Consider the following 72,089-nt stretch of genomic DNA (forward strand, 5'->3'; position numbering starts at 1 on the left):
AAAATGAAGCCTGTCATTTACTAGTAAAGTCTATTTAACCTGATGTTGTAGCAGGTGTGCTGGAGTAGGATCAGGGTTACTCGGATTTGAATCTGCACTCTTCTTTGGAAACTTACTGGGTAACCTTAGGCCAGTCATGCTCCCTCGCCCATCTCATTGGGTTGTTGTGAATATCAAATGGATGAGAGGGAAATGATGTAAGCGGCTTTTGGGGAAGGTGGTATATAAATGAAATAGAGATTTGCTTGCTGCAGAGAGCGTGGAACATGAAAGCAGGGCTAGACCATTCTATGATATCACAGCCATTCTCCCAGTGGTTGCCCCAAAGCATTATTCTAATTTGGGGGAAAGCAGCGAGAAACATTCTTGGATACCCAGATAAAATGACAAGAAATAAATATGCTTAAACATTTTAAAAAGACATTTAATAAGTTCTTTTAAAATCAGTACAAAAAATTAAATACAAAATTATTTGCTATTTTTCATTTCTCTCATATATATCCTAGCAACTGATCCAAGGAAGCCCTGGTTCATAAAAGGCCCATTGCTCCCAATGCTCTATAAAATATTTTATTTCTAGCACCATATCTCAGGCATTGCAGTCTTCTGCTGATGGTATACTGCATTAAACTCTGTATTTAAATAAAAGAAATGCAAGTTTCAGTCCGTATTGTGGCTGGCTTGAAGAGACTTTGTTTCAGTTAAATATGGGAGCCATACTTAAAATGTGTTGGAACTTGTGACAGTATTGAAACCTAACAACAAAAAAGTGTGATGTGCAGGTTGTTGTTTCAAAAATATTAGCAACTCTTTTCTTCCCTATAACATTAGCACCATTGTCAGAGATAGGCTACAATCCAGCAAACAGTGGGACATGCTTAGACCTCTTGTCTGAGCTCACTCCAGTCTAACTAGGAGGAAAACACACATAGAAGCAGGCTTTTGTGCAGGTATTACTACATGTAAAACTTTTGTGCAACCAGGTACTGTAAATGCAAGAATTGGCTCCAGTTTATTGCTGCCCTGAGCAACATTTAATCTTAATTTAATCTTAATTTATAGGGCAAAGCATTTGAGGGAGGTGTATTCCCATTGGCAGCCCTTCCTCCCGTTCCATAAGTAAGGAGGACTGCCTTTGAGGAAATCAAAAGAGTGGGCTATTGCTCCCCCAGACATTGTTTTTGCAAGGTTCTGAGTAATACATTCCCATTGAGGGTTTCCTGGGCATTCCAGGACTTCTTGAATGTTGATACCCTAAGCAGCTACCAGCATGACTCTATTATTTTGGGTCAGCTATGTGCATTTAGAAAGTTAATGATAGTGTCAATCAGTCATTTAGTTGGAGGGAACAGAAGTGAATCCCTCTATTAAATGGTGAATCTGCAGGGTTATCACTTGTTGGCCAGTTATGTTTTCATAGCCACAGCTGTGGTGTCTGTATCCATGTTGAATAAGAGTAATGGCTTTAAGCAGAGTTGACTGCTGGATTTTGGTTATGGTATTTTATAACTACCATATACAGAATAATTTGTAGTCTGTGCATATTCACAGGCAAATGTAATTATGAATAAAACTTAAATACTAACTTTTTGAAGGTGATTTCTACATTAACACTGCAATCCTAAACAGAGTTACTTTTCTAAATCTAATCAATTGGAAAGGCATAACTGTTTAGGGCTGACCTTTAAGGCTGAACTCCTATGCATGCTTGCCTGGGAATAAGTCTCACATAACTCAGTTTGGTTTTGGGTTATGGACAGTGTTGAATTTATGCAGCTAATTTGCAGGGCACTGCAGGCAAAAATTAAGCAAGGCACCAATATGCCTTATCACTCAGCCATCTTATCCATTTTATAAGTGGGCATACAAGATATTACATGAATAAGCAGCTTTGGTTTTTAGCATATCAGAACCACTGGCACTTTCTTCTAAATCCAACAAAAATGACTCAGGAGACTGGGGAGTGTTGTCCAAGCTACGTAGTAATGCGGCTCACAGAGAGGGCTTGTGATCTGGACAAAGTTAAGCACTTTGTATCTAATTGATTTCAATGGCAGTCAACCACACATGTATCACTCTCTAATTAAAATCAATGGCTTCTAAGAGTTAGAAGAACTTAACTGTGGCCAGAACACACCCATATGTTGACCCAAATACTATACCTTAGTTAAAGAAGCCTTACTGTTCCCAGCAATGATTTCCAGAAATATATTGACCAACTATGAGGCAACAGCAAGCATCTTGCAGCTTAGACTGTATTAAAATCAACTGCCTTCATATAACAGATTTAATTATGTATTCCTAAACCGCATTATACAAAGTCTGGTATAACAGTGTAACACGGTTTAGGATGGAATTGTTACATTACATTGGCATAAAGTTATTTGGGAATGCTGTTGATTTTCTGTGCTCCCATATATCTATTTGGCTTCCTAAAAATATTCCAGAAGCTAGGAAGATGAGCTAATGCTTGCTAGAAAAAGCTTTGGAACAGTTTTCCATTGACTGTAGTGCAGCTCTTCTTCATCAACATATTGCATGAAAAGAAAATGACTTTTTGACAAGGAGAAATTTGTTTTATCTTGCAAGATAGTTGACTGTACTTCTGTCTGCATTTTAAAATTATTTCTAGAAAAATTTCTAGAAAAATAATTTCTACTGTACCACCTCCTCTTGCTTCTTTTTTCAAACATTTTTAGAAAACAAAAAGTAGTTGAATACCTGTTGGGAACCTTAGCATGGTGTTACCTGGTGAAATGGAGCAGGTAAATATCAAAACGTTCTATGTACAGCAAACAGCTTCCCGGTGGGTTTATTGCCATAATTTCTTTCTTATCACAAGCTGTACATAATGTTTAAAGCTGTAATTTTATTGTACACGGTGATCCAAAACAGTCATTAAATGCATCTTTCAATGGTATAAATTTGAAGCATGAGAGGGAAAAGAAGAGGTTTCGTTTTGTCCGAAAGTTCGGTTTACATGGGATACAACAAATATCCTGAAAAAGATGAATGAACATATTGCCCGGCATAGAGTCCTGCTGCCTGTTCAGATGGCATCTGGATATACACTCTGTCTCCCTGCATCAGCTGAATGACAGCACTCCCTGAAGCTTGGTCCAGGAATCCTTTCTTGTATTCATCATAGGTGTACATCAATGGATCATTGTTTTTGAACAAAGCCACCCAGACATTCCCTCCTTTACAGTGAACATGGTAGGCAAAGTAGTAAATCCCAGGAATTTCACAGGTGAAGATGCCAGTCTGTGGATTATAATTCTGCCTGCCATTATAGAGGAGCTTGTCAAACATCACAGGCACTCCCACCCGTGGGAAAGGAGTGGTGAGCTCGGCTGTGAAAGCTGGCATCTCGTAGACCACACCACCATTTTTGCCTTTTTCCCCCTTGTACCCGTGTGGAGTCTTTACTCCATCAATGCCTGGGCCCATCTCAGGCAAATATTGCCCAATTGCTGGTGGTGTGGGTTGGATTATTACTGGGGGGCCAGGGGGACCAGGAGGCCCTGGAGGTCCCTGGGTACCTGGTTGGCCAGGTAAACCAATCACTCCAGGCTTTCCAGGCGGCCCTTGTGCCCCAGCAATACCAGGTTTCCCCATTCCTGGAAGACCTGGTGGACCTTGTACACCTCGTTCCCCTTTAGGCCCAGGAAGCCCAGGAGGTCCAATCGGGCCACTGGGTCCTGCTATGCCTGGAATTCCAGAAGGGCCTTGATGGCCTTGAGCTCCTGGGATTCCAGGCTCTCCTTTGGGCCCCATAGGTCCATGAGCACCAGGTAGACCAGGCAAGCCTTTGTGACCGGCTTCTCCTTTTGGTCCAATTGGACCTGGTAATCCTCGTAGACCTGGAGGTCCCACTTCCCCAGGAAAGCCAGGTTTTCCTGGAAAACCTTGTAAGCCAAGTTCACCTTTTGGACCAAGTGGCCCTTGAGGCCCAATAACTCCAACTTCTCCTTTAGGGCCTGGGAATCCCATACCACCGGGGGGACCCATAAGTCCTGGCAACCCTGGTGGACCTGGCTCTCCTGGTGGCCCACCCATTCCAGGTGGCCCCATATGCCCCTTTTCACCTTTAGGCCCAAGTGGTCCTGGAATACCACCCATGCCACGGTCACCTTTAGGACCAGGGAAACCTGGCTTTCCAATCCCAGGTACTCCAGGAGGCCCTGGTAAACCTGGCAAACCTTGCTCACCTTTCCCACCAGGAAACCCTGGCTGACCTGGGATTCCATCTTGACCTGGCTTTCCTATACCTGGAAGGCCAGGAGGACCTTGAATTCCAGGGGCTCCACCTAACCCTTGAGGTCCTGGCTTCCCTGGAAGCCCAGGTTTGCCTGTAGGTCCCTGTGGGCCTGGAAAACCAATCAGTCCTGGTTTGCCTATTCCAGGAAGTCCAACAGGACCTAGGGGGCCAGGCAAACCTGGTTGACCTTTTAATCCTGGCAGTCCTGGAATCCCAATGCCTTTATCTCCTTTTGGACCAGCAGGACCTTGTATTCCAGGCAGTCCTTTCATTCCTGGTTCACCCTTTGGTCCTGGTTGCCCTGGCAAACCTCGATCACCTGGTTTTCCTATTGCAGGTAGTCCATGTGGTCCTGGCGGACCTTGAGGTCCTGGAATACCCATAGGTCCAATCTCTCCTTTTGGCCCCATCTCGCCTCTTTGTCCTGGAGGCCCCATTGCTCCTAGTTTTCCTGGCATTCCAGGCATTCCTGGTTTTCCAATCCCTGGGTATCCTTGAGGACCTGGTTTTCCTTTGGCTCCTGGCACTCCATGTCCTGGTATCCCTGGAGGTCCAGTAGGCCCTCTTGGTCCAGGCTCCCCAGGAGGACCACGTTCACCTCTCAACCCAGCTATTGGGATTTCTGTTTCATAAAGCAAAAAGAGAAAGACAGAGATAAATATGTGATACATAATTGAAATCACTTGGGTGCTTGCAAGCAGAATGGGTTGATTAATATATTGAATGGGTTAGCTGGAAGTGCAGAAAAAGCCAACTAGAGTTTCTGCATCACAATGTATTCCAAAGCACTGCCACACTGCCATTGCTACACCTCCTGTTTCATATCCCAAATGGAAATTTTCTGCAGCTTCAATGACATATTTGCCCGACATATTCTTATTACAGAGGACACCTGTAATGCATGTATGTAACTATGCAACCCTAAGAACAGCTTCCTGGGGATGAGCACCACTGAGTTGACTTGAGTAGGCCGGCTTAGGACTGCACTATATGTTGTTTTGTATTTCAAAATGTGGGAAAGTCAACCAAAATCTAAAAAATTGTTGAATGGGTCATGAGAGTAGTTTGAATTTACTTTTCTGAACTGTATAGATGGCACAACTACTTGTGACATAGGAACATGGATAGCTATTATTGTGGATGTTTCCCACAAACAGATATGGAAACTGTTTGACCAGGAACATCAGATTCTACTTGAAAAGGCTTCCAGGACTTGCTCTCCTTTAGCTATGAGTATCACTTACATTGGTAATAAGGGGGCTCAATACCTGCACCAGATAACCGTGCCCAGTCTCCATAGAGCAGGGGTAGGGAACATGCGGCTCTCCAGATGTTCAAGAACTACAATTCCCATCAGCCCCTACCAGCATGGCCAATTGGCCATGCTGACAGAGGCTGATGGGAATTGTAGTTCCTGAACATCTGGAGAGCCGCAGGTTCCCTACCCCTGCCATAGAGCAATGATGTTGGCCTGTTGCAATGTCCTTCCATCAGCTGTATCAACAGGGAGATTCACTAAAACCCCTTACCACCAAAGCAGAGGCGTTCCCCCCATTGGGCAAAGTGGGCAGCTGCCCAGGGCGCCACCTTGTGGTGGGCGACAAAATTGCAGGTTCGTTTGTGTGGGATTTTGTATTTTTAGGGTTTTTTCCGTTTTTGGCCTGCAGGGGGCGCAGAATTTAGGCTAGCAGCACCAAAATTTCAGGGGTTTTTTGGGAGACTCTCCTGATGATATGACCCAGGTTTGGTGAGATTTGGTTTAGAGAGTCCAAAGTTATGGACTCCCAAAGGGAGTGCCCCATCCCCCATTGTTTCCAATGGGAGCTAATAGGAGATGGGGGATACACCTTTGAGGGTCCATAACTTTGGACCCCCTGAATCAAAGTTCACCAAACCTGGGTGGTATCATCAGTAGGGTCTCACGAAGGTACTCTGAAATTTTGGTGCTGCTATCTTAATAATTGCACCCCTGACAACAGGCACCTTCTACATTTCCCCAGATTCTCTTTTTAAATCCAGATTTGTGAGTTGGGGGATGTTCTATAATGTGATGGTGACTTTGAAACGACCTGGTGGAAAAAATCATTGTTTGATCACGGTGGGGGAGGGTGGCCGCCCATGGGGGGGGCATCAAACTCAGGTTTTGCCCAGGGCTCCAGTTTGCCTAGGCACGCCTCTGCACCAAAGGCTATGCATATGCAATGGGAACTGTGTAGACTCTATAGATTATATTTTGCTTTATTGTCCACTCTACGCTGTACCCAGAGTCAAATACTTGTCATCCCTGCTACTCAAAAAAGAGTAAGCATCTGACTTGCAAAAGATTACCTTTCTGTTGGACAGTAGTGACAGAAACGATGCAGTCGCCAAATTTTTGGATTTGTATATGAAACAGCACTCTAGGAGCAAATCCTGAACATAAGCCTTCTTTTTCTGTACATTTATTTTAGTTTCCCTCTATTTGGTCAAGTGGACTTGTGTATATAATATTGTTATGCCAAATAAGGTTCTTTGTTTGTTTGTTTGATATGGAAACAGGAATAGTAGACAGCCTTCCATAACAATTACCCAAAGGGAGTCTAGTTGTAGCCATTGTTCAGCTCCAAGAACAATGGTTCAAAATGCTGATAAATCAAACTGACCTATACATAGTTTTAAAGTCTTGGCTTTTGAAGAGCAAGGCTATGAATCAGTGTTAAGATTTTTCAGTACACTGTACAGTTGTTCTTAGTGAACTTAACTATGTAGTTCTCTAATAATTTTTTTGTTTATCCTGTATTGAATATCCTTCCTTTGTGAAATCTTCACATTAGGACCCATTTTAAATGACATCTTGACAATCTCTGATCTTGATTTTATAAAATCTAGGATTAAATAAGGATTAGTCTCCTGTTTTAATAGTCTGTGTTTCAGTGAACCTACCGGTATTTAAAGTAATTGATTAACCAGTCAATTGGTTGGCTAATTAAATTTAAATACGTTTATGGAGTGAAAAATTTCCTTTAAGGATCTAAAAAGAAAAAAGTGTCCTGAAGGGAAGAAAAAAGCAATAAAAGCAATTCCTTACAATAAGAAAAAATGTGATCTTTTATCAGATATATAAGAAAGAATCAAAGCCATTTTTTTTAAAAAAAATGAACAAATTCAAGGTTCATTTAGGTTTTAATAAAATATTTTGAGGTGGTACACATGTACTAAAGTAGGAGGGAATGGGAAGAAAATATTCACTTCTTGCCAATATTACCTTTCTGTTTCTTTGAAATCCTCTCCTTGCCAAGCATAGGGAGTGGTGGGATTTCTTTCAAAAACTGAGGCACGTATTCTTTCCCATAAGGCATGGGTGGAGGCCCCTCCTTGCCCATGCGTTGCAGTGGAATACCATCTTTGCCCAGTGGCATGTGAGGTATTTGTTGTTGTCCGAGGGCTTGGTACTGAGGCACTTGTGGAGGCATCTGCTTGATCCCATAATAAGCACCAGCTTGAGTTGATCTCAGTAGCTCAATGTAAATGGTTACAACCATCACCAACAGCCAGGTTGGTGCTAGCAGCACAGCCATATCCTGCAAAAAAGAAAAAGAAAAAAAAAAGAATCAATGCTGCCAAATCAACTATGGCATATGAGGTCATATATGGCACAAAGCTGTCAAAGCACACATCTGGTAGGCTGATGTTTCCTTCGAGCAAATAGGTGTTCTGCAAGAATGGGACATTCTGGAGTGTTGCTACAGTGGTACAGCAACAGATTTTCATTTGTACTCCCCAAACTCTGTCTCTAAACTGAACGTGAGAACGGGTCCTATTTTTAATTTTTAATCAGGGGTATAGAAATGCTTAAAGATGTATGGGTTGCACACCATCTAATTCTCCTGGCATGTATTTCAGGATAAGCCAGTACAAGCTGCACTACATCTTAAATGGAATTCTATTATGGATCAGTGTCAGGGGATGAGGATTCTCATTCAACTGACACTTGCTTTCCCATGAACAGACAGTACTAGGACCAGTGAACCTGCTTGTGACAATGACAGCTTGCAGTACAGTTTTAAGCAGAGTTAATCCCTTTTAAGCCTATTGATTTCAATCAACTCAGGAAATGTATCACTGCTTAGGATGGCACTATTGATGTGTTTCCTTGAGAGCAAAAAAGTTTCAGCCCAATGTTTGAAACCAGCCTTTCTCAGTCTGTAGATTCTAGACTTCCATCAGTAACCGGCTTGCCATCACAGAAGGAAACTGACGGCCTTGCTGCTTTCGTTACTAGTTAATCTTTATGGTTCCTGCTCTTTTTTTGAAGAAGCTCAATATATCAGATATGCAGTAATTTCTTTTTAATTTTTTTTCAATTGTGTCAATGTCATTTTGCTTGTGTGCATTTCCACACAGCTTTTTGGGAAGTGAAGTTCCTCCTTCAAATCATTTAATGACACAACCGGATCATCTTCACCCCCAGGTGGAATCAATCTCACATACTGCATAGATGCAAAAGCCCCCACAAGACAAAGAAATTAAACACCACCACTAAAAGAAAACAAATATCTTCTAAAATAACTACTGTGAAGGTGCAAAGCTGTTTGATAGCTATGGAGGTGGTCAATGGATAGGAGAACAGACTAAATGTTTAACCCACAACTAACTGCAGATGTCAAGCAAGCCATGTGAAACTGTTAAATGTGGTCACAGCAAAATTTTAGCCTACTTGAAATGACACATTCTTAAAAACCTACTACTAAACGTAGGGTCAAAGGCCTTCATGGCTGGATTCAACTGGTTGCTGTGGGTTTTCTGGGCTGTGTGACTGTGGTCTGGTACATCTTGTTCCTAACATTTTGCCTGCATCTGTGGCTGGCATCTTCAGAGGTGTATCACAGAGAGAAGTCTGTTACACACAGTTAGGAACAAGATCTACCAGACCACGGTTTGGACCTACACTGCCCTTTTGGTGGCATATGTCCATTGAGCCCAATGGAGGGCTTTTTAGTGGTAGGTAAGTTTTGTTTTTATTTTGCCTACCTATGCCACTGAGAAGTCTTCTGGGAGCAGCAAGGTGACACCACAGGGGGTATGGCTCCAGCCGCCAAAGGCTCTGGATTGGGCTGTTAATTTTTAAACCAGTTTTTATGGGTTTTTAAAAATTTATGTAGAGCATTAATGCTCTGCCTTTTTGCCACTGGCACCCAACATAGTTTACAACTTCATAACAACAGTTTAAAACAAAATTAGGACATTAAAGGGAACAGATTCCCTCACAAAAAAATGAAATGAGCCCAAGCTGTTCCTCTTTATCTTCCCAGCATTGTTGGAAGGCTGTAGGGACAAAGGTGATAAAACTCCTAGGCTGAGACCTTGAATGGGTCTGCTACACCTTTCCCAAGATGTAGATTCTGAGCAACCCCAGCCCATGGTGTCTGTCTGAAGTACTACTGGAGGACTAAGACCAAAGATTCCAACCATCCCTCAGATGGTCCTGCTACTGAAGCAATGGTTTCTCCCCCTTGCTCCCGGTAAGAGGCCAGATCACTCCCCTTCTAAAGGATGCCATAAATTGAATGGGAAACAAGAACTGGCATAAGAGCAAGGCACTGCTCCCCCGCAAATGGATGCCTCTCAGAGAATTTTGGGATCAATCTTGCGTGACACAGCTGGGGTAGAAAGATGGTTGGAAGCTGTACTTTTCCAATGGTCCAAAGGTGTGCCTGACTGAACAATGGGATAACTAATCTCCATTGCCTCACCCTAAGGTGATTTAATTAATGCTCTGAGCAGATCATTTTACATTCTAATTTGTATCCATCAAAGCTATTAATCAGTATTCACGAGAATAGCTCAAGAATCCTCTTGAATCCTGATGACCCATCAAGCATCTCCTCTCTGTTTGTTCTAACCCCAGAAAAGCAGTCAAGTAATTTTCTCTGGCTTTTCTTTCAGCTTACCTCAAGACCCATTTTAGAGCATAAATATTGACCCTTTGGCCATTAACAGTGTTTGTGTTCTGGGTTCGTGTTCGTGCACATCCCCACTTGTATGCAGGTTCCCTTTTGCTTCTGGTAATGCTGGCCATTTCCATCCTCAGCGCTGCTTACACTGGATGTCCCTCTCTGCAAGACTGGTAACTATCACCCATCTCTAAAACCCTATCCAACGTCCACCCTTCCTCTCTTAGCTAGCTCTTGTATGCTGTGTGTGTCTGTATGCTCAAAACCTGTTTGCTTCTTCATAATTTTGTTATTAATAAAATACATGAATTGTACAACTGCCTCCTTATTTAAGAGTTTCTGTCTGGACAATCCATGTATAAATAGATTATAGATTTCAGTTACCCCCTTTTGCTCTGTCTCCATAGCTAATTCCTTAAAAGTGGAGACTGCCTACTTAAGGTAAACCCCCTCCCCCATTCATAAACCCTTGTTCATCCCCTCATGTTTTCATTTCATTTCTGTCCAATTCCATTTATGCCATCAATAAGGTCCTAAAGAAAGTTAAAGGATTTAGATCTCCAGGCCAAGGATCCTCATTCTGTGTCTTTGTGGCGACTAAAGGTCAAGTCCCACATTTTGTATGCTATATTGATACTACTTAAGTGCTAGTGGAGGCTGAAAGATAAGTCCCACATTTTTGTATACTGTACTGATATTATTTAAGTGTCGTAGTGGAGACTGAAGAACAAGTCCCACACAATTGTACACTGTGTTGAAGCTTTGGAGAGGAGATTTGCCTCATACATAGTAATAAAGTTTATAGTAGTAATGTATTTCTAAGTTTTTATAAGATATCCAGTCTTGTGACTGCCAGCCTTTTTTGGTGCAAATTGCTGTAGTTTAGCCTCCAGGTGGAGCCTGGGGATTTCCTGGAATTACAGCTCAATTCCAGACCACAGAGATCAGTTCCCCTGGAAAAAATGGATGCTTTGGAGGGTGGACTCTGTGGTATTGTAGGTCTGAGGTCCCTGTCCTCCCAGGCCCCATCTCTAAGGCTGATTTCGCATGGGCCAAGTACAGCTGTGTGAAAACGGTGTGAAAACGGTGTAAAAGTGTTTATACTGTTTTCACACCGTTTTCACACCGCTGTTTTTGGCCCATGCGGAATCAGCCCAAATCTCAAGATCTTTCCCAACCTCGATCTGGCAACCCAGCTATGGTTTCAGCCACCACAGGACTGAGCACATCAGCACAATCCTACATGCTTTGTGGAGCACAACAATATGTCTCCCTACCTGCCAACATATAGAACTACTGTAGACACATCAGTGCCAATCATCATCTATGCCATCTGTAGCCATCGGAGAACACCCCCATCTAGGGTCGAATCCCCACTACCATCTTAGCCAGGTTTCAGAACACAAACGACCGTTAGTTTGTGTTCTGAAACCTGGCTAAGACGGTAGTGGGGATTCGACCGGGGAGGTCGTCCCTCAAACCTGGTTAGTTTGTGTTCTGAAACCTGGCTAAGACGGTAGTGGGGATTTGACCTAGAATTACTTTTCTCAGACTCCCCATTCAGATCCTACAACAGATTCTGTATTTGGGAACCAATTCCCAAAGACAAGAACAAAAGCTGGTATTGTTCATTGTTAGTTCCTCCTCAAAATACAGGACCTTTCACTTAGGAAAACATCACAACCCATATCTTAACCTTAGGACTCTATTCTTAAATCCAACATATATCAAGAAGTTCTAAAATGCTTAAGTATGGGGCTACATAAAAGTCATTTAATATTATTATTGTGCGTAATTGCCTGCTATGCTCCCATGGTTTTATGGGCTGATATCCTGCCATAAAATATTTCCTTACACATTTCTTTCTAAAACTAGCAAAACATGAAACTGGCATGTCTTCTGCTCCCTTTGATGCAACATCCACTGTGTTTTCTTAATCCTCACTTTCATGCTGCTTTATGGCTGATCTTCCTTCAGGAAAGCAAAGCAATCTTGACATTTGTATCTTGCGCCTAAATCTGTGCCATGTACAGTATTTCGATGCACTGTACTTTGATGATCCTGTCCAAGCGAGGGAAAGGCCAGTGGGCTCTCTTATTTTCTTTGCTTCGTATTAATTTTATTGCCCGTTAGAAAACCCACATCCCAATCCAAGGGGAAATATTCAAGCCATGAAACATGTCTTTGCAATATTTGTCTTGAAAGAGCCTCCTGCCATTTAAGGCCATTTTTATTGGAAAGTGGATTTTTTTTTCCATTGCAAAGAAGAAATCTGGTCTTGTGCATGCACTCCCTCCAACCCTGGAATTAGGGAAACAAAGGTCCTGGAGGCACCCAAGTTGAAAAAAATGGTCTCATATGTGTTGCTCTTTTGCTTTCCTGAGAGAAAAGCATGAGAGCAGGGAAGTTACAGTTACTTTCCTGTTCCTAGAAAAGAATGATGATGCCAGTGTGGTACAGCGGTTAGAGAGTCAGACCTTTGGCGAATGGTTGACCTTGGACCTATCACTCCCTCTCACCATCTAATATACCTTACAGGTTGTTGTTGTGAAGATAAAAATGAAAGAATTAAAACTGATGCTGTAAGCCACGTTGGGTCCTCCAGCAGGGAGAAAAACAGGACAATAAATAGTAGGCATTTCTATGATGCTGTAAGCTATATCAATATTATCATTATCCCGGTATTGAAACTGGGGATGCAGCTAAGTCAGCATTGCACATATTTCAATTTTCACCCAAATGTCTACCCCCATCTCTGCTTTCCCCTCAAAACACACATCTTTTTCCCATGGCTTCAAAATTTTCTGGAATGTTCCAGTATTTGCTCTGCAAGGAAAACTCTAATAGCACATAAAAGAAAGCTCACTTGGGTGCTACAATTTTTGATAATTTCATCCTGACTGGCTGAGGGAAAATCTTTGCGGTGCTAAACTAAGAAGAGTTAAATCCTTCTAAGTAAATTGAAGTCAATGGGCCTAGAATGATGCAACTCTTCTTAGGGTGGCACTATTACAGCTAAAAATACATTAGAGGAGCTTTCTCTTGAAATTTGGGTGGGGGACTCCTTTGGTACTGAAATCCATAATGGTTTTGATAAATCCAATGCAGGTTTAACTTGGAGGACAATGTGTGAGATCCTGTCAAAAAGATCCATTCATACAAGAGAGGTGATTTTTCCAGTTCTCCCTTTCTTCAGCAGCCCTACTTCCTCATGCTGTTCCGGGGGGGAGGGGGTCTGCTATTCCGCAACAAGGGTAACTTTGGGCTGCAGTGGGAGGGGAGGGGTGGAGAAGTCACACTTCCGTGAACGGAAGTTTTAGACAGGATCCAGTCTGGTGTGTTCACTGTTGTCAATTGCACATCAATGAATGTCATACATTCTCGCTTGCTCACCATTTTTGTGATATTTTAACATTTTGTATTAAATAACTGCATTATTGCAATTTTTTTCCAGAGTCATACCCAGAAATGTTCATATCCAGAATCTTAAGTAACAAAGCTCTGCTAGTCAGATGGGACAATGGGCTGACAGAGTATTACTGTCTCTGCAGTTCTAAGAGCATTTTCCTAGGAGTAAGTCCCATTGATCAGACATACTCTGAATAGTGTTAAGAACAGACCTGTGTAGGATTGCTCTCTCAGTTTCTATGTTCATTTTAATCTGTGCATAACAAACCATCTCTTGTAATCTCTCATCAAGGTGCTGCTGAAGTAAAATATACCTTGAAAATGGCATATATTGAAAATGCTGGGGGGAAGAATTAGGACTAATAAAAGGAATCATTTCTTCACACGACGCGTTATTAGTGTTTGGAATATGCTGCCACTGGAGGCGGTGATGGCCACTAACCTGGATAGCTTTAAAAAGGGCTTGGACAGATTTATTAAGTCGATCTATGGCTACCAATCTTGATCCTTCTTGATTTCAGATTGCAAATGCCTTAGCAGACCAGGTGCTCAGGAGCAGCAGCAGCAAAAGGCCATTGCTTTCACATCCTGCATGTGAGCTCCCAAAGGTATCTGGTGGGCCACTGCGAGTAGCAGAGTGCTGGACTAGATGGACTCTGGTCTGATCCAGCAGGCTTTTTCTTATGTTCTTATGTACCTGACAATGTACACAGGTCTATGAGGTATAAAAGACTATAAAACACTGCAGCAGTATGATCCAGGTTGCACCATGCAGTATACTACAGTGGACTGGCAACAACATAAACTTATACACAAGAATGACTAAAGTTTTTGATTCTAATTCATGTGAAAGGGTGTAAAATATAAACATTGTTTCCATAAACACAGCCCGGAAAACCCACCACAACCAATTGTTCCCATTCATTACCTATGTTATACAATTTTTTTTGTTAAATCTGTCCTGTTGAAAGCTATTAAAATCTCATTGACTTGGAAAACACCAGTTCTGTTTTCTGTTCTAACATCAAGTTTCATGAATAAGGAATCCATACAGTAGGCCAAACAGTAACATAGGGCTGGCTGATTCTTAGTTCCCAGAGAAAACCAAAAGCACAACACGTTGTCCTGTTTCTTTGCAGTTTTAATATATTCTCAAAGGCAGTTGAGTACAGTTCAAAGGGACTTCAAATGTATCTGGAAGTGGGAATGTCCAGAAAAACGTCTGTTCACATCATTCATTGAAATGCAAAACACAATTGCCACCAGCAGCCAGCTTGATTCATACCTGAAGCCCAGTCTGTTTCTCCTTGGCCTTCTAAGAGGATCTGTCAGCCAACTGCCAACACCACCATAAAGCCTATAAATCTTTGAGATTACTTTTGTTGGAATTTCTTCCGCCATCCTGATGAGGAAATAATGGGGCTGCCGAATTCCTCTGGTACATGCAAAAGCTAACGGACTTTTCTTCTCAAGCACTATTATTATGTTGTAATTGAAAATAAAGTTGAAATTTAACCAGACACAGATGGTTTTAATATATTTTTGAGTGGTTCAACCAATGTATCCTTAGTTTGCCAACGAACATGGCTAGGATAAGCCATATCTTAGGCCATATTACATTTTAACCAAAATGATTCAGAATGTTGTACTATTGGCTACATTGTGGGGTTTTTTCTTTACCTAGGTATAAGAAAACCTAGCAACGCCTAATAGTTTTGAATTTTTCTTTGTGTTAAAGTCCTTGAAAGAAGTATGATATTTCAAAAACCACAACAGTCCAAAAGCTGAGCTTGAATTTCATAGAAAGGCTTGTTGGAATGAAACCTGTTTCATGTAGGATATTGAGCAGTTGAGTGCTGTGAAAACAAAGTGGATGTGTCCATCTGGTATTTTATGAAACTTTCCAGTGCTCTTTCAGCACATATACAGCAGAGGTGAATCAAGGCAGAGCTACATAGAGCCAAGAAAAAGTTGAATATCTAACTAAGAGTGTAAAAGTTATATCTTAGCAATAACATCTGGAACTCTAAAATGGCCATGTCAAAAAGGGTGGGACTAGGGCTACTTTTTCAGGTACCAGGGAAAAGTCAGGGTACAGGCTAAGGAAAACAACACAACTAACCACTAAATGTTATCTAATTTAGACTGTAAACTACTGGAGGCAGCAGCTCTTTTTCATATATTGCTCTGTAAAGTTCTATCTACCAATCAATCAATAATTTAAGTTAGTTCAAAAGTTCATGAATGTACTTCATTGCTGATGCAGTACATCTGGTTGAATTGCCCTAATATCCTTAAAGCCCAAACCTCTTAGGAGATCCCTTTTGGGATTTCAAGAAAAAGTATGAGGCCTGCAACAAGTATGAGGCCTACAAGGCCTACAACAAAATAGTTACAATGGGAGACACTTGGGTGAAGTATTTTTGCTTCTCTGTGTGGTAATGGAGGAAATCTACTATTTAAAAATATCTAAATTTCATAAGGAGGATGGATACTGGATGACTTCAGTGACCTCCCCATACATATACTGAATGTTAATTAAATAAAACATTCAAGGGTAGAAATTAACAATTCAGTTTTTGAAAGTGACAGATAAAATTCTCAGGTACTGCATATGGCAGGTTTCCTTGCTGAGTCTGAGGGGGCATAACTACTCCATTCTCTCTTCCTCTCCACCTCATCTTTCCTCACCTCTTCTTTATTGACTTTCACTTTCTGCAGAAAGGGTCCCTCATCCCACTTCCTTTCTGCAGGTAGTGAACTTGTCATTGTGGCAAAAGCAGTTTCAACAAACACATGCCCTAGTCTTCAAGGTGCTCTGCAGGAATAAAGTTGCCACTTTGGGGATGGTGCTACTGAACAAACTGGAATTAAACACAGTTTAATCTGAGATGCCCCCATTGTAATAACTGTGTACAAATTGAATTCATAAATGAGAATGCAACAGTATTTTAGGAACCTGTTTTGTTATGCTAATTCCAAGTGATAGACCATCAGTGTTGCATTCAGAAGTTCCAAGTTTCAATCCCTAGCATCTACAATTAAAAGAATCAGGCAGGAAAGCCAGACTGGTGTAGTCGTTAAGAATGATGAACTCTAATCTGGATAATTGAGTTTCATTCTCCACTCCTCCATATGAAGCCTGCTGGGTGATTTTATGCACGTCACAGTCCATATGCAGACTTTGTTCTGAAACATGTCATTTCCATTTTGAATACTGAATAATGATTTATTGCAAGGTGCTCACTAAATACTTTAGTAAATGCAAAATAGATTGGATGCATTGTTTTCCTTTTATCCAAACAAAATAGTCTTGGAAAAGAATGTTAAATTAGCCTGACATGATGTACCCTTCATGAACCTTACAAACCCTATGATCATTTCTTTTCTTTCCTTTCTCAAATTTTATTTTTACTGTTGCTAAAAACCTCCCAGACAAATAAGGCCCACTGGATTCCAAAAACTTTCAAATGAAACCACAGACTAAGTGGAAACTAGTCAATCTTGTAAAAAACTTATGCCTTTGCACGTTTGCTTCAACAATACAAAAGCTCCAGAGAATAAAACATCCTGAAAAAAACCCCACATTTGTTTTGGAGGAGAGCATTTCAGGCAAATGGTATTTATTGGGCCAAAAGACTAGAACTTTTAAAGCCTAGTCTCACAGGTTAGATAAATACAATATCAAGGGTTTGGCTTGAGGAAAACTTGCAAAGTATCCATTGTTCTCAGACATGGTGTCTCCCCTGCCAGGTAAGCGTATGATCGATGCACTAGCTGATATTAAAACATTTGTTACTAATACAGTTGCTAGATCTCTCACCTTAGCTATAAGATTGAGAGATCAATAGTGTAAGTCAGGCTGATTTTAAAGCCTTGTATTTAATTTTTTTAATGCCAAAAAAGGTAAATGAATTAATAAAAATACTAGAGACGCTGAAAAAAATGTTGTCACACTTTTTGTTGTGTGTGCATTTCTAACCTAGAGGCATGGCACTGCAGATGAACTAAGACTTGGCTTTTTTTGTTTTGCTTTGTTGTGTTTTTTTGCTGTAACCCTCAGCACTTTCATCATGGGTCTAATTCAGATGCTTAAGGTGAATGATGATCAATGGAGAACCAGTTCCTCCTATATAACTGTTACATAGTGTCCCCCTCTGGTGTGTCTGTTCCTAGGAAGGCTCCAGTATGTCTGCCTTATGAACTGCAATTCTGCTGCAGACCTTTTGGGCTGTTCATGTTCCAGATAGTTAGTGTGTGACAACACAGTCTCTGTCAACCACACCCCCCCCCCCAATGCAGATATCACCTCTGAACTGCATCAAAGCCACCTCCACATGCACTCCTTTTAACACTGCTGTGAATATATGACTTCTGACTCTATTAAAACATGGTGTTGGAGATCCACAGAAGCGTAGCTAGGAAAAATGGAGCCCAGTGCAAAATCTGAGTTTTGCGCACTCCAATGTTCGTTTGTGTTTTTTGTATTTTTTTAGTGTTTTCATTTTTTGCCCTGCAGGCGGTGCAGTTTTTAGGCTAGCAGCACCAAAATTTCAGGGTATCTTTAGGAGACTCTCCTGATGATACCACCCAGGTTTGGTAAAGTTTGGTTCAGGGGGTCCAAAGTTATGCACACTCAAAAGTGTAGCCCCCCTCTCCTATTAGCTCCCATTGAAAACAATTGGGGATGGGGGTACCCACTTTGGGAGTCCATAACTTTGGACCCCCTGAAACCAACAAATTTCACCAAACCTGGGTGGTATCATAAGGAGAGTCTCCTAAAGATACCCTGAAATTTGGCGCTATGCTGCTAGGCGAACCAACTGCCTCTGCAGGCTCACAAACTGAAAAAAAAACACTAAAACAAAAAAACCTGGAATTTTTTCTTTAAGCTTATCCCAGGCAAGCGCCTTGTGCAATGCGGACCCCCTGGTCCCCTTGTAGCTTCGCCTCTGGAGCTCCATTATAATTTCTGCTAGTGGGAAGCACTTCCCTGACTCCACCTACCTGCCACAGCTCCCTGACCTATCTGAAATGGTTCTCTGGGATCATAATGGAACCAACCTGGAAGGAGCATAATGGAACCAACCTGGAAGGAACAACCCGAGGGACAAACTGAAGGTCAGCAGCAGGAGTGGTGAATCAGTAAAATCCCGGCCCAGGTAGTTGTGCCCATGGGGAACTTCTTGCCACTCAAAGAACTAAGGAGTGCAGAAAAGCACTACATGATAAGTGTGACACAACTTCCTTTTAAAAAAGTGAAGAATGTTTTAGTTTTTTATAAATCATGAAATAAAATATCCATACTTTGTCTTTGCACCAACCAACTTTCTTCAAGAATTCTGAACTGGGGAGCTATTTTGCATGTTTTCTAAGTGTGGAGCAATTCACTTCCATGGAAAGCCTTAGATGATTGTGCTCTTCATTGTGATAAGCATATGTTAAAATCTAGGCTAAAGCCAACGCAAATAACTTTTTGAATGCTTTAGAATGTAAAATGGTAAGCAGGATTTAATGTATTGTCGTAGGGTTTCACGGCCGGAATCACTTGGGTGCTGTGTGGTTTCCGGGCTGTATGGCTGTGTTCTAGAAGCATTCTCTCCTGATGTTTCACCTGCATCTGTGGCTGATCCTCTGAAGATGCCAGGAACAGAGCAGGCGAAACGTCAGGAGAGAATGCTGCTAGAACACGGCCATACAGCCCAGAAACCACACAGCACCCAAGTAAGCAGGATTGATACCAACCAATATTTTTGAGACCTTACATGTGTTTAAAAAGAAAACAAAACATTAACAATCTCTCTAATACTAATTTCAAAAATATGAATTCATAAACAAGCACTAGGAATCCTAAATTAAAGTTGTTTATGAACAATACCATTTATCTGCCTCTCCATCTCTACATTCAAACTTACTACTGTAAGAAGAATGCTGTTCGACATACAGGCTTGAAACATAAAGAAAAAATTAATTCTCAACTGTCCTGTGTAACAGTCAGACATGAGTTGTGGGTTTTCCTAAATGCCTGCAAGTGAGCTGTCCAATTCAAATCAGGAACACAGCACACGTGGAAAGGGAGCTTCAGTCTCCCCCCGTGTCCTTCTTCTGACCCCGCGCTGGGCGTATGTGGGGGTCTGTTTGGCCTATGGGGAAATCCTGCATATTCTGTGAATGTCATAATATATGAATCAGCCTTTCTCTGGAAAGACTATCAACCACAACTAGTTTGTGCAATCCAGTTAACAGGTACAAAGTGTCTGAGATTATTCAATTGCAGCTGGCATGGATGAATCAGCTGTTCGTTTTTAAAAATGCCCAAATTAGCAGTTGCTAATTGGATTGGTCTTGGGTTTTTAAACAGGCAATTCAACAGTTGGTTAATTTATCCATTTCTCTTGATTGGTTGCAGGGATACACAAACCTTTACCCGAGGGGTAAAATTAGTTAAACCACCCGGAAAATGGCACGTTTCTGTGCACTCATCTGTAAAGACAAAAAGAGATATCCTGTGGTCGAATTGTCAAGGGAAGGGAAGATTAGATCAGTTCAATTTTTAGACAACTTGGCCGGAAGTCCAGTATCCTTTTTGCAATACTGTAGGGGCCTTTTATACCTAAATTTTTATCACTGTTCCAATCTTTGTATTTGTATCCATTGTATCACAATTTAGGTGTAACGGGATTTTAAACATAAGTCACAGAAAATTTTTTAATATAAATTATTTAATTCCTGCGAACATCCCCTCAGTCAGCAATATTGACTATATATTTTGTACTATGTACTATCTTTGATTCGTGATTCATTATTGCTGAATTGTGTATTTCTGTTATTGCTGTTCTGGTCGATGACCGTTAATAAATTATTCGGATTTGGATAAAATTAGTTACTGTAGTAATCCAGTCATGCAGCTTCAGGGTAGTTTGCCAAAGGACAACAGGCTTCTGCTACTGAGCAGCAATTGAGGAAAAATGGGAACTCAGTGTCCTTATGAAAGTTTGCCCAAGATCGCAGCAAAGGCTTGTGGCCTAGTGCTGGATACTTGGACAGTCATGTGCCTGCGTTGTGATGAGCTAGCAACTGCCTTCCCTCCACTGCCTTCCCACTGTTCTACAATGGGAAGGTGCTGCGGCTCAGTCAAAGATTCCGGCTTCAGTCCCTGGCATCTCCCTTTAAAAGAATCCAGCACGAAAGATTTCTACCAAATAGTCACTTCCAATCAGGGCAGACAGTTCTGACTGAGACGATCAATGATCTGGTTTAGTATTAAGGCAGTGTCAGATGTTAATGTGTAAGGATATTTGGCTCCCCATACACACTCAGCAAAAACACCTCACAGGCTGCTGCTGTTACAAAGTCCTTGGAAGTGCAAAGCAACAGAGGAAACTCAGTATCTGAAAAAAAACCACCAACACAGATCTTGTGGCTGGCAAACCCAGAGAGAAACCACATCAATGTTCTACAAACTGTGCTGGATCTACAACCCGTTATTATCCTCTAAGCCACGAAGCAATTCTTATTTCGACCTTTTCAAATGGATGATTGGAGTCCACAAGGCTGAAACTTGAGTAAATAGTATTGAATTGCTTGCATGTTCCAGGGGCCAAGAAAGCTTCTTGGAAGGAGAGCTCCAGCTAAACCAAATCAAAGCAGAGAAAGAGATGAGATACAAAGGAGTTTGCTTAATTAAGAGCACTGAATCCCACAATTTCAGACTTCATGCTGTTTTACAGGCATGTATGACAAGAGTTTACAATCTTCTGGCCATCTGATTGACACCACATATCACAGAAGAAAAAATCTAAATACAACATAGATAACTGTATTTATAAAAGATACCTTGCAGCTTCAGAATGAATGCTGGGGAAAGAATATTTAACGTGTCCAATTATCCATTCTGCCAATCTGTAAATGTAGGTGAAAATGTGTAATTGGAGAGACAAGAACATGTGTGTAAATTTTAACCAGTGTTATGGGAAACTACTGACAAATGCATGTGCAGAGCAAGACTGTATTCTAAAAATATTTGATCAGCCAGAGTTGAGCCAACTTGATAAATTCACAACGAATACTAGTACTGACCACTAGATGGCATCACTGATCCACACAGTTTATTAAAATGGCTGAATCATATATATGCCCAAACAGGTGCATTATTGGCATACCATAAGCCTCTGGATTTGAGGCTCCTGAGAGGAAGTTTCCACATTACACAGTACAAACTACCTACACTGAAGGCATAAATATGAACTGTGTTTTTAGAATGTCACATGAAAAGGTAATAGGGAGATATTGTAATGGAATGGTTCAGGATGGCATTTTATAAAAAGAACTAGGAAGTAGTCTATGCCACTGTGTATTTGTCTATCATTGGATCTATTATCCTACTATTACTGCACTGGTTTCTGTTTTTGTAATTCCATTTTCTGCATTGCTTGACATATAAAGTCTGATTTTTTTCTTGTGCTATTTTTAATTTTGGTAGCCCTAGTTCTATTGCACTTCTTATTGGATCCCTCACGCAATTTGGTTATGGTAATCTGTACTCCTCTACGTGAAGCCTTCTGGGTGACCTTGGGCCAGTCACAGTTCTCTCGGAACTCTCTCAGACCACTCGAATGTGCACAATGGCAAATCAACAGTGAAGTCTCTTGCCTTAAACACCATACAGGGTCACCATAAGTCAGCTGTGACTTGATAGATGCTGTCGCGTCTTTGCGTCTTGGCGTCGTGCGCACGTCGCGTCGCGTCGCAAGTCGCGTGCACACACACACAATCTTCCCCAAGTCTCAGTGAAAAAAAAGAAAGATCTACAGAAGGATCAGAAACTCAATTTTCGTTTGTTCCATGTACATGTCATCTACAGTTCCTTCCTAGCATCTACACAATCATCACATATTACAAATCTACACACACAACTAACACGGTTTTCTAGCAAATGAGACACTTAATAATACCACAGGGGTAGCCACATTAGTCTATGGCAAAAAAAAATGTTTGCCAACTAAACATACCCTCACACACAAAAGATTCTTAGTATTCTAAAGATCATTTAAAAACTCATAATTTATACAAGCTTTCATGGGCAACAGTGTCTTTTGTAGAGCCTAAGGCTGATTCTGCACGGGCCAAAAAGAAGCAGTGTGAAAATGGTGTGAAAATGGTGTAAAAGGGTTTAAAACGGTGTAAAAGGGTTTATACTGTTTTCACACCATTTTCACACCGCTGTTTTTCATCCATGCGGAATCAGCCTAAGACTTTTATAAAGTGTGAGACACCCCTAATGGCCAATTCAGAGGAGTTTTTTAAAGTGTGACAGCTGTTGAGTAGCGTTCCCATGAACTGAGAGCCACTGTTGTGTAGTGGTTAAGAGAAGTAGATTCTAATCTGGTGAACCAGGTTTGTTTCCCCACTTCTAGGCATGAAGCCTACTGGGTGATCTTTGGCCAGTCACAGTTCTCTCTGAACTCTCTCAGCCCCACCTGCCTCACAAAGTGTCTTCTACAGGTAGAAGAAGGGAAAGAGTTTGTAATCTGCTTTGAGACTCCTTAAACAGAAAAGAGAAATATAAATCCAACCTCTTCTACTGATGTCTTGGGCCGGGTGACCAGCTTCATTAATGCTCCCCCAAACATATCAAGCTTACAGCTTGTGATAGAAATAGTCTGATGATTTCATATTTTATGTAACTTGTGTGGCTTAACATGAATTTCACAGCCCTAATCCTGCATACTGTCAGTTGAGACAGTTGCCTCAACTGGAGTAATTCAGAGAGCTTTCAGGTCAACAAGGAGTCAGGGACTCTGTGCGACTGGCACCTCTTTACAGTTTGCCTATACACACTGCCTCAATTCCTGTGATGTCAGTAACACCACTTCAAGTCTCTGAGACCTGAGGTTTTTAGGGGTTGGTAGAGGGAATTAATAGGACACAGTAGGTAAAGCCCCCTGAAAGTGCCACACAAATAAAACAAATAAATGCCTGTCCTGATGAAAGGTAGCAAGACTTTAATACTGTCTATCTTTCCTGATAATGTCTTGCTGAATTTAGTGAACATTTGATGATCACGGTAATGAAGCCATGAGGCCAGTAACGTGCCTGTTATGTTTTCCTCCTTCTCCTCCTGTTTTCTCCGGGTATATTTTCATATGACTTTGGAAAGGAGCAACCTTGAAATACCAAGCAGCATGTTTGGTACATTCCTTCAGATGGAGTGAGGGAGCCAAGAATGCCTGAATGCCTGGTGACCTTTTGCTGCACACTGTGAACTTTGTTCACTAAATGCAAGGCATACTTAGGCATTATTTCTCAGGCCCTTTAAACCAGCCCTTCTGTTTTCCTTCCATCTGTCATTCTGTGACAGTTCACCAAACACGGGAGAATTTGTCTCAGTAAATTCTAAAAACCAATCTAAGTTTAAATGTGCAGGTTCAAATGTGTCACTTCTAAGTCCATGGCACCTTCCCCAAATACGGAAGGCCCCGGAAGAACAAGGCCACTGTTCACAACTAAGAAAGGGAACAAAGCTTTCTGTTGCACCTGTCTAGACAGTCACTGTGAGACTGACGCTTTTGCAGTCTCCTTTGAACTTCCAACAGACTCTTAGGTATGGCTAAACACAACATGACCACAGGCTCTGACACACCTCTAGGCTTCCCAAACAGGATACTGACTATTTACATCACATTTGGCATACAGTGCCAAGTTCCCACCTGCATATCTTGTGACTGCCACAAAATTTCCTCTTCTCCTCTCTATATTTGACCCATGGACTTTAACCACTCACAGAATATGATGTGAACTGCGACCAGGCCGAAGAGTAGTCTTACCAGGCGAGGAACCCAAGTTCAATTCCACATAGTAGCAGTGCAACATGCAGTCTCACTCACTGTATGTTTACTCAGAAGTAAATGACAGTAAATTCCATGGGACATGCTCATTAAGATTGCCGTTGACAAAACAGCCACAGTGTAACCACATTCCTATGCTCCAGCACATACAAAGTCAAAACCACAAATAAGAGCATTAGACAAAGTCAAGAGTATCAGTGCTATTCCTTTCCATTCCTCAGAATGCCTGGGTTGAATCCACAGAGGGTCTCCTGCTGTATTGGCACTTCCCTTAGTTGAATAGCACATCTATTGATGGAATGGCACTTCTATTTTCCGCTGCCCCCTCCTACCTTACTTTGATTGATTGATACTTGCCCTCCATGTTGTTCACAAGAGTCTCCTAAGCCCCAGAAACAGAATTTTGTTGGAGTCAGTGGACTGCCAAGGAGGAGGAAGCCAGGAACGTCCCATTCCACTCACTGTGCTCTACTTCTATTTTGGATCCAATGACACATTAGCCATGGTAAAGGTCACCAATGGTGATGGCATTAACACCAAGATGGTGGCATGTGAGTCATTCCTTGCTCTGTCTTATACACAATGCATTAGCAGCCTTCCAGGAAGAGTCCACTGCAACTCCCCCATCATAGGCTTCTTTAATCCAGAGGCCTGCATGTAGAACCTCTAGATAACAGGCTTTCCTCAAGAATGGTTTGAGTCCCATTGTGGCTCCAATGCTTCCTCACAACTCATACCTGTAACACATGTGAGTGTGCAAAGTGCCATCAAGCAGCAGCCAATTTAGTTTTCAAGACTAGGGATGTTCGTAAGTGGTTTGCCATTGCCTTCCTTTGCATTATGACCCTGGTATTCCTTGGTAGTCTCCATCCAAGTATTAACTAGAACTGAGCCTACTTAGCTTCTGAGATCTGATGAGATCAGGCTACTTTGTAAAGGATAAGCATGGGGTGGGGAGGCAGATTGCTAATGGAGAATGGACACTTTGACAGTAAGGTCACTGACAGCAGGTATGTGATTCACCTAGTGATTCAGTGGGCAACACACAGGGAGATGCTGGCACGACTCCACTCCTGTGAGATGTGGAAGTGACTTCTGGAAGGCGATGCCTCTGCATTTGACACCCCAAATAACTGTGTTGGGAAAAGAATAGAACTTGCAGCCAACTTGTCTCAAGTCAGAGAGCAACATGAATGATGAAGCCATGGGAATGTCTTCTCACGTATGTCACATGTAGAAGGGTGGAATCATCACAAGCACATGTATTCTGTAGGCTTCCAGTGATGCACTGTGGTTAGTAGCTGCAAAAGCCTGCAATGGAGTACTCATTGGGGGATTGATGTATTGAGAAAGATTACACAGATTTTCTATGCCTTACCCAATCTCTCCAGGCTCCTTCTCAGTGAGTGCTCACAGACTAGTAGTACCTTCGACACCTATTTGTTGGATTTTCCTTGTGGGGGAACTAATTTTGTCATCAGGATGCAATTCTCCCATTTGCAAAGAAAGTTGCTTCATAAGTAAACCTCTGGTTATTGTTGCTTCCTCTGCATGTGCCCTAGTTGTGATCCTGCACAGAGGACTCAGTCAGAGGTTTTGGCACAGTGGACTCCACAGGTGAAGTGTTTTGGTGTTCCCCAGCAAAAGGGGCTATATTCCCATTGCCTTTTTTAGTGCATGGTGGGAGCTTACTAGAATTTAGAGTGTTGGCCAATAGCACAAAGCTTAATAATCCAATATCCTCATTGTCAGACCAGTGACTGGCTAGCCAATCTTCCCATATTACAAAGGAAAGGGAGGAAGTTTGTTGCATTTCAAAGAATTAGCAGAGCAAATAATAGGACAGCAGAGATGCATGTGTTGTTTTGTAGAACTTTACTAGATAACAAAATAAATGTACACTAACTACAGCAACAGCAAACTCTATCTATGCAAGTGCTCAGTCTGGGTGTCTGTTCAGTCTATCTGTACCTGTGTGTCTGTCTATTCTCTTTTGCTGGAAGAAGAAACAGAGAGCTCTTTGCAGAAATGCATGTGATTCCAGTCATGTGACTTCAGCAGTTAACTCTTGCTTGACTGAGCGAAGTAGGCACTTTAAAAAACCTAACAAAGTTATTCTACCTCTACACTGTTCTACATACTTTTGGAGAGGTTGTGAGGGTTGGGATAGATTATGTTCAGGGTTTATGCTTTGAGGTATAATGTTCTCCTACCAGAGGATATTTTCCCTTACTTACCCCCATGGGTGTCTTCAGTGGTGGGATCAAAACATTTTAATAATAGGTTTTGATGGTGGTGGGATTCAAACAGTGGCGCCGCCGCACACACGCACCTCCAGTTCCTATTGGACAGGGAGGTTGCTTTAGTAACCCCTTCTCGGCACTCAGAAAAAATTAATAACCACTTCTAGAGAAGTGGTGAGAACTGGTTGGATCCCACCTCTGGGTGTCTTATCCTTGAAGCCCCAGCTGCATTAGTAGAATTCAGATTCATTATGCATGTATGTTTGGTCTGGAGTCCTGACAAGGTTCCTGAAAGGAGTCTGAGAATAGATATGGACAGCTGCATGCTTCTGTAGATACTGGGGCAGAGTGATGTGACTTCATGCATTGCCCACTATGCTATCTTGCTGGGGCATATATATTCTTGGGACCATGACATGATTTCCTATCATGGTTAATTAGGGGATTTCTAGATGTGACATGCTGATATCATTTTCATTTTTTCTGCCAGAAATGACATTTTGACATCTCTTTATGCCATTCCCACCTGTCTCTGTCCTTCCCCAAATCCTCCTCCACATTCCCTGCCAAGATCTGGCAAATCCAATTGCATCTGTCCTTCCTCATTTGGAAAAGGGGGAAAGGGGAAACAAGCTCTTTCTCCGTCCCTTTCACAATGCAGAGATTAAAAGCATTTCATATATCCTGACCCAGTTTGGGGGGGAGGAAAGAGAAATTAGCTCTTTATACCATCTCCTTTGAAATGCAGGCATTAAAAGAATTGTTTCAGTCCCTGCCCACCTTGGACAGGAGGGAAAATGTCCCTTTTGTGACTTCACTATGTAACTATTTTGCTGAGAAATCAGAATAAGAACCCGACTCCCAGCTGATCCTCTGCTCAGCTGTGATTGGGCCGCTGACTAACAGGCAGCTTCAGACTTGTTTAGCAGTGGTTTGAGATATTTGATATAATCCAGATTTGCTCCTGATCAACACACAGTTTGATGATGTGTGTTGAACAAGGTAAATGTGTCAAAACAGCTTTGATGAGAAATTCACAGTTTCACTACCTCAAGATTGTCCTAATATGGTTCTCCTCCACTTAGTGGTTTAAATTAAGGTATTCATTACATACAGCTGTCTTACTTTGGGATGTTTTTGGAGGGTTTTTTTCTACTTCAGTTACGTTTTAGTGTATTATTTTCTCTAGGTACTTTATACAACCACTTGGTGATGGTTAAGTTGGGCCAATATTACACTCGATTAAAGGAATGGAATCCACGGAAGACTGGAACAACTGAAATTCCTGCAAGTGAATTCTTAAAATACTTTGTTACTTGAACAGAAAATCTAAATCCTTACATTTTACCATTGTTTTCACATGCTTTTAAAAAAAGCTAGCTTTTAAAACCGCCAGTGAACGCTGTTTTGCCATACCTTAGGTTTGATAAGAGAATCCTTTTCCTAACAAAATTACCCATATTTTTAAACCTGTATTAATTTAATGCATTCCTTTTGGCATTTAATGAAACATGCTGCAGTGCCATTTGGAAGTGAAATGAGGAGTAGGTGGGATTTAGACTCAGGAAATCAAAAAGAGGACCTCTTGTTTTGGGTGGAGACAATTAGAGTGCTGGGCTTGGGCAGAGACCAGAATTTCTATTGGATACAAATGTCTTTGGCAACCGACACTGAGCTCACAGAACTCTATAAGATTTCAAGGCATATAAAGTTAATAATTTTGAATGTGGAATTAGCTGCAGTCTATATTGTGATCTAACTTTGTTCTCGTCTTCATAGACATGCCCCCAGTTGTTCCTGCTTACCAATGACAGTCCCTAGTTTTTGCCCGATAAAACAACATCTTGTTGAGCACCTGGGTTTTCCTTTTTTTCTCAGAGATGGTCATTTGAGTTCAGTGTGACTGATTCCAAAATAAGGGAGCACACAATTGTAAATCTGCAGTCGTTATCCAGGGATAAAAGAAAGACAAGACAATAACCTGCAAAACAATGTCCTACATTTCCCAAATGCTAGACTGGGTGTGATTATGGATAGAGTCTGCTTATCCTACAGTGTGGTCTGGTGGACAGTAGTGGTGCCAATACAGTCTAGACACAAATGTGCTCTGAGCAGGTTCTAAAACTGCACGCAACAACAAATCACAAAACTCTTGAGGAAAATCAAATATGTGTATCAAATGTAAATCCATTAGAGAATACTGGTCCCATTTTATAGTTGAGCAATACTGAGGCATAAGTGGCCAGCTCAGGATCAGTCAGAGTGTCCATAACATAGAATACTTAAGCAGAAATATCACTTAAATAATAGAAATACCCTGGCCTGGATAGCTACCATTGAGTAATACCAGGGTCACTATGCAGAGGCAGGTGATAGCAAACCATCTCTGAATGCTTCTTGCCTTGAAAACCCTTCATGATTGCTGTAACCTGGTTGTAACTTGAAGGCAAAAAAGAAAAGAAAAGATATGGAAGTATTTTAGGAAACATAGTTGTAATAATAGGAGATTTCCAGCTATCACCTGAGGTTGGCAGCCCTAAAATCCCAGAAGTGGGACTCACAGATGCATTAAGATGGACTGGAAGGTACCTTCCTGTTCTCTGGTCATACATGAGATTCACTTGAGCAAAGATTATCTGAACCAGCTACATAGTTACAGCAGCAATGACCAGCTGTTCTTAAGGAGGGTTGCCTCCTTTGTTCTTTTGGGACTATCCCTTCTCTACCTGGACTGCCACTTTGTATGAGTACATGACAACAAAAACAGATGTTTTACTGATCATGCAGATGCAGTGGTAAGGAAAGCTTCCTGTGTTATTACTTCAACTGCCACACAGCTATCAGAGCTCTCCCAACATCTATATCTGTTGATGAAAAGTTGTGCGTATTTTGCCTGCCTTTCTGTTCTTGTGACGATTGATAGATCCCACCCCTTGCATGTGACATACACGAAGAGAAGCTAACATTATCAGTAGGAAAAGTCACAGCATGAAAATATCAGCAAATGCACTGAAGAGGATACATTTTGTGTCAGTTTCTTGTGCCGCTCTCAGTAAGAATGTGTACAGTTAAGTTCTGTGAGTCACAGTTTGCAGTTTCTGGCATCATCATAACCCACATGGCATCAAATGTACATGTCTCTCCCCCCTCATGTACATACCGATGGGTACATATATGTATTTGGCATTATATGTATTTTCTTAAGCTGTCATTGGAATGTACAGTGAAAACAAACTAAGTGGTGCTCTCGCTTGAAAATGGGGATGGTTGGAATGCAGCTTTTCCCCTGGGGTGGGGTTCTAAACATTGAGCTGAAATAGATCAGTTGGAGGACGTGCTGCAATCCTATGCTTAGTTCTTAGTAAGTGTGAAAAGAACCAGGTGGCAATCGACATACCTTCATTATTTTTATTATTACTGTGGGTTGCATTCAATAGAAAAAGCCATGGAAGATGACGACAGACCAGATCTTTCCCTATTTCCATTTCTTCCAGCAACCTGCTACTTGTTCCACAAACTGGGGACTATATGGACAATCTTGAGTAAAATGTACCACAGTATGGGAGAATGCAGTGTGTACTGGGAGGAGGAACTGTCTCCTTCCTTTACTAGCACAAGAGACCATTAGTAGTGGATCTCGGGGGGGGGGGGTCCAGAAGGGTCCCAAGCATCACATTAAAACATCATCTCGGGAGCACCTTTGGGCTGGTCCCTCCCCACACCGTCCCCAGAAGAAAACCCAGTTTGGTAGGGTACCTTTAAAATCCCAGAGTTGTTGGGTCACGGTTTCAGCAGGCTGCTTCCTCACTTCCTCTGGTCTGCAGGAGAGGTGACAGTGACAAGCAAAGCAAAGAGTGAGTGGGCGACCCAGCTGGGGTGCTGGATAATCCCTGCGTGGCCCCCCAGGGATTACCCAGTGCCCGAACTCACTCGTTCACTCTTTGTTTTGTTCATTGCCACCACCTCTCCTGTGGGCCGGGGGGGGGGAGGGGAGAAGCCTGCTACTGTGACCCAGCGACTCTGAGATTTTAAAGGTAAAATATTTGCAAAAGTTTGACTGTCACTGCACTCTGGATTATTTTGATCTGCTGTAACCTTTTGTGCTGTGGTGGGATTCAGCAGGTTCGCACCACTTCGGCAGAACCGGTTGTTAAAATGGTGCTTGTAAACAACCAGTTGTTAAATTATTTGAATCCCACCACCGGAACCAGTTGTTAAATTATTTGAATCCCACCACTGCTTTTGTGGAAAGGGAATAATCAACTTGCTCAAAGGAATGGCATACAAATCAAAACCCAATTCTGTTCGTTCCATTAACATGCAGCAATAAATTCTCAAAGTCCTTATATGCAGATTAAAATATATACTAGTTATGATGCATACAGTCCTTGTTAAGTGCTTAGCAGATTAAAAACCTTCAGTGCCCATTGAGGCCATTTCTTTGTAAATTGTCAGAATAACATCACAAACCATCCATCATTACTTTTCACATCAATAGGGAAATACATTTTTTGACATGGTAATTTTACTTAAAGAATCCAAAGAACGTATTTGCTGAACATAAGGATTAATACTCTGTTTAAAAGCTATCCACCCATAAAACTAGAATGCAGGAAATGTCTTGCTAAGCAAATGGATTTTTCTTCCAAAAGTCACACTTGAGAACAGACAATAGTCATAGGCTTAGGATGACTGTGGATACAATGAGCTAACGTCTACTCATCAGAAGTATTTCCATTGTAGAGTCAGAATTCTGGTTATATTGAGATATAATACACACAAAGAGTGATATTTTTTATGTTCTGTTCCAGATATCACTAACATGATAACAGTAATTTCTTTTCCTTGGAAAAAAGTGGATGGGAGAATAGTTCTATATTACAAATAACTGCTTTCCACCTAAATGCTGTGACAGAGGGTCTAAAAGAAACCTTAATCATCAAAAAATCTTTGAACAGATAAAGAGAAATACAGAAATACTTACGAACATTACTACCCCTTTGCTCATCCTACAATACAGTCGGCTTTTGTGAGGTATTTTCTTTAATACTCAGTATAAATATACTGACAGTTTCTGCAAATCATTTTGTAGGACAGTTATTTCTGTTTTGCTTTAAATGTAAGTATTGGTGATTTCCTCACTGAGGAGTTAAGGGCAGATGCAAACAGGTTTCAAAAGAAACAGCACCTTTTCATCGCAGTTTCTCCCTCCCCACTGCAGCATGTGTCTAGTGAAGACCTTGATGTCTATCACGGTTTCGAGCAATGCAGCACTCTCCACAATCGCGCGATTGAATGTACGGTCTGCTCAATGGCTCTGTTCTTCCTCATCCTGATTGGCTGTTGCACTGTGTTGAGGTAGGATTTTTTTAAAAAAACTTTTTTGTGTGTGCAGCTACGTCACCACGCGCACAGTCCACTGCACTCTGATAGGCTGGAAGGCTCTAAGACTCTCCCAATGGTGGGGAAACAAACCTATATTCACCCCCTGGACCTCCCCACCGATCTGGCTTCAGCGTGTGTTTTTTAAAAAGGTACACTTCCATGCAGGTTCTTAAAAAACACATGATAAGGGGGAGAGAGAGTGCCAGAACCAGGATGAATCTGTGTTCGGAAGTTAAGCAGCAGGGAGTTCTTGCTGAAACCTTGATATTTCACATGAGTATCATGTGATTAATTGACCGTGGGGAATCGACCATTAAACATGTGGCAATCTGTCAAGTAACTTACTGAGTTCTGGAGCTTTGGTTGTTTTGAAAATGCCTGAGTTAATAATCAGTTATGTTGAAGCTTAGCACTTGTAAGCTGAAAATTTGGATTTCCATGTGGATACACTTACATTAAGACTTTGGGGGAAAGACTGGAGCTGTGGATCAGTGCACAGGGGCTTTCAGAGGCCGGAGTTCTTCATTGTTTTCCAGTGAGCAGAAAATCTATATCTTTATTGCCAGCTCCTAGGGAAAAAAAGAAGTTGTAAAGTGACATCTTAGGCTATAACAGGAAATTGCACATTGTCACGGAAACATTTTGATAACTACCACCACTAACCAAACATCTGATTAAAAATTTCAAACATAAATGTTAAAAGTAAGGCTTTATATTCAAATTTGACATGAACTGCTCTTTCAGCAAAGCTATATAGCTGGTTCAGGTAATCTTTGCTCAAGTAAAGCTCACCTATGACCAGAGAACAGGAAGGTACCTTCTAGTCCAGCTCATTGTGTCTGCCAGTCCCATCCCTGGGATTTTAGGGTTAACAACCTCTAGGTGGTAGTTGGAGATCTCTTGCTATTACAACTGATCGCCAGGTGATGGAGGTCAATTCCCCTGGAGAAAATGGCCGCTTTGGAATGTGGATTCTGAAGTCCCTCCCCTTCCCAAACCCCATCCTCCTCAGTTTCCACCCCCAAAATCTCCAGGTATTTTCCAACCCAGAGTTGGCAACCCTAGCTATTATGCAGGCAGTTCAATGTACAGATCAAACTGTGTAACTAAATGTTGCATACATATTCTAGGAGTCCACTATATGTGCTTATGCAAAAGCTGTGTCCACACATGGTCATTCAGTGGTCCTGGATGCAGGGTCACCATCTTAGTAGCCAGGATGGGAAGGCAAAATTTCAACCAATGCCAAATCATGATGTGATGTTACCTGACAAAGCCCCATCTTCACATGCTCCCCCTCCCGCATGACATGTTCATCCCTTCCTTCCCCTTTTGTGGCAAGACACAGTTTGCTATTACTTCCAAACCACAAATTGTGGACCCAATCCCATGTCTAATAGCAAAAGGCTGGACACATTTTGAACATATGCAAAATTTCAGGTCTCAGGCTCTTAAACCATTTCTAGGCTTATGACAGGACAATGCATTTGAAAACAGTCCCCCCCTTTTTTTGCCAATTTTTCGCTAGCTAATTCATAATTTGTTAAAACATTATCTCATTCCCAGATTGCTATTCCAGACCACTGAACCCCAAACTGTCTATGACATTTTCCATGGTGCACATTAATCTGTCAATATGTTAGATAATTATTTGTGAGTCTGCTGTCTGCTCATGATAAAACATATACACTTTCTTATATAATGGGCGAAGTTTCCTCGTAGTCATACTCCAAATTCTAGGAAAGCAGCTAGAACAGCTTCTGACAGATGAGTCACATTGTATTTTGTTTATGTTTCAAACCAGGAGGAAAAAGAAGGCAAGAAGAAGAGACATCAGCACGGAACAAGACCCTCAGCACAGCAGGAACCCAAACCATAAATGTCTCACCAGGTGCAAAAATGATATAACTGTTAAAATGTATAACATATGAAGAAAACACATCAAAGATCATATTTACAAAATACTAGCAGAACACAGAAAAGTCGGTTTTGTCAGGATTATAGATGCAACAAGCTGATTTTTGTCATAGATGCAACAAGCTGAGAATCGTGTCATTTTCTTTAAAGGAAAGAATTGATGATGTTTATCCCACCTGCATCCCTTTTGTATCCTATTGGTTGAATTCTAATTGTATCAGACAATCATTCTGGCTTTTTGGGGGTGGGGACTATATCAATTGTATTTTGAGCCTATTCACCCATATATGGTTTATTCAATTTTAGATTACAAAAAGGACAATAGATAAATCAGCAAATAGATATACATAGTTTACCCATAAGAGGTACTGTAGTGAAGTAGCAAATGTCAGAAATAAAGCAACAGCAGCGACAACAAAATCTCTCTCCAGTCCTCCAAAGGTTTTGTTTTGTTTTATTATTATTATTATTATTATTATTATTATTATTATTATTATTATTATTATTATTATCATCATCATCATCATCATCATCATCATCATCATCATCATCATCATCATCATCATCATCATCATCATTATTATTATTATTATTATCATCATCATCATTATTATTATTATCATTATCATCATCATCATCATCATCATCATCATCATCATCATCATCATCATCATCATTATTATTATTATTATTATTATTATTATTGTAGATTTCACAGCTGCCAGATCTTTAGCTGGTTGTTGGCCTTCATTACAATTCAAGCCTCACCCAGAGGCCTGAGGTTCTGTAATGTATCGATTATGTATACGTCATTGGATCCCAGCAGGGCTGCTTTCTGAATTTGACAGATGTTAATTTTGTCATTTTGAAGATGTTTCAAGTGCTGCCCTAGCGTTTTCAGGATGGCGCCCAGTGTGCCAATTACCACTGGGACGACCTCAGCTGGTTTGTGCCATAGACACTGGAAGCTTCGATTTTCAAATCGCTGTATCTAGTGACCTTCTCGTGTTCTTTTTCAATTCACCCTGCTGTCACCGGGGACTGCTATGTCGATGATGGTCACTTTCTTGTGAGAGCTATGCTGGAGGTAGGGTATTCTACCAGAAGGGGCTCCCATGCCAGACAGGTCTCAACTGAGAAACCAGACTAAGAGTGTCCACCAACCCATACAACGTGGGTTAACAGGGGCTGCGTCGCATGCTGCGTCGCATGCTGCGTCGCATGCAGGGGTCCCTGGGCATGCATCGACAAGTGGGCTACAAGTGGACCAACCATTTCTAGAGGCTACCTTGGATTGGGAGACCTGAATCTTCCAACGTAGAGGCAAATTTTGCCCCAGTGCTTGATCTAGTTCTCCCTCAAACTTATCAAAGGATCCAGCCAATCTACAGCTTATACAGGGGATCCACACATCATTGTATATTGCATCGTTGTTATCATTTGGGATTTGTGTGTGTGTGGGGCGGGGGGTAGTAGCAGTCCCTTTGGGGGGAATTGTTCCAAGAGATGTGGGAGGAATTGGTGGAAATCAGTGCAACCTGATATATGAGTGCTGGCACTTAAAAAAAACAAATAAAAAATGAACCAAAAGAGCAGCACTGCATTTACCTCCTGAATTTTCCTGTTTGGACAGTCTCTGACTTGGGACTTCTTTCTCCACTGTGTAACTTCTGTTTGCAATTTCTTCCTGGCAGGGATTGGAGGACTTTACAAGGCCGGGAGGTTCAGGGAGCCTAGCCCATGGCTATTTAATAGTGTGTTTATAATACTTCAGAAATCAAATTAAAAATGACAGAGGCTGTATTTATAGGACTTTGGGGGTACTGAACAGGTATGTACTGGGTCAAAAGAAATGGTCTCGGGTCTTGCTCCTGAGTGAGGGAAATGCCCTAATATGAGATGAGAACATAAGATTGTAATTACACTTTGTCTTATTTTAGACCAATATGTAGTATGATTTGTAAAGAAATGTATACAAAAGAACTTAAACATGTGAATTTACCACAAATGTATGCTGAAGCAATGAAGTGGATTAAGGATTAACATTTTAGAACTGAATGGGTGGTCGGAGATATATAAGCACTCCTGATTTTTAAATAATTAGAAACCTTCTCAATTCTATGCATACATAACTTGCTATAAAACTCTTAGTTTAAGCCAGAGACAGCAAGGCATTCCTTTCCCTTCATCCATTGCTTCATATCATTATGTGTTATCGTTTTCTCAGTGTCTCAGATGATAATTTCTCAGATTTTTTTTCTTGCATTCTTGGGCAATTGAGGCAATGTTTCAGACCCATTTTAAAAACTAAATTTTATATCATTCAATTTTCAGAGTCTTAATTCTTCATGACAACAAAGCAGCTGGGAAAACCAGCAGCAATATTGGCAAGGCTGTGCTTGCTTTGACTAGCTGACAAAAGGGACATAGATGCTACATTTCCTGGAGGCTGTTGGTGTCTGTGAGCATCCAACAAAAAGATTTAGTATTATTGCGCACTCTGCCAGTTGCTAAATACCTAGAAAGAAGTAGCATTTATTAAGCCCTGGTTGACAATCCAGTGGTAATAGAATACTCGCATTTAAAATACTTACACACTAACCCTAAACATATCTCTCCTCAGTAGAAAGTCCTTCTGGAATAAATAGTATTAACTTTCTAGTAAGTATACTTTGCTGAATTTATGCAATGACGACTGGCATGTTGGAAACAGCTATCACAGATGAGATGCCACAAACAGCTTTTTACTTATCTCAAATACAATGAACAGAGTCAAATCATGGAGTTAAATGGGTGCCTACTGTTTATGGAAGGTGTCTTCTACTCACAGTAGGACATTTTTGGATTAGACTCTATGCTTTCAATCCAATCTGTTGCTTTCATTATAAGCATTTCAGCATTAAGCAATCAACTGTGCACTCCTAAACTGAGTCACACCCTTCTAAATGGAGGGAGGGGAGGAAGGGGAAGGGATGCAAGGGAAGGGATGGCATGCAAGGGAGGGGTAGGGGTTAGGGTTTTAAATGTGTTTAGAAGAGAATATATACCCGCGGTGGTGAACCTTTGGCACTCCAGATGTTATGGACTACAATTCCCATCAGCCCCTGCCAGCATGGCCAGTGGGCATGCTGGCGGGGAACTGATATGAATCCTCTGGAGATATAAGAACCGCTCCTATTCTACTCTTTAATAACCCATATATATATGCTTATATACTATAAATAGTGTATACCATATGTACTCTAGCAGCCTCTGAAGAATTCTGTAAGAATAGTTTTGGGAGCTTACAGAACAACAGTGAGGTCTGTGGTAAGTTTCAAAGATTCCGGGAATTTTTGTCCTTTTTATGGTTTCTAGTTTATTAGACATTATGTTCTCCCTGATGCATATAATAATACCTTATCCAATATTCCCTTCTGTCATTTTTAAACTCTATAAACTCTATTATTTGATGTTGATGTACACCGCCCTGAGCCCTCCGGGGGAGGGCGGTTTAAAAATGGAATGAAATAAATAAATAAATAATATAAAAATGGTTCACTGAATTCAGGGATGACCATATCCCACTGGTTCACTCCCTTCCTCCAGGTTTCTGTAATGCTCATCATATCTATAGGATTTCACACTCTAACCCAGGGGTCTGCAACCTACGGCTCTCCAGATGTTCATGGACTACAATTCCCATCAGCCCATGCTGGCACGGGCTGATGGGATTTGTAGTCCATGAACATCTAGAGAGCCGCAGGTTGCAAACCCCTGCTCTAACGCCACACTCCCAAGTTTTGCTTGGAGAATTCTGGTGTTAGCATACAAATATCTTCTCCACAGTCTCTCTCTTTTGACTTGTCTGGCATATGCCCTTGGGCTTCCTTGAGTGGCTATCCTGTTTCACTTTAATCATCCCCTTCATATCTCCTTTCATTGCCACTAAGGATTTTTGAGAAGAAGACTAAATGGAGACCTGAAACAGTTTACAACATAATTCTCCTCAGAAAAACAACTTTGTGAGGTAGATTAGGATGACAGAGCAGCCCCAGATCACCCAGAAAGGCTTCGTAGCATATTGAGGATTCAACTCTGCACCAGCCAGACTCTAGTCTGACATTTTAGCCACTATACCACACTGTACCATCAAAATATAAAATATATAATCTAAAATTTCAGTGCAATGTATGGTGATCAAAATGGTGATCAAATAGTGATCAAAATGAAGCAAAAGTACAATAAAAGTATCTTGTAGTTCCAAAATATTATAATTGTAGTAATGACAGCACTGTTCTAAATGTCAGGTTCTTTCAAAAACTAATAATCAGATGGCAGGGCATGAGATCCAAGTGTAAATGGACATATTAACTTCTTTTATTGTTAATGGAATCCTCCAGCATTTCAGTAGCTATAGCTGATACATAGTTAAAATGCTACATTGTAGGATGTACAGACTGAAAAGAAACTTATGGTGAGACAGAGATGCTTTACAATTACATGCATTATAGACACAACTATAACACACAACTTAGTGTGGAGAGTCCAGCCGCCAATAATGCCCCGCCCCCCCAGCTAGTAGGGTCCCCTAACATCATTGGGACCCCTCCTCATTTTTGGAAGAGTGTGGTATATGGGTCTTGCGGGCCCTATTGTAGAATGTACCTGTTTTAAGATTTTTATGTTTTTGTATGACTTTATGTTGTTCACAGCCCTGAGCCCTCTCGGGGGATAGGCGGTATATGGAGTTTAATAATAATAATAATAATAATAATAATAATAATAATAATAATAATAATAATAATAATAATAATAATAATAATAATAAATACACAAATTCAATTGGCCATGCGCACAATTAATAAAGTAGTCTGGCAAAAAGGAGAATGTTAGCAAATGTCTTCAAGTGAAGCATTTAGGGACTTTCCAGATATTTACTGAGAGACAACCCTAATGAGGCAGAGTACAATAGTTTCTTTGTCTAATCTGAAGTTGCACAGACAGCCTAGGAACTGAAAGTATGTTTGCATGGGATCACAACTAGCAGGCAATTCTGGAAGCCACTCAGGCTATAAAAAGCTAGCAAGAATATGCAATGCTCAATGGGCAATTCTACAAAATATTTCTCTGTGTGTGTGAATGCTGATTTCCAAGGAAAATGGCTGAATTACTACAAACAGCAAGATTTTAAACTCAATCTTAGGGCTGAACTAGATGTGATGTTTATCCTGGTTCTCCATGGGGACTGGCAGCCATATGTCAGCTTCCTGTTCACATGGAAAAAACTCCTTCTAAAAGTGCCATGGGGCTCAGATTCTGTTTGGGACTATGGTGCAAGGCAGGAGGTACAAGGCTCTTGCCTCCCCCAGCCATATTTTGTGACCTTAAATGGTCCTGGACAACTGGACACATGGTTTCATGTTTCTGCCAGATGGGGCAAATAATGCCCCTCTTGTCGAAGGCTTTCACGGCCGGAATCACTGGGGTGCTGTGTGGTTTCCGGGCTGTATGGCCGTGTTCTAGAAGCATTCCCTCCTGACGTTTTGTCTGCATCTGTGGCTGGCATCTTCAGAGGATCTGAGGATCTTCAGATCCTCTGAAGATGCCAGCCACAGATGCAGGCGAAACGTCAGGAGAGAATGCTGCTAGAACACGGCCATCCAGCCCGGAAACCACACAGCACCCCAATGCCCCTCTTCATCATTTCAGGAAAACAGTGTAGGGAAGGCAGAAGCCCCTCCTCCCCCGCACCGGGGTATCAACCAGAATTAGGGCCTCATGGCATGTTTAAAGTTTTCCTCAGGGACTGGCAGCTGGCATATGGCTGTCAGTCCCTCTGGAGAATGTGTGACAAATAGTATGTCAATTTTGTCCTTAAAGTGATTCTAATCATTCATTAAAAGCTCTCTTCACATGATCAGTGAACATGCTGAAAATAGAACAAGGATCAGAAAAACTGCTAAGATTAGAAGCGTTGGGGACTTCATGGAGAACATGGTTGCTGGGCAAACATAAGTTGTTTGACTGTTGCCTGCTACTCATGAATACAGCCTTGGATTTGGTACATTTTACCCTTGATATGTGCTGCCCAGCTTGACCACTGAGCCAGGCCCCTTTGCCGTTGTGCAGCAAATAAGTTTATGTTTATCAGGTACTTGTGTACCTACACTGTAGGTGAAATCCATCTCCGTCAAGGGTCGTGGTCAGACTGTTGACAACCCTTAACATTCAAGCTGTCATGCAGGTTCAGGCAGACATCTACCAGAAAAAAAATCCTCCCCCCAACCATGAAATTCCTAATGTTATCTAAAACATTCTTTTTTTAAGCAGCCCACCATCACAGCAGCAAATGTGGATAGCTGTTATAGCATTCTATGTATGCACAGAGGCAGCATGACTATGGCAGCCATTGTTGAACTGTTCAAATGCTGGTCAAACGTCCCATCAAATGTTCAGCTCCAGTGATCTTAACAATAGCAACACAAACCAATCTGGTGGGTGCCCAAGTAAAGCTATCTGGAATCAACAGAAGAACAGAACAGTCATAACATCAACCAGAAGAGCCAACCATTCAAAATCCAGCAAAGCTTGGGAAAGGAAGAGTTTTTCACGCGGTCTACAAAGTTCCGTTGGCTTGGTGCCTAACTTTAGTTGGGACAGAGTTCCAGAGATAAACAGATAAGATTCTGTTTCTGCCACAACAGATAAGATTCTGATTCTGCTGGCCTTCCATTTTACCTCTGAACTGATGGGCAGGCTTATTTGAGAGAATGCCAGACCCAGGACATTTAGGGCAGTGATACCCCTTTAAGTACCACGGCACTTATCAGTGGATTTCCCAATGCCTATCTACAGGAGATTTGTAAAAGCATCTCTTCTCCACAGAGAGGACAGAATCCTGTATTTCCTCATTAGATCAGAATTCTTTGTGTCTACAAGAAACAAGGAAAGAGCTGCCTTCATCATAGGCAGAAGCTCAGTTTAGAAGCTCCCAACATTTTGGACTGGGATCAGCACCCCATAGCTGTCATTTTGGGGTTGCCTGAGAAGCAGCCATTTTGTTGTGGTTTCCACTGCTTGTTCTCAAAATCCCAAAGTGCTCACAGGCTCAACAAGATTTGGCAGGTCTCTGAAGGTAATGACCATCACTTTGAACACTACCCAGAAATGAACTGGGAGTCAGTGTTTCCCTGTTGAGATATGTTCCCTAATAAATTACACCTACTGGCAGTCTTGCCACTGCAGTTTGAATTAACTGACATTTCTGGAAGTCTTTAAAGATTGTCCCATATCAAGCACATGCACTGGATCAAAGCATCAGTGTAACTGTGGCCAGATCTCACTTTTCAAGGAAAGGCCACCATGGCTGGTGTGTTAACCATAAGTGCTTGCAGGTGACACGTGCTGCAGATGCCACCCTAATATCTATACTGAGACTTGAATTTAATAACATCTCCCAAAAGTGTGACTCTGTTCCTAAAGGAAGAGTTCTGTCCTGTGTAGAACTAGCTGATTATACTCCATGGTTAGTCAAAATAAACAGACCAACAGCAGACCTCAGTGTTGTCTGGACTGACCGTCAGTTCACAGTCTATTACTGCCTCCAGAAACCTGTACTGAACATTCATTTTCTCATCTTTAATTTCGTATGGTACATGGTCGAATTCCTTGATTCTGTTTAGAGAAATGGGAATCTATTTAGAGAAATGAGTAAAACAGAGTATACTACCAGTAACTATAAACTACAATGCACTCAAAGAAATTGAGTTACAAGATTAATTGTAAGGTAGTTATTCAAGACTGTGAAATGGTATCCATCTGTTGCCATTAACTGCACGGGGGAATCAGTGCAGTTTGAATTTGCCAATTTTCTGCAGTTGCTTTTCCTGCACACTGCTCTTTCCCATACAATTCAGGAATGAGAATATAGGGAAGCACTTTCAAGGAACCTAGAGCACTGAACTGAAATGCTGGGCAGCAGCTCCATCCAGAGATCAGCTGCTCCACAAATTGTTACATAAAGTTGTTTGTCCCAATCTTCAGTCTTTCATGACATCATTTTATAAAGTCTGTGGCATAAACAACCACACATCCTTTGGTTAGGGATATAAAAATGCCTTACAAAGTCAAAACTTTCCTTTACAGTTTTACACTAGATAGAAAGTTTTAAACGGAGCCAGATTACATTCTTTGTTTTTCAACTTTATATTAGATTTCTGTAAGAGTTGACAGCCTGGTAGCCTGAAGAAAATCAGCTAAAACAAACTTTTAAAAAGAAGAACTGCAGCCAAGACTTTGAAAAAGTATCCTTATTGTCTAGAGGGAATTGTTTTGCACTAAAGTTCTGAATAAGCCGGTGCAATGTCTGTGTCGAAGCCTGGGGGAGCTATTTCCCAGAAAATTCCCTGGATGTTAATTCAAGATTGTGGTGTTATAAGAACACTGCTGAGTCTTTGGATTCCAGTTTTACAGCTCACGAAGAGAAGGCAATGGGGAGGGGGGGGGGTGTCTCTTTGACCATAAATGCGTGTGAACTTCAGCAATAAATCAGTATCAGAAGCTAAAGAATACCAGAAGCAGAAACCTAATTGGATCATTTTTGACACAGTGTGGGTGTGACTCCCTATAGTATATAATGAAGAATATAAATATAATGTAAATGTAATATAATGTAAATTGACTTACAGTGCCAGTATTGTATAGCAGTTACCGTGTTGTAGGGTTTTCAACTCTTAAGTTGGGAAATTCCTGGAGATTTGGGGGGGGGGGGTGTAACCTGGGGAAGGACTCAAGCAGGGTTTTAACACCATACAATACACCCTCCATTTTACCCAAATCCAAATCCAAAACCTTTATTAGGCATAAAACCGGTGCGTGTCAAGAATTTCAAATACAATACGAAGATCATTATTGCGCAACTTGCAATACACAGAGTAAAAATATAGCAACAGCTTCAGAGATTTCAACATTAGAGTTATTTAGAAGCTTAGCCATTTTTATTTTATCAGAAAGGAGCATAAATCCTGTTGGTAATACAGTTCTCAAATCAGTTCTGATGTTGTATTTTGAACAATGAAGCAGAATGTGAGAAAGTGTATCAGTTGTATCAGGACAAAATCGACAGCAACACTCATTTTGTGGAATACTAGAGAAGCGACCTTGAAGATGTTCTGACGGAAAAGAGTTACACCTTGCTCTAGTCATGACCCATCTGCAGTTGTAATTAACAAGTTGTTCCAGGTATATAGCAAGGCTAGATTTCTGAAGAATAATCCCAAAGAATATTGGAGCTCTGCGCTTTGCTCAGGAGAAATTGATATTCTTGATCAAATAATCTAGTCTTTAAGTGATGGTAAATCTCCGGAGCGGTGAGCATTTGTAGGGCCTCCCAAGAGAAGCCCAAGGAAAAGATCTTTTTTTCAATATGTAGCCATCATTTCGAAAGCTGAAGCTCTCTCATTTCTAACTGGGACAAACTGTTAGGGTCAGTGCAGAAACAAAGACGCAGCCAAAACTTAAAAGTTACAACCCATGCCCTTGTTTCTAATAAATGCTGCCCTGATTCCAAACAAAGAACACCATAGGGGACACAATGCGGGGTGCCAAAGATCTTATATAGGAAATTGGATTGGATGCATTTCAATTTCTGGTGCCATGCTTGGATCCAGATGGGGATATCATACAAAAGGTGCTGGGCCACCTTAGCGTTAAACACCTTCAACGCTGCTGGTATGAATCTACCACCATTGATATTAAAGAATTTCAGTACTGCAGTGGATAAATTTTTGCAGGCTTTAAGGGTGTTATCTCTCTGTGTGGTCCAGGTTGACTTATGATGGAATATTATCCCAAGATATTTGAACAATTTAACTTGCTCGATGTCAGCACCTTGGATAGGCCATCTCGAAGGTCTCAAAACATTGGAAAAAAACCACAATTTTAGACTTAATTGGGTTAATGACCAACCTGTTATTTGAACAGTATTCACCACACTTAGTCAGCATGTTTCTGAGACCTGATCTTGTTCTTGATAATAAAACTGCATCATCGGCGTAAAGGAGGATAGACAGAGGCACAACTGTTCAGATAGGGTCATTTTACCCAAGGAACAGATCTCTGTGGTCTGGAGATAAGATGTATCGCTTCTCGGCCTTTTGGCTAAGATTAAGTGTAGTAGATGTAATTCATGGAGATCTTCAGGCCTCACCTGGAGGCTGGCAACACTCCTGGGCTAGAATCTGAAAGACCCAAGCAGCCCCCCCACGTGACCAAAAGGCGTGCGCCTGGTGTCCCCATGTCCCTAAGGCAGTACGCCCCTGCCCAGGCTGGAATCATGCCAGACCCTCTCTTCATCTTTTTGTGTACTTACTTTCCTGACTACAGGTTGACAGAGAGCTACTAGTTAGACTTGCAAGCTGAGAATGGATTCATACTCCAGTCACCATCTGTACAATTGCAAGCCAATTAATCACTGTCTATATTGTTAACTCGCTACCTGTATGGCTCTGAGTGTTCCTCCCCCATAGTGTTTTTTTCCAAAGCATATTTGCCCCAGGATCCTTTTACCTCTAAGCAGCTCTTCCCCCATCCCCCACAATTTTAACTTTTTTTTAAAGAGCTGCTTTCTTGTGTTCTAAAATAACATTTATGTCATTGAGGCTATTGGGTATCTTAATGCTCCAGTCTATACATGAATACTTGGAAATAAGTCCTATGATTTTCACTGAACCTTACTTTTAGGTAAGCATGCATACAATTGTACCTTTAGAGAAAAGGATATAAAGCAACTTTTTAAAAAAATCTAATGACCTAATGAATGACAAGCATGTTTCATCTTTCCAGCCAACTAATATACTGCTTATTCCTTTCTCTGGAATAGTTTCTACTTTTATTTACCAACTACACAAAAAGAACTTTATAAAGATTACCCAATGAACTTATAATATAGGCTCCTTGGCAATTCATTTTTACGTAAACCCAGATAAAACCACCCTTTGCTTGCTTTAACTGAGCAAATATTATCAGACTTGAGATTCATTCAAATTTTCTTTCTATCAGAAATGCTATCTTTTTAACTGTCTCAGCAATTTTTTTTTGCTTCCTGATTTCAAATCTTGAATTACCTAAATACAGTCATCCTGGCCTAGCTGAATTCTTCTGTTTGTCCCCCATTCAACAAAGCCTGGCTTTCAGCAAAATATGGAATCTTGGCAACAGGTATTGCTATCCCACTGTTCTAATCAAACACCACTCTATTATCCCACTCTCAAAAGTATGGATATGGGGATAACAACATACGTAGCTAACTGCACAGTCCTGGATGCCTATGCAGCCTTAGAAACCAAGCTAATTGCACAGTATCCTCTCCCATCTTAATGAAGCCTATCGAACACAACTATACAATCCATTGAATAGCTTGATTATTCATAATATGATTTTCTTCTCTGTTGGAAATCCAATGGGGGAAATCTTCCATGGGTTATAAAATTATATTCTACATAATAAACTTTTATAATTTCTATATTGCCATATAAAATATGTACTTCATAGCAATTTTTCAACGTTCACATAAAGATCCCACTTTGGAGGGGCTCTGCATACTTTGCTGCCTAATGATACTCATTGCCAAAACTTTGGGAAAAGTTTAAAACTTGTACTTAGCAGGGAAGTGGAGTAACAGGAGCAGTCCTTGCTTACTGGTTGCCCTTCCTTCCAGATTAGTGTCATATTCTCCTGGGAAGGGAGGAGAGTTCCTCACTTGTGGTTGGTGCATGCTTTGCTCTGAATTTGATCTTCTGGAGAGGGGTGAGACATATGCATAAGCTTGATGCTCTGCTTTACAGAACTTTAGTTTTCAAGGCTAGATGTGCGTTACCTCTGCCAAGAATGTATCAATCAGACTGCCTGCAGGTAGGGAATGGGAAGCTGAAGCATTCTTTGCTAAAACCCATGAGCTATGGTAACCTGGGAACAGATCCCACCCTTATGCTGAGACTGCCCTTCCTATTACAGCATTTAGGTTTGTACAAATGGTTGTGCAGCCAAGACTCACTGTGGTTTGTTGACATATGGAAGCTAAGAAGCAGAAAAGCAGCAGCCTGCTGAGGGCTTGCTCATGTTACATTTTGGCATTTGAGAAGATATTGCACCCACTGGACGGCATTGGTTTCTTAAATCTTGTGATTGTGCAGTTAGTTAACATATAGTCTAGACCAGGGGTGTCCAACTCTGGCCCTCCAGATGTTCATGAACTGCGATTCCCATCAGCTCTGTCAGGCTGATAGGAATCATATTCCATGAACACCTGGAGGACAAGAGTTAGACAATCCTGGTCTAGTCTGTGTTGGTGACCTGTTGCTGCCATCATAAGTACTGAGTGGAAAACTGTCTCAAGTTATATCACCATCCTGTCTTTAACACTTCTGAACACTCCCACATTCTTAGAACCCAAAATAATTGCACAGTATGTGACGTAAACAAAATCTCCTGCACAAAGATTACACAAACATTTTTAAAATTATAAAATGATTTACTTGAAATCCTATGAGAAAATCCTCCATGGGAGGTAAATGTAGACAGCAGCAATTGGAATGGCATGCTGTTTTAATTACAGTTGTGGTTGTAACAGGTGGATTTTGTCAGGTATTACTGACAGATAATTAACATTGTTAGGGCTTGAACCAGAAATCCTGGGCTGTGGCCTGATAAGCTATTATGGGCCGTATATGTTGAGACAAAGCAATAGTATGGATGGCATATGGAAGAGAAAGAAATAGAATGGGTGGCACCAGCTCCTGTGTTTGGCTTTGCATTGACTGAATCTGGTACATAATGGGAGCCTGACCTGCTGCTCTGTTCTCAGGCTGCATTCTGAGTCTTAAGATAAAAGGCTGGCATATCCTCTAGGACTAAAACCAAGCCTGTCTTGACAGGATCAGAAGACAGATTCTGTATGCATTTTTAGAGAGGAAAGTTTGTGGAAATTGTCTAATTTTAAAAACTGTTCCTTGGAACTGCATAAGGGCTGGTTTTGTGTATTTATTACTCATACAGCGAAAAAGGGGGGGGGGTTTGTCACTGCATGTATGGGATGACCACTATGCAGAATTCTAAGCTGGTCTTCTATAATAGTCATCACATTAAAATCATGTTGCCCAAAACTGACAAATATATTGGGCATGAATCTTTCCTTAGGTAACCTGATATTCAACCAAATGGAGGCAGCCTGAATTCCATCTGAGTAGGGGTAGGTACTAGGTATTAGGAAAACAATGACGGATCTTTATGTCAATGTTTCTGGTCACGTGTCATAGATCCTAGATCATGGAAATTTAACTAGCAGCCCTTAGCTTGGGGTTGCCAGGTCCCCCTGGCCACCAGCAGGAGATGGGAGGTAAGGTTGCCAGATCCAGGTTAGGAAACTCTTAGAAATGTGGAACTGAAACTTGGGACTACAGGGACCTCAGTGGCATACAGAGGACCCCCAAGCATCCATATTATACTGATGATCTCTGTAATCTGTACTTCCAGGGGATCCCCAGATGGCACCTGGAGGCTGGCATCCCTCCCCTTGGTTCAAAAGCTTCAAATCCCCTCTCTGCTGTGGAAGTTTGCTGTGTCACCTTCAACTAGTCTCTCTCTCTTACACTAATATGCCTTACAGACTTGTTGTGAGGATAAAATGGAGAGAGGAGATTGATGTTGGGTCCCATTGAGGAGAAAGGCTGGATATAAATAAAGTAAATAAAATAAAGCTGAATACTAGGGCAGGGGCAGATAAAAGACAGTTGGTTGGTCTGTTGGTGGATAGGAAGGAGAGATGGAAGCAGGGAAAAGGGAGAGGATAAGAGGGGCTGCCATGAGGAGAGAAGGAGGAAATAGTGTGGGGGACAGGATACAAGGTGAAACGAAGTGATCCCTCGAGTCCTTGCAGGTTCCCCACTTGTTACATCTAATTCTGAACATGGCTCCAAAATACAAATAAAAGGATCAGGAGCACAGAGAATCATTTTTCTCCAAATCTGGGTTAATATTTCACAAAAAATCTACAAAGAAAAAAACAGGGATTGACAAATCCCCAAAATTAAAGAAAAATGAGTTTGTAATAGCATGTCACATGATCAACATTACAAAGGTGTGCTTTGTGTCTCCTAATATACTCCACAATATAAAAAAATTAAAACTGAATAATTAAGCCCCAAAAAGGGCATATTGGATGCATACGGAAATTACCAACAAAACATTTTAATTCTGTACGGTGTACTTTCAGCTGCCATTTTCATCACACAATCTTGCTCCCACTCTTGTTAGAAGTTGCATCACTTTTTGATATGTTTCAACATTTTTTGCAGTTTGCTGCTTAAAAATTCCCCTGCATTTTACAAGGTTCACTTTCCAAAGCTAACTTTAGATCCTGTAATGCTCTTAACGTACCAGCAAATCTATTACAGTAGCCACTTTATTTAAACAACAACACCTCTTCTTTTTGAGGAATTAAGCAATCCCCATTTCCAGCAGTCTGCCAGGGTGCTTAACTCTGAAAGAGTTGTACAGAACTCAGGATAAATGGCTGAAGGAATGTTTGAAACATTAGAGCAGTAAGGGTTTTTGTTTTGGTCGGCACCGTTTAAAGCAAATGTACATGAACTGCTCAAAGGAAAAAACAGCACAATGGCAATTTCTGCTATTAGCAACTGGACTGGCAGGGATGTTAGAACAAATTCTACTTTTGTCAGCATCTGATAATCACAGCATACCTCAACACTGTTCTAAATGGAAGGTCCACAGTACATGCAGGGCTGCCAATTGCCCAACTGTAGTGTAATGAATTCATTCTTCCAAGTTTAGTTGAGGTTAAGTCATTACATCATCAGAAATTTTAACTTAGAAAGAATCAGGTTTTAACCCCTCTCCATTTTTAATGTTTCCAGATTTTTCTGCTAATCTGAGGGATCTGTTTGCTTTTTCGACAGCCTCAGTTTGTGGATTTATGTATTTGCAGGTGGGCCCACAGTTGTCTTTTAGAATATATGATATTAATATATGAACCTCTCTTAGACTGAGCTAGAACACTCATGCATCTAACCCAGTACTATCTGCTCTGATTGGCAGCAGCTGTTAAGGGTTTCCAGGACAGAAAGATCATTCCTAGCATCTGTTATATGAGCTCCTTCAACAGGAGAAGCCAGAGATTAAGATTGGGACCAGGGCTGATGTCAGCATACTCTGAGGTGAGGCAGTTGTCATGGCCCAGATTTTCTGGAAGAGCCCACTGCTACACAGCCCCTCAACCACATGCTGCCAAGTCCTGCAGGCGGTGTACAATGGTGGCATTTCTGGCGGGTACAGTGGTGATATTCCTATCTATACATACCATCCAGCACTACTGGGGAATTACATATGGTCAGTGGGAAGGCTCATGAATGACATATGGTCAGTGGAAAGGCTCATGAAAATGTGAGAGAGGGAAGGACACACAGTCAGGTGAAGATGTGGGTGGGCTGGAAAGATGAATGGGAGTCCTGGTAGTGGCCAGAATACAGGGCGTTCCCCCACTTACCTTTGCTGCCCTTTGCTGCGTACTACTCTCAGCGCACGTCATCTCTGGAGCGCGCCCGGACGTCCCCCATGACCCCACGCAGAGAGCGGCAGCATTAAAAGGCACCGTTTTGAGGAGCGCCAGGGATGGCGCGCTCTGAGGGGGCGCGAGAGCGGCAGCGTCGGGGCGGCTGCGTTGTCGCCGCCCCTGTGGTGGGGAGCCGCCCCTGTGGTGGGGAGTGCCGGGGGACCCCGCGCTACTTGAGGAGAGTAGCGCGCGGCTTAAGGTAAGTGGGGAAAGGGCCTCAGAAGCCCAAAGCCTCTTAAACCCTCGAACCAGTCTGACTGGGACTGTCCATATGACAGTTACAAACAGTCCCCCCACTACTGTAAACTTATGATAATTTTTTTTTACTGTCAACACGTGGACACGTACAAAAACATATCCACTTGTTATTAAAAAGCAAAAAAGATAAGAACAGGAGAGAATGACTAATGAGAAAAAAACCAAAAAGGAGGGAGAGGAGAGGGGAGGCTGTTTCTGAGAGCTCCGCTCACTCGCACTGATGATTCTAGATTGTTTTTCAGAACTGGTTGGTCTGAATCCAGACATTTGCTGTCCATCTGTCAAAGTCCCCAGTATCTGGGGAGGCAAGAGATAAGAAAAAACTTGCTCTGTAGCTGGCAAAATAGCCTCTATTTGTAGTCTGGGAGCACTCATAGGCTCAACCAGAGTGAAGCGCCATTCCATTGGAAGTCCTTCATAAACATATTGAAATTTAGTTAAACTTTGCTTCATCCAGTTAGCATATGAAAAAGATTAGCCATAATTTGTGTCCATGATCCTTCCTTGTATATTATATTTGAGAGACAGAAGGTAGTATGTCATCTGTGTAATTCTGATGCTGATCTGGGGATGAGAAAAAGGGAGTAAAAATAATCAGGCTGCTGAAATGTTACCATGAAGGGGTTTAGAAGAGCATGCACAATTGTCTACCTCTGTTTTCCACTGAAGTCATTGGTTACAACTTCCAGGAATTTCATTATGAGCAGAGGAAGGAAAATGTAGAGTGTCTAACTCAAATACTTCGATATATGTACTTTGATACATAAAGTTCATATAAGATTTAGCCAGACCCTGGGGGTGAGTGGGGGGTCTGCAGTAAAAAGAGGAATTTAGTGGAAATTATATAGCTATTCTTTTTGTCTGGAAGTTCAGTGAAGGAGTGGAGTCAAGGATCTAAAAATCTCTAATTATCAACATCTCTTCAAAGTATAATTCTCCAAATTCTTTGAGAGAAACCATTAGAACAAATTGGATATTAGGGGATGCCAACCTCCAGGTGGGACCTGGGGATTGCCCAGTATTACAGATCCTCTGCAGACTATAGAGATTAGTTGCCCAGGAGAAAATTGATATTTGCGGGGGGGGGGGCATGGAGTCAATGCCACAGTATTCCATTGAAGTGTCTGCCATTCCCAGCTTTCATCCCCAAATCTCCAAGAGTTTCCAACCTGAATCTTTCCCAACCCCACCCCCCCATCCTCTGACAGTGCCCGGGGGAACCTGGCACCAGTGGTGGGATTCAGCAAGTTCACACCACTTTGGCAGAACCAGTTGTTAAATTATTTGAATCCCACCACTGGAACTGGTTGTTAAATTATTTGAATCCCATCACTGCTGGCAACCCTAATTGATATTGGACTATCATACATTTGTAATGTAGACAGTGTCTTTCCCTTGATGAAGATAACCCTCTTGATACATCAACTGAAGATTTTGCCTTTGTTGCTGCAGTCAAAGGAAAGGAGGGTATTCGTAGGCCCTAGAGTTAACCAATTATAGAAAAACATAGATTTCTGGAACACTTCTGCTAACAACTTTATCACATTATGCATACAAGAAAATGCTGAATGAAACAAAGTATTCAGCTCTGTGCAACTGTCATAACTAATCAATATATCTTAAAGTAAAAAGAGTTGCAGATACGTATAATAACATTCCTGGGGAAAATAGCCTACTTTTTTGGGAACTGCTTCTCTCTATAGATAGCTCAAAACACCTACATTTTTGCTTTGTAGCACTACTGTCACCGTTTTCCCATGAAAGATGGATCAGTTAGACACTTCATTTAACAAGCAATCACGGTTTCAATGTACACATTGTAATTTCAATTATAGAACCTTAAGCTTACCTTTATTTTTATATTTCCATGTTTTTCCAGATATTCTTAAGGTACCTTCTCAGTTTTGTGGCAGCCTTGGTTTGTTCAACTACCTCTTGGTTGCAATTCATAGCTAAAGCTCTGTGCTGGCTAATGAGGGCAGAAACTGCTCCGGCTTGGATTTTCCTGCTCTCTGAAATTGTTCAGCATTTTCTGTTCTATCGCTGCATATAATGGATTTTCTGTACTGGGGAATGAGTGGGGGAAGCTGCATGAGATCAGGGTATATTCCAGATCTAAAGAAGTGGAGACCTTCATAATTTTGCAGTGATTGTCTTTGTCTTGTTTTATTTTAAAGTTTATTTACAACTGAGTTTCCTTTACTGATCAGTCCCAACCATTTTATTTTGAACCTGTATTTCTAGAAAGTGTCTGTTGCTGAATTTTGGTGCTCCTGATGAATCCCAAAAATCTAAAGAGTGTCTGACAAGGAGATCTACTGATGAGAAAATCTCTGGATTAAAAATACCTTGTAGTAGATTTTGTAGAATATACCTGGGCTTCCTTTTTAAGTGCTTTTATTCTTGTCCCAATTTCTCCAACCGTTTCCCATCTATAAGCTGCATCCTGAAATATCCTCCCCTCAGTGTTGTTTAAGCAGTTACCGAAAGCGAATAAATGTGCCATTTCTCGCTCTATGAAATCCCATGAATGTGAGGTCACCTCAGTTGGTTTGGCAAGGCTAAGCTCCTTGCTAGGAAAACTTAGGCCAATTTGGGTCAAGACCAGACTGGGAACCTGGAACTGACAATAGTTTTGCAGATGTGTATAATAGCAATCCTGGGAGGGTTTAAAAAAAAACTAACAACAGTTGACTTTCTTTGGAGAATAGAAGGGGGAATGGGGGCTCTGTTGCATTCTTCTCTTCTGGACAATCAAATGTGCTTTGTCTTGTTAAATTTCTCCCACTCCATGTTGCAGCTGTGAAACTTTACCTTAGTTTGGCTTTAGATGTTTTTGCATGCACAGAAGGTATTCCCATAGGGGTTTAATCAGGAGGCAGTATCTTGCTTTGGAACTGGTTGTACTTTAGTACAATGTCATGCTCTCCACTATTTTCTTTATCACGAGAAAGAACATCCGAAAAGAAAGGGCCAAATTAGACATTCTCAGTTAAGGTGAGCTGTTGCCTAGACTGATGATATATATGGCAGAGCGTAATGTCCTCAGCACACATATCAGTCCAAACATCTTCAATATGTACATGGCAGCCCATCACTTGTCCCAGGGCTAGGCTAGCATTTTAGAAGCAGCTTTTGCTTCTTTCTGATTTTGAGATGCAGCTGTTTCAAATTCCTCCAGCCTGCAAATGCACGTCTCCTACTCAGTCATTGACCATGGAGATGTAGGATTTTGATCTTATGCTTCTATTCTACAAATCAAGACCTGTACCTCTTGCACAAGCAGCTTCTGGTGGAAGAAGCATGCATGTTCCACTAGAGAAAGGCTCTGCATTAGTGGAACAGAATAATAGAATTCAGTCCAAAGTGTTACTAATGCTGGATCATGGCTTGTGCACTAAGGGAAACTTCAAGGTTTTCTGTCATTTGAGAGGTTCCTGATATTCTTACTAAACTATCCAACATGCCAATGATTTATACATTCTCCTGGTGCTTGTAAGAAGGAAACAATGGCATTCAGGACATTAACGGGGCCTCAGAACATTTGATTATACTTGTCTAGGTATTGTGACCACCTACTGTTATACACAATAAATCTGAACCATACATATTTGGGAAACAATCAATGCAAACTTCCAAACATACAATGAATTAATCCTCCAGCAGTGAATGCTGAAAATACCCAAACATGTTACTTAAAAAAAACCAACCTTTTTACATTTACTGTCCAGAAAAAAAATTCCATACTGTAATAAATTTTAGCTTCTGGAGGTGATCTGAAAAGCAGCACTGTAGCTGAGAGGAAGACAATGCCCCCCTTTCTTCCCTCCTCGCTTATGTAGGCCATCTTCCAAAGCTGTCAAAGAATCAAGCCCTTTCGGCAGAGTGTTCCCAGGTGCTCGCTGTCTACTGGAACACAGCAGAGAGCCTGAGCCAAAGGAAGGGTGACTACAGCAGCCCCGTGAAAGGGGTGACGTGGAAAGCTTATTGAGGCCTCCTTTCCTTTCCCTGTTCTTCAGACTGAGGAATGCGACATTCATTTCAGTCACAAAACATCTTTCAGGCCATTCATTCCTGTCTGACCTTCAGACTGGAGTTGCCTTTTTAACATGTCAACATAAACTCACTTAGCTGGCTTCACTTGACTTCTCTGCACTTGGAATCACTTTACATAAAATAAAATCAATGCCATTTTTAGGCTTGGCTTCCATTTGAAGACCCACCCTTTGATGTCTTGTGGAAAATTTTGAAAACACCCTAGCTAAAGTGAAAGCTGCTAGCAAAATAGGGATTGTCCACATTTCCCTACTTAAAGCTACCCTCCTAAGCCCTTTGCTTGAAAGCAGAGCTCAACTCATCCTTCCGGTTTTGATCCCCAACCACAAGTCCATGTAACTGCATAGGCTCATGTTCTTCTCTGGTTACTCCCATCTTTCAGTTCTCAAATGTCAGACTGTAGGTTCTTTGGGACTTGTCTGGGTTTCTGTTTTTGTGGGTGTTGTTGAAGTGCCAGGTACACAGATGGTGTGGCAGTGCAATTTGAAACAAAATGACAGCTGACATAGACACAGCCTACTAGAACTTATTATCAGAGATCCAGAACCAACTTAAATTGGAGTCTGATTTAGAAGTAGTATTGGTCAGGCAAAGTGCTCACCTGTCAGATGTAGCACTTGCACCCACACAAAGCAGCTACACAGACTTTAGTTAGCTTAGCACACCCAAGATCTGTAGCCCAGTGGGTGTTGTGTTGGCATGCCAATGAAGCATGTATAGGGAAAACATCTAAAAATTATGTCATGCTCTTAAATGTCTTTTAATCCCAACTTTTTCCCTTGCCACACTCCACCCCATCTCATGATTACTTTATTTAAACTCATCCAGACACCACTGATGGGAATTGTAGTCTATTCCCAATTGTAGTCTATTCCCAATTCCCACTGATGGGAATTGTAGTCTATTCCCAACTACAATTCCCAAATTCCCATATTTGGCACATGAAGCTTCCTGATACGGAGTCAGGTTATTGGCCTATCAAGGTCAGCATTGCCTATTCTGACTGGCAGTGGCACTCCAGAACCTCAGGAAGTCTTTCTCATCATCTGCTACCTGATTCTTTTACCTGGAGACGTCAAGGACTAAATGTAGAACCTTCTGCATGCCAAGCTGATACTCTATGTTTGAACCACAGCACCCCTCACCCAACACAACTTTGCTATTTGCTCTCTGATGCACAACATACTTTGTGGATGATTGCAGGGCCTTTTCCACATCAAAGGGTTCACCCAAAGAGCTAGCACAGTATTGCCCTTCTCACTTGGGACTTGTATATATTGGAACTTGGCAAACTGAAAATGTTCATGTTGCACAAGTGGATGTTGGGGTGACAGTAAAAATGTACTCCTTAGATCATCTAAACAGTGAGATGCACTTTCTGAATTGCACAGAAATCTATCCTTTTCAAATGTTCTCTGGCAAGAGATGTGATTGGAGCCCATGGAAGTGTCAACTTGTAGTTTGACTTTTCCCCTGCCATATCTACATCCCTTTGATCGGGCAACATACAGCAAGTATACTGACTTTTCTCCATCAAATATTAGAAGGAATAAGAAGCCTTATGGGAAACTGGACATTATTTAATCTTACAGCACAAATTCAATAATTTCCAAAGGCAAATGTGCTTGAGATCACTAAGAGACAATTTCAGTGATTTCAAAATGATACAAGGATTATTTGGTAGGATCAGATTCAATATATTTGGGGTCTGTGGTGGTCCCCTGGTGGTGCTGTGCTTACTAAGTATTGAAACTTGAACCAATCACATTTTCTCATCCTAACTTAACTCAGAAACACTGTGAAGAATGGGGAAGGCAAAAGCATATATGCTGTCCTGAGCTCTTGGGAAGAAGAGTGGGATAAAACTGGACTGCATGGATAAATGTTGCAATTACCTTTTACCTGTAGACAATTATTCATTTCCCAAAGGGAAGGGCATCTGGAAGAGGCAGAAAAGTCAGTTCTATTTCGTCTGTTGCCTGCTGTCACTTTCCCCATCAGGAGATGGACAGAATGATTGAAATGTGCCTTCTGATGGGCTCTGGACATGAATATGAATAAAGAAGAAGAAGAAGAAGAAGAAGAAGAAGAAGAAGAAGAAGAAGAAGAAGAAGAAGAAGAAGAAGAAGAAGAAGAAGAAGAAGAAGAAGAAGAAGAAGAAGAAGAAGAGGAGGAGTTTGGATTTATATCCCCCCTTTCTCTCCTGCGGGAGACTCAAAGGGGCTTACAATCTCCTTGCCCTTCCCCCCTCACAACAAACACCCTGTGAGGTAGGTGGGGCTGAGAGAGCTCCGAGAAGCTGTGACTAGCCCAAGGTCACCCAGCTGGCGTGTGTGGGAGTGTACAGGCTAATCTGAATTCCCCAGATAAGCCTCCACAGCTCAGGCAGTAGAGCTGGGAATCAAACCCGGTTCCTCTAGATACATGAGCTCTTAACCTCCTACGCCACTGCTGCTCCTTAAATAAATAAATAAATAAATAAATAAATAAATAAATAAATAAATAAATAAATAAATAAATAAAAGAGCAAATCCTCAGCACACCCCAGGAGGAGAATGGTAGGGGGGAGGGTGAACTTTAGCCCTTTCCTGTTTTCTCACTGAGAAAGCCACCCTGAGCTGCCCTCTTCTCTGGAATGCAAACATTAGGGTTTTCCCCAAGAAAATGGTAGGGAAGAAAAGGGTTGAAGAATCCTGCTCCCTCCCTTGTCCTCTGCTTTTTGAAAAGAAACCTCAGCATTTGGCAGACCTACCCATGGTGGGTTGAGGGAGCCCTGTTTCCAGAAAACAGGGTGTGTACCTATCCTGCCAACCCTTAGAGCCAAAATGGGGCGCCCATTCTCTGTACTGGGTAGTGTAACCTCAAGGACAGAAAATCTTGTATGAACTTCCTTTTGACCAATATCTGCCTTACATAATAGCCTGCTGCTCCCTTCCTAAAGGGAATAAAGATAAGGCAATACCTGTTTTGGGAACCTTGCTTCCCACTTCCAGCCTTGGATTATATGCCTCACTAAAGACAAAGAATTTGCTAATGTGAATGCCCCAGGTCCTACTGGTAATTCGCCAATCTTGGCTTCTTTCTCTGACTAATTTCTTTCTAAAGACCACCTCATTTACACTGTCATTGTTTTACAGCTGTAATTTAATCAGATACCTTCCCTCTTTTTGGGCACTCCCACTTTAGCCACTTAAGATAAGTGCTCAACCCACTAGACTAATGTCCCAGTATTTAAGTTTTATGTCTCTCTTTTATCTCTCCCTGGAAATGCAAGGTTTCCCTTTGTCTTGGGATATTAAGGGTCTCTTTGCATCACCAAACTTCCCTATGAATTAGCCCAACCTTCCCTATAAACTAGCCCCTCACCCAACACCAACACCCAGTTCTTCTGAGCCTGCCTTTGTGTTCAGTTGCACTGCATGCCATCTGCCTTCTTGAAGCTCAGTGTGGGAACTGGGAGTCTGCTTTTCCAGACTTCTTTAGGAACAGGTTGCATAGCCCATCCAGAGGCATAGCTATAAGGGGACGGGGGGGGGGGGGTTGGGGCTTGCAAGGTCTCCTGGGAAATGTAGTTCTCACCAGGCTGCTTTTAAACGAAGGTAAGTGGATGGAGTGCAAGGAGGAGCAGGGGAGGGGAAGGAGGCACAGGAGGGCCCGGGGGGCAGACCCGGGTGCCATTTTGCCCCAGGCGCCATTTCCCCTCCCCTATGCCTCTGAACCCATCCCCAATTTCTCTGCTATACAGAATCTACCCCTTTAAAGTTATATACATCTTAGGACTGTGTGTACATTCTGCTGCTTTGATTATTGCGTGCTTGTATGTTTATTATTTTTCCTTCAATAAAATTGTTTATTATTATCCTTTAATAAATTCCTTTAATAAAATAATAAAACCTTTATTCACTGTCTGACAGATGTCTTGCAAAAGCAACTTTCTGTATACGTAGGCAACCAAGATTCCAAGCTTGTCCACCTCTCATTAAGCCAGGTGTGCCCTTCGCTCACTCCCCCCACACTAAAAAAAGGGCAGACACCAGAATTTTAGGTAACACAGTAGCTGCAGTTACAAAAGAAATGCAAACACTGTTATTGAAAATGAACACAGGGAGGGGAAGTAGCAGTTTAACCTGGGAAGCCTAAACTGAAGCATTAAGTAGTAACAGAACTTGGACTTTTGAGCACATGGTATAATTCGTGGTTCATCAAGTAAAGAGTTCAGAGACTGTAGCAACAGAGTTGCTTGTTTTCCCCATGTACAAGAGGGATGTGAGAAAGTGAAACCTAGCATATCGGTGACTGAATGAGTGGAATGATATGAGGTGCCATTGACAACTCTGAGCATAGCTCCAATTTGCACACAACTTCTATTTACATTTGTTTAGTCCAGATTGGAATTTGAGAAATCGGAAGTATCAGGATATCCTCTGAATATCTCTCAGAGCTAGTTAATACATATATAAATGTATATGTGAAAGCATCATATCCTAGAACATCAGAGTAGCAAAGTATGAATTCTGTATATACAGCAGTAGGGAATTTCACACAAGTGTGGGGCGATGAAGAACAAAAATGTGTACAACTGAAGGGTATGCTGTCCTGTGCAATTCTTTTTTCCAGGCTCTGGCTGAATGTGGTGGTGATTTGACTGCTTCCAGATTCCTGGAGCAGCATTTCAAAGAATGTGTTGCTTTAGCAGAGGACACACCCCTACTACTAACATTTCTTGTTCATTTCCTACAGTGAAGGAAAGAATTCCAGATGGAATAGAGCAAACAGGATGTCCTAAAATGACTCCTCCCCCACCACACCGCAGATTAACTCTAATTGCAGCAGTTCTTCTACTGATACTTCTTGGATCTGTTTCTGGGGCTCCTAACACACATATTTCTGTGGCTATTTTAACTGTAATATTCAGCTGTAAATTGAGTTTACATAGCTTATACAAAGGACTGATACTATTCCTGATGAGAAGAGAAAATATTCTGGATCAATTACAGCCAGAACATCTTAAAAGGCCATTGTGATAGGCAACTCAGCATAGGACTGTGGTCATATTCTAGAACCCACTGAACCTTTTATATTATCTGCTGAAGAAAGATGAAGAATTCCATGCTAAATTTATTTAAGTTGTCAGAATTCCAACAGCAGAAAGGTAATGCCCAGGTAGAATTATTGTACAGCTCAACTTCTATTCACTTGCCAAAACCTGTCCCATTTCTAAAAAGGTAAAGTGTGTCATCAACACGCAACCAGCTCATGGTAACTCCAGGAAGTTCCTTGTCCCAATGTTTTCAAGGCAACACATGACCAGAGGTGGTTTGCCTTTGCCTTCTTTGCATAGCAACCCTAGTCTTCCTTGGTGGACTCCTGTCCAAGTACCAACCATGCATAACTTTCAAACTTGACCAGTCTGGTAGTGGAAACGTCAACCTCAACAGCCATAGGGGAAGAAATTAGATGATACAAAGTAGACAAACATGGTTAATCCTAAGCTTTTTTGCCCCTCTCACACAAGCAACCAGTGTAGCACTCTGCAGTGAGCACGCACCAGTACTTTTTTCTCCCTGGGAGGACAGACGACAGAATGAAATATGGAAAGTTGGGTAAGTTGATAAAGAAAGGCAATATTTGACTTCATCATCTGCTTCTTTTAATCTAACCATTCTCATCTTTTAAAAAAAGAAATACATTTATCTCACATATCTTGTGAAGGAGAGAAGAAGGATGTAAGCAGCTTTGGGTCCCCAGGGGGGGACAAAAGGTGGGACTTAAATAAAGAAAATATAAACAAATGAACAGATATTGTGGGAGAGCGAATTAAGACAGAGGACCTGAGCCATACTTACACCACGCTAAAATTAATTCCCAGTTTCTTACTCACAGATCTCAGTTTAAGCCCCAAAATAAGCTTTCAGCCCCCACATTTCAAACACCCCCACATTTAGGAATTTTGCCCTGCAAGTGGACCTCTGTTGTTTCCTGGTCCAAAGCCTAGTTTTTGTGCTAACTGTTCCTAAGTGGGGTGCTGCCAGGACAAATGCAGAATGCAGAAATTGTGGGAGACTGTACCCCAAAATAATCTCTATGCCACTCCAAATCACACATGCTCAGACTCCAGAGCCTGTACCTGGAACTCCCAACGTTGGCTCTAGCATCAAGAGCTTCTATTTAGATTGCGTTCAAGAAGCTTACATTGAGAAGAAGATTAGAAGAAGGAACTGGAATGGCAGCATCCCTTCACACCCCACATCCCTGAGTCAGTCTGGCTAGCATCAGGAGAGAGAAGGCACTGGCATTTCTGATGTGACCGTGAGGAATTACAGGTCTTGATGCTGGAATTGTACGTACACTGACTGAAATAACACCTAGGTGAGAAAACTTATTGGACTGACTTCAGTAGTTCCCAGGTGTTATCATCTTTTCCAGAAAGTGTGTAGCATTTCCCATTCATCTTTTATGAAGTGAGCTTTTGTCTCAGTTCATTAGGACATGATCTAGGTTGAAGCAACAGCAGTAGCAGAGACAGCCTACAAGAACTCTTTTCAGCAGCAGTTAAAAAAACACCCTCAAAACACGCCCCCCCCCCTGCATTTCTAAAGCAAGGTGATAGTTTTGACACACTCTTACAGAGGACAATTTCAGCTGTAAATCAACACACTGTCTTACATCTTCTTCAAAGGAAATGGCTGGAGCATTGAGTGATAAGGATCTAATTACATATGATACAGGCAGTTCAGTCTACATGGAAACACTGTAATGGTAAAAGTAGTTCTCTGTGCAAACACCAGATCATTACTGACCCGTGGGGTGATATCACATCACATCGTTTACTAGATAGACTATTTTTATAGAGAGGTTTGCCATAGCCTTCCCCAGACATCTACACTTTACCCACAGCAAATTGAGTACTTATTTACTGACTTCGAAAGACTGGAAGGCTGAGTCAATTTTGAGCTGGCTACCTGAAACATGGCTATGCCCCAATTCAGTCATCTGGAAAGGGAGAAAATGTCTAGTTTTAAATTGAAAAGAGATATGCAGAGAAGGGGTACAAAAAAACCCTCCAACCATGGCATTTTCCTCCCAGCTAGTATTTTGGTGACTCGAGGGAGGGACTAAGATTGAAATTCCAGTTTACATGTCTTGTTTTAGATCCTTCACTTTCCTTTTTCAATGTAATAGGGACTGACTGATCAATGTTTAAACACACACATTGCAGAGGGAAACTAATTCTTTAATAATTTTGGCAACCTCTATGTGTTACACTTGCTTCTTCAGGAGGATTTTTAAGATTCTTTTTTTAATTACGCCTTAATTTCTAGTGAATCCACCATAATAATCAAGGCAGCTGTACAACAGGTACTGTCACAAGTAACAAGAGTTCAGTTTTAAGTTCTGTGGAAGATGCTTCCTATGGTACCAAACAGCCAGTCTCCCCTTCCCATCAATAACCCTTCCTAGTTTGAAATAGAAATTATAAGAATCTCTCTCTTGAAATCTGCAAAGGTTCACTATGATTACTCTAACTACTCTATATGACAACTCACTTTATAGTGTTGGGGCACTTTTAGTACATATCGCAACACCTTTCCCCACTTACCTCAAGCCCCGCGCTACTTGAGGAGAGTAGTGCGGGGTCCCCCGGCACTCCCCACGAGAGGGGTGGCGACAGTGCAGCCGCCCCGACACTGCCTCTGTCGCGCCCCCTCAGCGCGAGGCATCTCTGGTGCTCTTGCAAAGGGCGCCGTGGGGACGCCCGGGCGCGCGCCAGGGATGCCGTGCGCTGGGAATTGCGCGCAGCAACGGCGGCCGAGGGAAAAGTGGGGAAAGGCCCACAGAGAGGCTCATCTGTTTATGGATGCCTGAAGAAAAAATATATTTCTACCTGGTTAAAGAAGAGTTAACCATCAAGTATAAAATAAAGAAATTCCAGCAGTAAATATATGGCTGACTATTAAAACAGTTCATAAATACTAGTGAACTGGAAAAACGTACCACCACAGAGACATTGATTTAGACCCTATGACATTGTTTCCTTCACATTTCTGTCTGTGCACAAGACCAATGGTTCCCAAAGATCTCTTATATACACAGAAGTGCTTGCAGCAGAGGAAGAGAACACCACAGAGCAGGAAAGACTCTGAAGCAGCCAGAGAGAAGCACATGTCAAAGGATCCAAATCCCTATAACTTATTCAGTAGCTGCAGATTTCAACATCTTATTGTACCAGGCAAGCGCTTCAATTCCATCACCAGTGAAGTGTTCACAGCACTCCTAACTGTCAATGGAATGGTGGAACTCATTTCTTTTACTCCATGCTATCCATCCACAAATGATTTAGTGGAAACTGTGAAGACAGCACCAACAAAGGTCGAAGACAATTTTGCAAAAATGTCTGACTTTGTGATACCTCACATCTCATTGGCTGAAGTAATAGGTAACCTACTAAAGCCAAATGTACTACGGTGGATCTTCCAGCAATCAAAAATTAATGATACAGAATTTTGGTAACGGCTACCATACATGATGCCTAAGTGGAGAAGGACTATGGCAAAGGACTTTTCTGGGGAATCACCAGAGCTCTTCTTGTCACAAATTGGACCACCTTTATACACTGTCAAAGTGAATGGCCACCTGTTGTTAGCATCATAAGGACATTTCAGAAGATGATTGTTTCTAGTCAACCTGAATTCTCACTTGTAAACGCTCTAAGTGGATGAGATGGTGTACAATTGGAATATTCTCCAAAAGTCCCATCAAATCAAAGGATGACCCCCGTATCGGAGCCTGCTGCAGCTGCAAACTCTCTAATAGATGTTTCTGAACCACTGAACTCCAGGACTATCTGGATCACAAACTGCCTACTATAATGCTTTCAACCCATAGATTTTTAAAGAAGAGTCAGAGTGAAGTAAACATCTTGCTGAAAACAGCTGCAGAATTCAAGCAGAATAATCACACTCTATGAATAATCACATTCTATGGTAATAGTCATGCATACGTTACAGAGTTTCATGCATATGATTGGTTCTCCCTATGCTCTCACACTCTTGCAGCAAGGTTTTATGAACACCATGTATCAGTTTGTGGGAAACCATTTCCATATGCCAATTATATTGTCTAAACCAAACCGTGATTCAATAGAGAATGATTCAATGGATTATTGCAACTGCATAAGCACAGATTTGAGCAATTTTAGCTTATGATGTGGGAGAGCCTACAACATTTCTAATGAATCGGAATTCTCTATTCTTGAAAAAAAGCAACCCCATCGAAACTTTATAATGTTTCAATAATTCATTTTCTCTTTCTCCAAGTTGTGACTCATTTGAATTATTTTTATTACTTCATTTTTACCATCAAGTCCAAATCAGAAACAGAATCTGTCTGGATTTTACTCATAATCCACAGGTCATAACAATTTACTGGGAGTTTTAAATTTCTAAAATTTGTATAATTAAATTAGCCAAACACTGGCTTATGTGTTTATTGCTTATAATAAATTGTGGGATTTTTTAAACAACATTATGCTGCAAGATTCGCTTGCCAGCCACTGTCTGTAAATGTGTTGCCAGGTTTCCTACGTCCTAGGCCTCCAGCCTTTGTAAGACATTTGCCATAACATGTTACAAAGCTTCCTTTGGACCTCATGGATGGAACTCTGTGTTAAAGTACAAATTCTTAGCAAGAAAAGGCATTTCCCTCATTCCAGAGACTAATAATCATACCTAGCATTTATTCCAGGCTTTCAAGGACCGGTATTCGTAACACTTCACATATTTTTTTAACAATCCTCCAAGCAACTCTGTAATGTAGATCAGTGCTATTTCCCTATTTCAGATGGGGAGGAGATTGAGACTGAGAGCGTGGCTTGCGTAAGACCACCAAGTGAGTTCATGGCAGGGGCTACAGGCTACAGATAGCCTGAGCTCAATCTCTTTTAGCCCCTCTAGCAGTTTATTAGAGAATCATTTGAGAGCTGTGCTGTGAGAACAGCACAGTGCTACAACCTGCTGCTGTTGCTATATATTGCTCAGTGTATGCATTTGCGCATAGGCTTCTGTATATTGATGGGAAAAGAGTTGTGCATACATTACAGAGTTTTTGGACATGGTTCATTCTCTCCATTCTTCCATGGTCTTGCGGAAAGGTTTCATAAACATAGTGCAGCTGACCAGTTTGTGGAAAACCATTTCCATATGCCAATTAATTGTGTAAACCAAACTGTGATTCAATGAAGTGATACGAATTTACTTGAGAATTTAAAAAGAAGCTTGGGGATTGAATGGAGAAGTGGCTGAAACTATGATGCGGGTTTAAGCAAATGTCATGCTCTTGGAAAGGATGAACATATACTTTTAGACCAAGGAGACTGTGGCACATGGACACATATCAGTCTGTAGCTCTATAGAGGCACCTCTGCCACGAACCCTTAGATCCCTTTCATAAAGGATTTCAAAATGTAAACATATGTACATATGTATTGTAACACCCAGGAGATGGTTGGTTTAGGCCAGGGCTCTCCAGATGTTCAAGGACTACAATTTCCATTTTTATTTTTTCACGCTGAATTCTGGCTTCTGTGATGTCCAGTTTATTCCTTTTTCTCACGAGGATTCTATTGGAAGACTCTAGAATTTGATGAACCAGAAAAACTGGGCTCACCACAAGGTTGTGTCAAGCAAGAATCAGTAGCTTGAGATTGTCATAACTTGGAAGCTATGAAGCTAAGAAGTAGGATCAGTTATGGTTAGTACTTGGATGGAAGGCCACCAAAGAAAACCAGGGTTGCTATGCAGAGGAAGGCAATGGCAAACCATCTCTGCACATCTCTTGCCTTCAAAACCCCATGAGGAGTCTCCAAGAGTCAGTTGTAACCTGATGGCAATTATTATACGTTGCATTATTGTTATTATACATTGTTTAGTCACATATATCTTGTCATATTGTTATCTATTTTGGAGGATTTTGACTGGCAGACATTCTAACTTAAAGTTTCTTACAAATTTTATTTCTGATTGAGATTGCAGAGTGCAGAGGTAGCTGGGAATGGCATCGCAGACAGTGTTACACTGACTCCACAGGGGCTTCGGGGAGCATAGAAAGGAGGTAAAATTTAAATCTCTTTGCCCAAATCAATCCATAGAACAAACAGGCTTACAGCACACTTTTGTGCAGTGTAAGTTTGCAAGTTGGAGGCCAGTGTTCCTGGGCTGGAATGCCAGTGGAAGTTGACTAAAGTCAGCTCCATCCCCAGGAACACGTTGGCCCTCCCTGCACTGGTGTTCACTCAGATGCCAGGGTAGCTCCACAGCAGACCGGACTTCCAGGTTTGCTTGTTGCAAAGCTACGGGGTGGCTGGATGTCCATGTTTATTTTACCTCCATCACTGTGGGTGCTCCTTACACTGGCAGAGGGGGCAAACATGCCGGTGTCACCCTCCGCCAGTCCCACAGCCCAATTGGCTTTCCCATCTGGATTGAGCTACCTATTTCCTAGAACTCTCAAGCAGAGGTTGTATACACTTTTAATGGTCAAACAGCTGTTAAATCTTTCTTAAGTGTTGTTAAAGGACCAGAAGCACTGAGGGTAGCACTTTTGTTGTGAACCACCCTGAGCCCTTCAGGGGAGGATGGTATATAAATTAAGATCCATCCATCCATCCATCCATCCATCCATCCATCCATCCATCCATCCATCCATCCATCCATCCATCCATCCATCCATCCATCCATCCATCCATCCATCCATCCATCCATCCATCCATCCATCCATCCATCCATCCATCCATCCATCCATCCATCCATCCATCCATCCATCCATCCATCCATCCATCCATCCATCCATCTATCTATCTATCTATCTATCTATCTATCTATCTATCTATCTATCTATCTATCTATCTATCTATCTATCTATCTATCTATCTATCTATCTATCTATCTATCTATCTATCATTGGCTCAGGCATAATTCTGTTAACAGCCATTCTGCCCAGTAGACTGATCCATCAAGGATGTACTTTATTGTCATCACTGCTTTCACCACCTCCTTTGCCTCTGTACTGGAAGAGGCAGGAGCTGATAAGGCTAATCTGGGGAAATAGATGTTGAACAGCTGGAATTGAACAGTAGGTGAATGATGGATGAGAAGAAATGCTTTGCATCCAGACAGCTTCTTTGGCAAGGCTGTACTAATGACTGTGGAACCCAAGAGAGATTTGATCATTCTGTTTAACCCTCCCATCCAAGGTGGATTGCATCTCCTGAAATATGCTACCATGTGGTTCCTGGCATAACTGTTGAATCAGATATATGTGTTACAAACATTTTGGCCAACAAATAAAAGATCTTTCCACTGGCTAGAATGAGAACAAGCCATTTTGCAATCCGATTCTCTTGCAGTCTTCTCCAGAATCAACACTGTTAAATTCTTTAATCCACACTCATTAATGACATTGACTTAAAATGAGTTATGTTCCTTGGAAGCGTTGGAAAAATGTATACAGGACAACCTTGTTCATTCATAGAAGTTTGGGCTGGAAAACATGGAAAAAGAAATTTTGCTCATCATGATATTAACAAGGCTATAAAGAGCTGAATGCCATGAAGAAAACACTGTCTCTTGTATAGTATGCTAGGCAAGTGTCCTATAAGAAACAGTCCTCCATTGACCAGGAAATGAGTCAAAGACTGGATAATGTAATAAGTCTTTTCCATTTGTAATATCTATACAAATGCACTGGATAGCATTAAGGGTTTAATTAGAGCCATGGTTTACTACGGTTTAACTCTAGAACCTCTTCTCAGCTGTTGGAAACACATCAAGCAAAGCTTCTTCAGATATGTCAAGAGCAAACACAATGTAAAAGGCATGATAGGCTAACTGTTGGGTGAAAATGGAGAAACTCTGACAGAGGACAGAGAGAAAGGAGAAAGGGTCAATACCTATTTTGCTCTGTTTTTTTCTTTTGAAGAAGAGAACAGGCTAATCCAGAGATGGTAGAAGACAAGACACGGTGTCCAGGCTGCTGGTTGATCAAGACGGAGAAGTTGTTGAGAGGCACCTGGATACATTGAACAAGTAGAAATCCCCCAGGCCCGGATGGTATGCACCTGAGTGCGCTCAAAGAATTTTCTAGAAAGCTTGCAGAGCTATGTTTCTGAGAGTTTCAGTCTTAACTACTACAAATTACTGGATTCATTTCATGGCTTATTATTACTTAGCATAGCAGTTCTCAACCTGTGGGTCACGACCCTTTTGGGGGTGAAACGACCCTTTCATAGGGGTCACCTAAGACTCTCTGCATCAATGTTCTCCATCTGTAAAATGGATAAATGTTAGGGTAGGGGTCACCACAACATGAGGAACTGTATTAAAGGGTCACGGCATTAGGAAGGTTGAGAACCACTGGCTTAGCATTAAGTAGGAAGTGCTTAATGAGATGAGCATATATTTAACTATTAAAATTGCAATCCTGGGTATGGTTACTCAGAAGCAAGTGTCATTGAAACCATTGGCTCTGACATCCGAATAAATATGGATAGGCTTGTCCTGAATAATAGTAGTTTTCTTAAAGAGGAACCATCTGGTTGAATGGGCAAATTTATATTCTGCAGATCTCTGTTTCTCCAACAGTATCACTATCTTAATTATTGGCATTATTAAACAGTGCTGTGATGAATCTAACTGACAAACTTTTCTCAAAATGCCTTTGCTGTTAACATTTTTGGAAATGTTACTTTTTCCCTCTTTTCCACCGATGTAATGATGTATGCTCTATTTTGGGGGGAAAGATGTAATTTTTTAAAACAAAAATACATTTCAAAAAAGAAGTCTTAATTGGACATTGGTTGTGTCTGAGAAAAAACATATTGCAGAAACTGAGAAACCTGTTACAATGTGAAGGGAAAATAAACAAGGAGTTGTAAATGGGAACTTTTACAAGAACGCTTTCTTCTGCTACTTGAGAATCACAGTTTGTAACTCTTTGAAAATCCCCAGACTAAATGAAGTTGCATAATCTTCAAAAACTTTCAAGCTACAGACACAACAACATGGTTGTCTGTCACAATGTTCTTCTCATTCTTTTTGAAACTGCTAACAAATAAACAACTGGTTTCCCCAATGGAAAATAAGATAATAGTCTTCTGATGTAGCAACAGTGGTCTAGAAAACTTAAGATTGCTAGAAATATTGTACCAATGAGAGCGCTCACCTGCTGAGATATTAAGTATATATATTATACTGACCAGAAGATTGGTCAAGGAACAGCTTCTTGTGGTAAACAAAAAACACTACATGTAACATTTAGATGTATCAACTATAATAGTAGACATACTGTTGAATATCTCTACACTCCTAGATGTTTCTAGTGGCTTCTGTTGAGGACGTGATGCCAACAATCTGTATAGTAAGCATATGGTCTGGATAGGGAATGTTCACCATACAGAGGCTGATTCCAATGGTGTACCTGTGGTAAATGTTAGAGGTCCACCTGCTATAAGGTTATCAGTAGAGTTATACCCTTCAAAGCAAGAGTTGCTAGCTCCTCTTTTCCACAGCTGTTTTGAGCAGTTGCTGGAGAAATGTTTTTTTAAAAAAATATACTTACAGAGTGATTTCATTTCCAGGGAAAACCCAGACATAATGTCATACCTCTCTGGGAATCATCAGAAACTCTATGATAAAAATCACACCATTTTCAGAAATTCCTAGTGAAGATGTCCCCCCATGTCTCTGCCCTCATGGTCTCCCCCTGATTGACAAGCCAGGCATGGGAATCCTATTTTAAGCCTATTAAGGATGGGTGGAGGAAGGGAAAATGAGGATGGGGTATGAGTCTGAAATTCTGTGCATCGAGGAATGCTGCTGTAAATTTTCGTTGTGCGTGCACAATGACAATAAATGCTTATGCTTATGCTTAATTGCAATGTAATCCTGTTTAGGATAGTACTGCAAATTTCTTTCAGTTTTTTGCTATCTCCATAAAACATTTTATGTTGTAGTTCTAAACAGTATGAGGAAGCATTCCCTCAACTTAAAAAAGTAAGATTTTTCATTTTCAAGGTGAAATATGAATGTTTCTAGACTATATAAACTATACAAACTTTGTAGTTGTAAGGAATAAAGATTTTACTAGAACAAAACACATATTTTAGGGATGAAAAAGCCATGTTTATTTCATAACTGATTCTCCTCAGAATGGAGAAAGGGTTGGAGATAAAGGGGGGAAAGTGACTTGTATGTGTCCCTTCATATGTAATCAAAGCAAAAAAAACCCAATCGTATATGAGGCACATGCTGAAAGAATATAAGATTATGGGGTATGGCTACCCATCAGCCTGCACATGCAGCCTCACAGAGGATTCAGCTTCTAGCAACAAAGAAAAATACAGGGGTTTTTTTACAGTTCCCAGTGCCTGCTGAAAGCCAAATCTTGCACATAGCACTAGATGCATATGAAACCAAGGCTGAGAGCCATCATTCTTGGGGTTTTCTACTGCTTTTCCCAATAGTTTGTGGCTGACATTCATCCAAATAGGCTTGGTCAGAAGTAATCACACCATTCCCTTTCTGTCATTTTGGGTAGTCTTTGGGAAGCTGAACATTGAGAGTTTAGTGGCTATCACCACATCACAAACCATCCATGGATGAAGCACAGTAAAATACTGGAATTGCTGCAATGCTTGCTCTCATGATAAGAACTAAAATATCTATATTAAAATAACACGAACTAAAATATCTATATTTTCTAGCAATTGTTGTGAAAATAATTGTGAGAATAAGAACTTGCACCTGGTCAGAGGCGGAGCAAGGGAAAACTGTACCTGGGGGCGTGAGCACCCTGCGCCCCTGCTGCAGCGCCGTCCCACCTCCATGCCCCCTCCACAGCCCGGCTACACCTCCGCCATGGCTCCGCCCAGGGCATCACACCCCCCGCCTCATTGGCCCTATGCCACTGCACCTGTTACTAGAATGTGTACCATCTGTAAGAGCTGGAGAGAAAATCAGAGCAAAATAGATAATAGTGCTTTTCACAGTTAAACCATTTTGAACCTGACTAAATTGTCAGGACTGGTGGAAGCTATTTTTTTCCAGGTCATTTCACAGTGGTTTCTTTTCTACTCTGCCATGATGGCCATCACTTTATTCAATATTATGTTTTAAAGAGCATAATTCACTGGTCATAACCCTCTATTAATGTTATAAACATGACAATCATTTAGGTTTATGTATATGCATGTGGTTGGGTGGTATATGCGTTGTGGTATATACCTATAATAGTGTCACAGATTGGTCTGACATGGATTCTTTTGAGCAGTTTTAAAAATTTTGTATCTTTTATAAAATAAGATTTAGCCTATTGCTTTGATGTGCAATCCTATGTTTGTTTACTCAGAAGTAAGACTTTTTTCAGTGGAACTTACTACCTTGAAAGGAATGGTGCCAACTCTGGGCTGGAAAATTCCTAGAGATTTTGGGACAGATCCTGGAAGAGTGGAGTATGGAGAAAGGAAGAAGCTCAGCAGGAATTATACACTTTTATGATGCCATTTTCTTCAGGGAAATGCATCCTCGTGATCTGGAGATCTGCTGTAATTATGGGAGAACATTAGGTTTCATTTGGAGGTTGGCAATCCTACTAGTAAATATGCCTTGAAATGTTGTAAATGGCTTTTGTAGCCACTAATTTAGTAAATCCTGACCTGGATAGCCCAGGCAAGACCAGTCTTATCAGATCTCAGAAACTAAACAAGGTTAGCCCTGGCTAATATTTAGAAAGGAGACCACTAAGAATTATCAGGTTCATGATGCCGAGACAGGCAATGACAAACCACCTCCGAATATATCTTGCCACGAGAACACAGTGGGGTCGCTGTAAATCAGCCATGACTTGATAGCAAGAAAACTCGGTTTAGTGTTTACCCATGTGTAAAATATAAGTGTAGAAATGTAAGTGACATTCTTGAATGGAAACCACTAGAGGGTCACCAAAAAAGAAACATTGTACCAAATACTAGGGAAAGTCCCTGGCTTGATTTGGCTATGGAACAGACTTCCAAAGGAAGTTAGAAAATCTTTGACCTCACTTGGGACTCATAAAACTAAGTACTAGAAAACATACTACAAGGAAGAATGCTGGCTCTGGCACAGAGGCCGGATGATCTAATAAGTCTTTTCCATCCTTAAATCTCAGAGGTCATGAACAAGCTGACCCTACTAGCATCTTCTTCTAGACAGACTTCTGAGATAAATAAAATCAGGATTGTGTCACGATTATGTTTGAAAGCAGATTTCCTGAAAAGGCAATGAGGAGGATTTTTTGACTTTGCTATGAAGACCCAGTGAAGCAGGCTTAGAGGCCTTCTCCAAGAGGGAGATAGAAAAATCCTTTCATTTTTTTTCCCCAGACAGTTTAAGTAAGACCTCCGCTATTCTGGTAGCTACTTTGAAGTGGGTTTAATCTGTCCTACTGAGTGGCTGTGGGTGGGCACACAGTCAGGAAGTTATATTCCTTTCATTTCTAAGGTGAGAAGAATATATTCCACCAACCCCTCATTATGATATCCCAGCATGGAGGTGTTCTGTGTCCATGACAGCCTAGTGCACTGGTCAGACTGCTGGTTAGCAGTAGACATGTGAAGACTTGGTGAGGTCAATGGAAAAATTTCCAGGATTTTTCTCTCCTCCCCTCCACACTCCAAAAATCACAAGGCTCCCATTGTTGCAACATTTCCAGAAGGTTCGTCTGTGTAAGCAGGAAATATCATCAGACACTAAGGTGTATGTGGGTTTCCTGAGTATCATAAGGTAAGGAGAAAACGAAGAAGAACAAGGTGCAAGGTTATGAGTATATTTACCTCTTTAGATCCCTATGCATTTTGTAATTTTTTTTAAATGACAAGTTTAGCAGTGGAATCAGTTCCCTTTCACTTGCAATCTTCAAGCAACAGCTTGTCAGGGATACTCTAGGCCACAGGTGTCAAACTCGCGGCCCTCCAGATGTTATGGACTACAGTTCCTATCATTCCCTGCCAGCATCATGCTGTCAGGGGATGATGGGAACTGTAGTCCATAAATACTCCGGAGGGCCACCCCTATGTTTAGGTTAGCAGGGTAATTTGTTAATTAGATGTTAGACTTACTCTTCATCAGCCCCTGCCAGTATGGC

At 41.3% G+C, this 72,089-nt stretch overlaps 1 protein-coding gene across 1 annotated transcript; it reads right to left on the reverse strand.

Annotated features, from left to right (window-relative positions):
* Positions 1 to 406: 406 nt before the first annotated feature.
* Positions 407 to 32,647, reverse strand: COL8A1 (collagen type VIII alpha 1 chain). Its single transcript, XM_048495142.1, has 3 exons — positions 32,532 to 32,647; positions 7,506 to 7,821; positions 407 to 4,883 (listed from the first exon to the last, which is right to left on the reverse strand). The coding sequence occupies exons 2-3, from the start codon at positions 7,816 to 7,818 to the stop codon at positions 2,977 to 2,979; spliced, it is 2,220 nt and encodes a 739-aa protein (XP_048351099.1). The 5' UTR covers positions 7,819 to 7,821; positions 32,532 to 32,647; the 3' UTR covers positions 407 to 2,976.
* Positions 32,648 to 72,089: the final 39,442 nt, after the last annotated feature.

This window comes from Sphaerodactylus townsendi, linkage group LG04, assembly GCF_021028975.2.
Source record: "Sphaerodactylus townsendi isolate TG3544 linkage group LG04, MPM_Stown_v2.3, whole genome shotgun sequence".
In the NCBI taxonomy this organism is placed as follows: Eukaryota; Metazoa; Chordata; class Lepidosauria; order Squamata; family Sphaerodactylidae; genus Sphaerodactylus; species Sphaerodactylus townsendi.

What these genes read in the sequence shown, in the direction of transcription:
- COL8A1 (XM_048495142.1), bottom strand. Translation starts at nt 7,818, where the DNA reads ATGGCTGTGCTGCTAGCACCAACCTGGCTGTTGGTGATGGTTGTAACC. An exon ending in GATTTCAAAGAAACAGAAAG is followed by an intron (nt 4,884 to 7,505) that starts GTAATATTGGCA and finishes TTTATGAAACAG; the next exon opens with AAATCCCAATAGCTGGGTTG.